General features: G+C 38.8%; 6 protein-coding genes and 1 long non-coding RNA gene across 21 annotated transcripts in view; 4 read left to right on the top strand and 3 right to left on the bottom strand.

Moving 5' to 3' along the window:
• Positions 1 to 1,249, top strand: part of LOC110898865 (histone H3-like centromeric protein CNA1) — a 6,676-nt gene extending 5,427 nt beyond the window's left edge. The window contains exon 2 of the mRNA XM_022145725.2: positions 620 to 1,249. Within this exon, the coding sequence (XP_022001417.1) occupies positions 620 to 1,144 (525 nt within the window). The 3' untranslated portion in view covers positions 1,145 to 1,249. The remainder of the gene's footprint in view (positions 1 to 619) is intronic.
• A 1,137-nt stretch (positions 1,250 to 2,386) lies between these two features.
• Positions 2,387 to 6,275, bottom strand: LOC110925157 (probable pectate lyase 4). The gene is made up of 5 exons (XM_022169129.2): positions 6,044 to 6,275; positions 4,124 to 4,475; positions 3,520 to 3,730; positions 2,959 to 3,027; positions 2,387 to 2,878 (listed from the first exon to the last, which is right to left on the bottom strand). Exons 1-5 carry the CDS (start codon positions 6,177 to 6,179, stop codon positions 2,654 to 2,656), a joined length of 993 nt encoding a protein of 330 aa, XP_022024821.1. The 5' UTR covers positions 6,180 to 6,275; the 3' UTR covers positions 2,387 to 2,653.
• A 648-nt stretch (positions 6,276 to 6,923) lies between these two features.
• LOC110898859 lies at positions 6,924 to 8,902 on the bottom strand. Its single transcript, XM_022145714.1, has 3 exons — positions 8,401 to 8,902; positions 8,233 to 8,303; positions 6,924 to 6,977 (listed from the first exon to the last, which is right to left on the bottom strand). The coding sequence occupies exons 1-3, from the start codon at positions 8,900 to 8,902 to the stop codon at positions 6,924 to 6,926; spliced, it is 627 nt and encodes a 208-aa protein (XP_022001406.1).
• Positions 8,903 to 42,899: 33,997 nt separating this feature from the next.
• LOC110898846 lies at positions 42,900 to 43,500 on the top strand. The gene is made up of 2 exons (XM_022145696.1): positions 42,900 to 42,936; positions 43,049 to 43,500. Exons 1-2 carry the CDS (start codon positions 42,900 to 42,902, stop codon positions 43,498 to 43,500), a joined length of 489 nt encoding a protein of 162 aa, XP_022001388.1.
• A 151-nt stretch (positions 43,501 to 43,651) lies between these two features.
• Positions 43,652 to 46,890, top strand: LOC110925153. Its single transcript, XR_002584449.2, has 3 exons — positions 43,652 to 44,443; positions 45,499 to 45,586; positions 46,601 to 46,890. It is a non-coding gene; the product is annotated as an uncharacterized LOC110925153 (long non-coding RNA).
• An 8,684-nt stretch (positions 46,891 to 55,574) lies between these two features.
• Positions 55,575 to 67,408, bottom strand: LOC110925111 (probable pectate lyase 4). The gene is made up of 5 exons (XM_022169082.2): positions 67,184 to 67,408; positions 56,475 to 56,826; positions 56,166 to 56,376; positions 56,007 to 56,075; positions 55,575 to 55,936 (listed from the first exon to the last, which is right to left on the bottom strand). Exons 1-5 carry the CDS (start codon positions 67,314 to 67,316, stop codon positions 55,718 to 55,720), a joined length of 984 nt encoding a protein of 327 aa, XP_022024774.1. The 5' UTR covers positions 67,317 to 67,408; the 3' UTR covers positions 55,575 to 55,717.
• Positions 57,605 to 61,079, top strand: LOC110925118. 15 transcript variants are annotated; one of them, XR_004883098.1, is made up of 8 exons: positions 57,605 to 58,180; positions 58,533 to 58,928; positions 59,042 to 59,220; positions 59,314 to 59,393; positions 59,467 to 59,549; positions 60,156 to 60,239; positions 60,485 to 60,557; positions 60,649 to 61,079. XR_004883098.1 is itself a non-coding variant. In XM_035984926.1 (4 exons), the coding sequence occupies exons 1-4, from the start codon at positions 59,473 to 59,475 to the stop codon at positions 60,786 to 60,788; spliced, it is 345 nt and encodes a 114-aa protein (XP_035840819.1). In that variant the 5' UTR covers positions 59,401 to 59,472; the 3' UTR covers positions 60,789 to 61,079. The 15 variants fall into 15 exon arrangements, 1 of the variants encoding a protein (XP_035840819.1); XR_004883094.1 differs by having other exon boundaries at positions 57,608 to 58,180; positions 58,249 to 58,928; XR_004883084.1 differs by having other exon boundaries at positions 57,608 to 58,410.
• Positions 67,409 to 71,895: the final 4,487 nt, after the last annotated feature.

The raw sequence follows: 71,895 nt of genomic DNA, 5'->3' as shown, positions 1-71,895 counted from the left end.
TATAGGTAGAGGATTCTGTAAAAAGTGTTCAAAGTGTGAGAAGTGTATTATAACATTATATATAATACTATATAACACCATATAAACACCGTATAACAATTTGTAACACCATATAATACCATATAACACTATGTCACACTATATATCATTATATAACAAATATAACACTATAGGTTGTCTGATAGCATGTCTATGATAGATGTATAGTGTTATATTTGTTATATAATGATATATAGTGTTACATAGTGTTATATGGTATTACATATTGTTATACGGTGTTTATATGGTATTACATATTGTTATACGGTGTTTATATGGTGTTATATAGTATTATATATAGTGTTATAATACACTTCTTACACTTCTCATACTTTGAGCATTTTTACAGGATCCTTACCCTATATATATATATATATATATTTTTTCATTCTAGCAATTTTTAGTCATAACCCTAAACATTTTTGCTTTCTTAAAACACAAAACAATTATATATTTTCTCAAACGTTAAAACATAAAACAAAAGCCAAATCTCGAACATCCATCCGACGGCCCAGATTTCCCCACTTTCTTAGCACATGGATCGCAATCCAAAACCAAAGCCATTTCAAAATTTTAATCTTTCACCGCCAAAATCCCAAACCCTCCACTATACATAACCCACACCACAAACCACCAATCACAATATCCCCATCTTCACAAACCAGCATTCAATTCTCAAATTCAAACAAAATCCATGGCCCGTACAAAGCAAACAGCCAGAAAATCCACCGGAGGAAAGGCTCCAAGGAAGCAACTAGCCACCAAAGCAGCCCGAAAATCAGCACCCGCAACCGGAGGCGTAAAAAAGCCTCACAGATTCAGGCCTGGAACCGTTGCGTTGAGGGAGATCAGGAAGTACCAGAAGAGCACTGAGCTTTTGATCCGGAAGCTTCCGTTCCAGCGCCTTGTGAGAGAGATTGCTCAGGATTTTAAGACGGATTTACGGTTTCAAAGCTCTGCTGTTGCTGCTCTTCAGGAGGCTGCTGAGGCGTATTTGGTTGGGTTGTTTGAGGATACAAATTTGTGTGCGATTCATGCGAAGAGAGTCACGATTATGCCGAAAGATATGCAGCTTGCCAGGAGGATCCGTGGGGAAAGGGCTTAGGGTTTGAGTTGTAGTGTTTGGATTGGATCTAAATGTTTTTTTTGCTTTGGTGTTTTGGTATTATCTGAATATATGCAATGAACATTTGAATTTGGTTCATAGTTATGAATGATTTTGTTAATTTACAGTTTTGTTGTCAAATTACTGTTTGGTTGTATATAAATCCATGAGTCCATCCTCTATGCGCACACTTCATTCTAGAATCCACAAGAAGTGCCACAACACACCAACCCTTATTATGGTGTCTTTTGAGTAACCAATGTGAAATTGATTGTAGATTGGGTGAAATTAGGACCGACATTAGGAAAAATCATCGCCATGGTTATTCAATGTCTCAAATTTCAATCAGAATTGCTGATTTTATTTATACCAATACTATAGGGGCCCATCTTTGTAGTTCACTTAGGACCTCCAAAAAAAAACGTTGAAACAGCTGCTATGTTGCGGCAGCGATTTGGAGCAAGGTGAGTCTTTGGTGTAAAATTCCACAAGTGTTTGTCTTCTCAACTAGAGACCTGTTGAAAATTTAGAAGGTACCCGGGCTACACGAGGTAAAGAAAAAAGCGATACAAGGAGTTATGAGGGTGCCATGTTGGGCGATATGGAAGAGTCGTAACTTGGAATGAGCTAATTTTTTTTCGGAAAAAGGATGGTACTTGACCGAATATTTGGGGAAATCCAATCTTCGGCTTTCTTGTGGTTCAAGTATCGGACAAAGGCATGTGATTTGGACTGGGAGAAGTGGTGTACTTCAGTTTTGTTTGAGATTTGGGAGATGTAATTGCTAGGACATTTGAGACATACCACTTTTATTGGTGGTTACAATACAACAAATGAAACACTTGTCAGTTGTCACCTCACTACAGTTCACAAGATAACGAAAAAACTCAAATTGAATTTCGGATTTCTTGTGTTAATCAAATCGAGTTCATCGAATTTGGAATTATTGATTAGGGAATTTATAATAGATTTAGAAAATTCGAATTGATTAGGGAATTTATAATAGATTTAGAAAATTCGAATTCTGTTTGATTCAGGTTAATACGATCTGGTTTGAATTACAATAAAAATTATAAGCAATGTAATTCGATTCTAGGGACAAAGACTATGTAGTGACTTGTGAAAGGTGACAACTGTGACTTGGTTAGTGACTTAAGGCTCCTATTGGCTGTTGAGCGGAAAACCCAGTATTACTAAATACAAATACCGAAGGCCCAATGTATATACATACACACATACATATATCAGAAACTCGAATTCCATTCAAAAGTCTGCTACAAATATTAGACACCTGTAAAAGAATCCTACGAAGAACAAGAAACTACATTTGAATAGACGATATGATTTTTTCCTTTGTTAACGTATACCAGATAGATCCAACTGTTTTGGTAAATGACATGAGAAGAGGATTAACACATGAACATATAATACGGAAATATAGAAAGTACATGTCTTGGATGCTCACATATGTCAACAAATCTATATGCATACAGAAAATCATGCACTTGCTTACAGGCCAGGTGGGCGTGGAACATCTTGCCATCCTGTACAATGTTGTAGAACATGTTTGAGCTCGTTTGTTGCAGGCACAACCGTCCATATCTGGTAGTATTCGTTAGGATGAAACGGGCTACTTGTTGCGGCTGGTTCCAATAAGCCCGATTTAGTACCGTCCAGAAACAGGTCACCCTCGGATATAATGCAGCCTGTGCACTCCTCCTCTTTGTCAGCCGCCTACACAACATAATACGATCTTACGCTAATTATAAACAGCTATAAAAAATATCAGGAGAATATCAACTTTATAAACTTGCCTTCTCCGTAAGGTATTTAAAAGCGACCTTCTTCTGACCCGCTTCGTATATATTGCATTGTGAGTATATCTGAATCCATAAGTTGTATAATAATTACATGTGTTCTAACTTCTAAGAACAAATAAAAAAAAGAGTTAATTGCCATTTTAGTCCTTGTGGTTTGGGCCATTTTGCCAGTTTAGTCCAAAGGTTTTATTTTTAACATCTGGATCCAAAAAGGTTTCATCGTTGCCATTTTGGTCCAACTGACTTAACTCCATCCATATCTGTTAAGTCTGCCAAGGGCATTTTTGTCATTTCATTTTTCTTTTTATTAACCCTTTTTTCTTTATTGCCTTTTCTTTTAAATGAAATGACAAAAATGCCCTTGGCAGACTTAACAGATATGGATGGAGTTAAGTCAGTTGGACCAAAATGGTACCGATGAAACCTTTTTGGATCCGGATGTTAAAAATAAAACCTTTGGACTAAACTGGCAAAAAGGCCCAAACCACAGGGACTAAAATGGCAATTAACTCTAAAAAAAAACATAAATCAACAAGTCTTGTCCAGTAATTTGACCTGTGATTCGACACTGGCGCACACAGCATAAATGCCCCAGTCTCTGGTGTAATTGTTGTACAGATGTACTTTAGCAAACCTAACACGAGGATGCCGTTGTCGGGTCCCATCAAAGAAACAATGGTGAATAGTGACACGCATACATCTATCACCACAGTTGGAAGCATCACCTCCGATAAGTATTGTTTTGTCATGGTTCGAAAAGTGACAACTGTATCCACAAAGTAAGATTAAGAACGTCAAATAACAATAAAAGTATATCGAAACACTATCTCATGACGTTTAGTTACAAAGTTTCGAAACGCATTGCCAAACACTCTAATAGTAATCTATGCAGTTCATATCGCCAATATATCATTGATATATCAGTTATCGGTCCCCTGTGAGATATTGGTGCAAATATCGGTAACGATATTATCGGCGATATTGACCGGTACTGGACCAATATTTGACCGATATATCACCGATTTTCCAGATATCAATACCTTTCTTCTTAGTTCTACCATTCGTCTTTCTTCTTATTGCTGCTATTAGTGTTTTAAGTCTTTAAAACTACGATATCCCACCGGATTTTTACCGCATTAACTGCATAGAAAGTAATTACCGAGAAATGGTAACATTTGTGCTTTCTTTGGTGATATCAATCAATCCATCTGCATAATCTTTGAGGCTACAACGATCAATCCATATGTGTTTCGAATTGGGCTTGATTTGAATGGCATCTACATCGTGTCCTCTACCGCCTTCAAACTCTAAGTTGCATATGATCACATGTTCACATTCTTTTAGCCTAAGCCCCATGCCTGTTAACTTAATTCGTTGTCCCCGCCCATCAATGGTCTTGTAAGACGAAACACTCAAATGAGACCGAAGTTCAATAGTACCCGAAACTTCAAAAACAATCCACAAAGGTTCTTTCTTTCGACATCCAAAGCGTAGTGATCCGGGCCCGTCATCTACAACAAATTCAAAACTCAAAATTGGTTATGTATATGTATTATGTATATGTATATGTATCATGGAGTGTACAAATCAGAATCACGAAATATGTTGACTACTGCGAGAACGAAGATATCATAAGACACTTGCACATGTTGCTTTGAATGTTATACATAAGACGGTTGCATAACGGCCATATTTTCTCTCCCACTACCTTGATTATCTCCAATATTAAATTATAACTTCTTAATCCATGTGAGTTAGAACTTAGAAGCGACGCCTTCATGGGTCGCGTTGGTTCATGGAACGATTCAAGGGGTATCGACCTTGTATAAATAGGGTGTCAACTGTCAGTCGGTCACGAACATGTTTATACATATAATCATTAATCAAGAAATCAAGCCTACCGGTAGTGTTTATAATTGTGTTCATAAAGATATTGGGCAACATCCCAATGCATTATATACAAGCATAGTTATTGAAGGCGTTAAGCGCACTCAAGGCGCATAGCATCGCTTGGGGCCTAGGCGCAAGGCGCAAAAAAAGCGTGGGCCCGAGAAAAAAAAAGCATACAACAAAAAAAAGACTTAAAATATTTTTATATAATAGAAAATTATACTATTCTTCAAATAAAATAAAATAAAGCTATTATATAACATTTAATATCGTCTATTTAGTACCAAAAGTTATAAAATTGCTAGTTTATTAGTGTAGAAAAGTAGTTTTATTAGATAAAAGTAGAAATCTAGCTAGAATCTTGAAAGAATTTAGAGAATTTGGTCGAAAACTCTCAGGAATCTAGGGATCTCGCTGGAACCTACGCATGAGCCATTACTTGGAGAATTAAAGCGCAATTGCCTCGCCTTGCTAGGAAATTGGGCCTAGGCGCAAGAGGCGATGGCTTTTAACAACTATGTATACAAGTACATTATGCGATTCTTGAAGTTTCCAACATATTGTTTTTTTAAACGATCAACAAAAGCCCGATCATCCTGGTAAACCCAATGGCAAAAGGTCACACACGCCCGTGAACGCAAATGACACTGGTAACCTGGCTTGCCACCATTTTCAGAGGAAACTCACCGCACGAAGTCCTACTGTGGTAAAGTTTACCCTGTGGCCCAACCCATAGCAATTTTGCGCCAGCTGAGACTCGAACCCATGACCTCCACTTTAGAAGGTCATGGTGTTGCCAACATATTGTTGATTTGGATAAGAATGTATCCCTAAACATGTATATGTATATCCATATCCATATGTGTATTACATTCCATCTTTATTTCTCAATTAATTGTAAAACTGGCAAAAGATTCCACTTCCATCCTCAACACAAACAACAATTTCAAAATTTAAAAAATAATTTCCTATTGAAACACCAATCATCTCACAAATGAAAACACATAAACCTTCAACCAATTGAAAACAAACAAACAAAAGGATTGAGCCTGCGAGTGTAGGCGATCTATAACTATAAAACTGACAATCGTATCAAAATCTACCACACAAATTAACGAACAATTCGTGCATTCTATATCACAAAACCCTAACTATTTAACAAAGATGATTAACTACTAATTAAACTGACCTGATAAGGTTGTAACATGATAGATGGCTCCGTGATGTCCACCGACAGTGAAGTGACCGAAGCCCTCTGCCTGACCGGCGAGAGCTCGCAAGCTGCAGTCGACATGAGAGTAAGGAACTGACACCCCTTTAGCCATTTTATTGTTAGTGCGATCTGAGTGACGGAGTAATAATATATTATAACTGGCGTAGTGGCGTTTAACCACCTGTGGTGGGAGTTATGGTTCCACATTAATGAGTGGAAGTTTATAGCCATCGATGGGTTTGTCACTTTTTTGTTCACCGACACAATGAGTGAACTATGTAAAAGTTGTGGTGACATATACTTAGACTACAAGGTATGGTGATGGACCATCCTTGGAGGATGATCCGCCACGTAGGCGACACGTCATAGTCCTCCCAAGGATGGATCATCCTCCAAAGCTAGGGGGCATGGGAGGATGGTCCTAGTCATAGTCTTCCACCACTTTTATGTTTTTTTTTTTTATTTTTTTAATCTTCTACTTTTTTTTAACATTTAACAAATAAAGTAACAAAATATTTTCATTAATATTAAAAAACATTACATAAACTTAAAAAAAATAATGAATTATGTTGGTAGATAAGAAATACCCCTTTAAGATTTTTATAAACAATTAACGCATTAGTAATATTATACAAAACGATATTATTATGATAATGTAAATCTTAAAAAAAAGATCTAGATGGTTGTGTGTATTAAAATTAGGCTTTAGGCAACTTTTACCTGTGTGACTTATTGGGCCCATCGTTTTATTCATTTATTTATTAATTTTCTTTATTATTCTACCAACAACACTCATCTTCTCCAAATTCATCACACCCTCTCTCTCTCTCTAAAACCAGACCTTCTCTCTCTCTCTCTAAAATGCCATGTCTCCATTTACCATTTTTCTCACAACATCCTCCTTATCCTCCTACAAACTTAAATTACAAAACCAGACAGTTGAAGGGGGGCCCACCAATCTGGATCGTCGGGAACGTCTTCAGCAGGACGTAGAGGACGGGGACGGGGGGTGGCGGGATGGTGTGACGGCCGTCGCCGTTCCTCGACGGGGTGGGGACGAACCCCATACCCCTTAGCCTTATAACTAGCTTAGAACCCCGTGTATTAGACCATGCGTAATGGTTAAACATTATAATGCCCCCACCATGGGGCGTTTTGCGCCATGTGGCAGCCTAGTCAGCAAGGGGCATTATACCATAAAATGGTGTAGTGGGGCATTATTCAAATAATGCCCATGCAATCATTTCCCAATTATTTTTTTTAAACTTTAAATACTTTATTAAATAAAAAAAATACAATACTAGAAATAAAAAACATAAAATCCGGTTAAATAAAAAAAAATACTACAAATAAAAAAATTAAAATCCGAATTAAAAAAAAAAACACTAGTTTTCATCTTCGCTTTCTTCACCCTCGTCCTCCGTTTCTTCCTCTCCCTCCGGTGGTACATACCGAACCGACCATGCGTGGTGTAGTAAATCAACCATTAACTGGGAATGGTACGGTTCGTAACGCAACTCTCGCGCATTATTCACTCTTTCTTCCATTGACGCCTGTGGATGCTCCTCTTGAACGACTTCTGGCACATAATTCTGGCATATTGCCTTTCCTTCGTCTTCCAAAATCATGTTGTGCATGATTATACACGCGTACATAGCATCTCTCATTTTTTGCTTGCTCCATGCACGACAAGGATTTCTCAAATAATGCCAGCGTTGTTTAAGAACCCCAAAGCATTTCTCAATGTCTTTTCGTGAAGACTCTTGAACCTTTTTAAAATATGCTCTTTTTTCATCAAAAGGATCACTATACGTCTTCACGAAAATCGAATACCTAGGATATATTCCGTCGCTCAAATAATATCCATGAGGGTAGTAGTTTCCATTTGCGTAAAACGACGCTTTAGGAGCTTTGCCAGAAATCCACTCCTCTAACAGCGGAGATTGTTCAAAAACATTGATATCATTGCATGACCCGACCACGCCAAAGTAAGCAGACCAAACCCAAAGGTCCTGTGAAGCAACCGCCTGAAGAATAATAGTGGGTCCTTTTTGGTCACCCCGTGTGTGTTGGCCTCGCCATGCAGTCGGGCAGTTATTCCAACGCCAATGCATGCAATCTATGCTCCCGATCATACCAGGCAAACCATGCTCAGCATTATGTACCTCGTAGATCTTTTGAAGGTCGTCCCATGTGGGCGTTCTAAGATAACGCGCACCGTACACATCAATTATACCTTTATAAAAAAAGATAGACACAAAAAAAAAAATAAATTATAGGAATTGTAAACATAGACAAAAAAATAAATTATAGGAATTGTATAGGAATTTTACCGCGACAAAAATGCTCCAAGCTATCTCTCGTTGTTTTCTCCCCCATTTTTAGATACTCGTCATTGATGTCGGTAGTGTTTCCATAAGCAAGGATTCGTAACGCCGAGGTACACTTTTGGATACCGGTAAATCCAAGTTCCCCTCTCGCATCCGCTTTTTGTTTAAAATAATCGTAGTTGGCTTCCAAGTCGTGGACTATACGTAGAAATAACCGCTTACTCATTCGGAAACGACGTCTAAACATTTCGTTCGAATATGTCGGCTCCTCATCAAAATAATCTTTCATCAAACGATCGTGTGCCCCGCGTCGGTCTCGTTCAATATAACCTCTTTTACCTTTTTTTGCTTGGGGGCGACGACAATGCTCGGCATATCTCATCGCTAGTTTACAAGCACCCATAACCGCCTCTTGCTCAACCTCCTCATCGGTTGAACCATCGCCATCCGCAAAAAACTCGTGGTAGCAATAGTTTAGCATGGATGAAGAACTAGGAGAATCCATCAAGTTTTTATAAAATGCTTGTATTTTTTAGAGGGTTATTGTGATTTTTTTGGTTGAAAATGAATGAGTATATATATATATAGGGGGAAATGAAATTAAAAAAAAAAATAAAATAAAAACTAGCCGTTTAAAAACTAGCCGTTGAGAGTTGGGATTGGGCAGTCAACATTGTTCCAGCGTTTTAATAAACACGCCGGCCTCAAATTTTTTCAAAAAAAACGCCCGGAAACGCCCCATGTAGTGGGGACCTAGGCGTTTTCCGGCGTTTTTTTTGAAATTTTTTTAAAAACAACGCCCCATTACGGGGGGACTTACACGGGTTGAATAAATGTAATTTTATATATTAGATAATAAAAAGTTTTATTTTTATGAACCCCGTATATTGTACGGGTTAAATAAATGTAATTTTATACATTAAATAATAAAAAAATTATATCTTTAAAAACCATGTGTATTACACAGATTAAATAAATGTAATTTTGTATACTAAATACTAAAAACGTCGTATCTTTAAAAAAAAAACTCGTGTATATTCGGGTTGAATAAATCTACCAAATAATAAAAAAATTACATCCTTAAAATCCCTATATACCACACGTGTTGTTGAATAGATCTAAAAAAGACTTGTACCTTTAAAAACCATGTGTATTACACAGATTAAATAAATGTAAGAGTTAATTGCTCGGATGGTCCCTGTGGTTTCAAGTTTTTTCACGTTTAGTCCCCACCTTTTGAAAATAGCAGGTATGCTCCCTATGGTTTGTCATTTTGTTACTCGGATAGTCCCTGAGTAGATGCCAGTTAGTTTGGAAATAGCAGGTGTGCTCCCTATGGTTTGTCATTTTGTTACTCGGATAGTCCCCAGAGTAAATGTTGGGGGACTATCCGAGTAACAAAATGACAAACCATAGAGAGCATACATGCTATTTTCAAAAGGTGGGGACTAAACGTGAAAAAACGTGAAACCACAGGGACCATCCGAGCAATTAACTCTAAATGTAATTTTGTGTACTAAATATTAAAAACGTCGTATCTTTTAAAAAACCCGTTTATAATCGGGTTGAATAAATCTACCAAATAATAAAAAAAAATTACATCCTTAAAACCCCGTATATTACACGTGTTATCGAAATTTTTAGAAAAAAAATTGTAATGTAAAATATGAGATTTTTATGAGCCCAAGTCTCACCGATTTGGATTTTGAGTGTTCGGCCTCCATCGAGTTTTCGTTCAAGCTTCATCACTGAGAATGAGAAACCATAGGTTTTGTTTGCCACCAGTTTGCTTTAAAACATGACGGTTTATCAATTGGGGTCCCATAGTTTTTTTACCGTAGGGGCGGATAGAAATCATAGAATACCTAAGGGGGTGGAGAGACAGTGTCTCAAAAATAAAATTGTAGTGAAAATGATTTTTTTTGTAAGGTTAATAGATAAAAAGTATACGGGACCCACCTTATGAAAGTAAAAGTCCAATAGTCAAGTCCAAATGTAAAGCCTTGCAAATGAGTACAATTGTTCAAACATCACCAAACCCAATCGGCAATTGCTGTTCTTAGCCCATATGTGTATAATGTAAACTAATTATCTGGTATGTTTCATTTAAGAAGTATTTTTATCGTAACATGTTGTAAATTATTTAGAATGGATAAGATTTATATTAATTCAATTAATATTTAATAATTTAAGTTAAATAATAATTATCTACAATTAAGGATGGTCTAGAATAATGACAAGTGTCCCTTTATTGGTTTCTTTTATTATATAGTATAGATTAAGAGTTAACTGCCATTTTCGTCCCTGTGGTTTGGTCACTTTGGCCATTTCAGTCCATTTTTCAAAAATGCGCCATTTTCCTCCCCGACGTTCTGGAAAGGTGCCATTTTAATCCAAAAATCATAACCCAGTTAAGTCGGTTAGTAAATAAGGACTGATTGTGTAAATTTGTAACATAAAGGACTGATTGTGTAAATTTGTAACACCACCACCACTAGCCCTGCCACCACCACCACTCCGCTGCCACCACCACCACCACCACCACCGCCACCACCACCACTCCGCTGCCACCGCCACCACCACCACTCCACTGCCACCACCACCACCACCACCACCACCACCACCACCGCCGCCACCACCACCACTCCGCTGCCACCGCCACCACCACCACTCCGCTGCCACCACCACCACCACTCCGCTGCCACCGCCACCACCAATTTTGTTGATGATAATGTTGTTGCTGATAATGTTGTTGCTGATAATGTTGTTGCTGCTGTTACTGTTGCTTCCTTCAAATATTAATAGAGGCGATGATGATGATGATGAATTTGTCGTTCATCACCGCACCACCACAGCCCTGCCACCACCACTCTGACAGATGTCAACAGTGTCATCTCCCCCAAAGCGGTCAACAGAAGGTCAAACAGGAAAGTCAACGGCTCAAATTAACGACCAAAATCAGGTTATATTCCAATTAACCTGGTGCAAACATTGTACAAGTATAAACGAATGAACCGGAACAAGAAAAACGAACCGTTAACGGCTGGAACGACGTGTTGACTGATTCCGGCCACTGTGAAGATTCCGGCGAAGTTGCAGGTTCGGTTCCGGCTAAAATCGATGTGTTTGAGCATTGTGAGGGGTGTAAAATGTTTGTGGGGATCTAAGGAACTTCAGATGTCCGTTCAATTCGACCCAGATCGACAGAAACAGAAGATTAACACGTGGGGGTGTGGGGTGTCGGAAAGATGGTCGGATTTACTCCGGTCACCGGAGTAGAGAGGTAAAGGTGATGGTGGTGATTGCAGAGCATAGAGAGAGAGAGAGAGAGAGTAGAGAGAGAGTGTGTGGTGGTGGTGATGGCAGTGGTGGTGGTGGCAGCGGAGTGGTGGTGGTGGCAGGGCTGTGGTGGCGGTGGCGGTGGTGGTGGTGGCAGCGGAGTGGTGGTGGTGGCAGGGCTGTGGTGGCGGTGGTGGTGGTGGTGGCAGCGGAGTGGTGGTGGTGGCAGGGCTAGTGGTGGTGGTGTTTAATATTTACTTAAATGGTCCCTTATGTTACAAATTTACACAATCAGTCCTTATTTACTAACCGACTTAACTGTGTTATGATTTTTGGACTGAAATGGCACCTTTCCAGAACGTCTGGGAGGAAAATGGAGCATTTTTGAAAAATGGACTGAAATGGCCAAAGTGACCAAACCACAGGGACGAAAATGGCAGTTAACTCTATAATTAAATTAAAATTAATCGTCTTCACATCATACTGTCTGATCTTAAAAAGTAAAAAAACATATTCGACGTTTTCAAACCTTTACACGTTATATTCTTTAACCCTAACTCAGTTTTCTTGGTTAATTCCGATCAAGTGTACCCTACATAGGGGTTCCGGTTAAGTATCATCCGTACAACGTAACAATCTTCAAAAGTCCGTCTGATTCCTTGTAAGCTGGTGAAGTAAACCACTCGATCTTCGTTCCAGGTAACTGAATAGCCGACAAATTGTTAGAAACTGGCTTTTTAGATTTCATTTTGGTTTGAAATTAGGAAGAGGGTTTGGGAGCTCTCCGATCTTCGTTCCAGGTAACCGAATCTATAACAACCCTCCAAAATGTTTCCAACACCCTTATTATATTTAAAATGTCCCTATACGTCTTACAATACACCCCGTATATGAAAACCGAGCCCAAAACACCTTATATAATTAAAAATTAAATAAAAACAAGAATTTGGGGTCGCTCGCGGGCCGCGAAGACCTTAGTGGTCTTCTACGCGGGGCGCGACAGCTCAAGGTCAGGGCGCACCCGGTGCTGCCACGTGTCGGGTTGTGTGTCGAGCCTATAATGTTGACTGGTCATAGCTAGGCCCTACCCACCCTACGTCGCGGGCCGCGAAGGCCTTGCCTTCTATTTACGCGGGCCGTGAGAACCTGGTCGACCAGTCCTATAAAATGGGAGCTCAGCAGTTCATTTTCGTCGCTCATTTCCCTAGAATTCTCTCTCAATTTCCGTAGTGTAATCACAATACCCGGGAATTATACCCCATAATTAACGAAGTTCCGCCTCGTTGTAAGTATCATAACCCCCGGTTACGTATTAGATACGCTGCCCGATTGATCTAGGGTTCCGTAACGGCTGTCGAGGCTCTGCCCGACGTAGTCGTTGGAATTCTGTCTCGGGGAGGGTATAACTAATGTAAATATTGGGTTATCATACTAACGCGTGTGCCTTGTGTAATTAATAGATAATCACCAGGAAATCACAAAGGAAAACCCTAAGATAGCAATGTGAGTAATCTCCTTTTTGCAAACTGTTTTTTACAAAACCTCAAATGATTTACATTATATTAAACAGTGATTGAGTATTTGTATTCTACAATTATCGTCGGTATGTTGGGGTTTTGTATACAAAATTTGTTACTACACTGTGAGTAGTAACATGACCACAAGTCGGGTTGACAGTACCGTGGGTGGTAATTAAAGTAGAAAATAAACAAATGTAATTGCGCGACCGCCCTCAATGCTGTAAACGGTTTTACTTGTCTTGATTAAACTGGGATTCACTCACCAGTATTTCCCACTGACAAAATGTTTTTAAACGCGTTTCAGGTAACAAAATGTGAAAGCCAAATAGAAGTCAGCTGAATAGCACTGAAGGCTTGGAAAAGTGGCTAAAAGTTACCTAAATAAAGAGATGTTTTTATTTAAATAAAATAGAGTTTTATCGTTATAAAAATGTGTGTACTGGAAACTTGGAAATTTCCCACGTGTTTAATATTATAAAAGTGTGGTATTTTACTCTGATAAAATATTTCCTAACTACGGTCCTGATGTAATTTCCGCTGCCAAACTGATAAACACCGATACCACTAAAACTGACCGTGGCCGCCCGTTCCCGGGTGGGGGGTTGCGACAGAATCTTCATTCAACTTCCAAGTAACCTAATAATCTCTGATGAATTGCTTGAGGGATTCACAACGTTGGATCATGGATGGTTTTTTTGGATTTAATGTTACGGTGAGAAATAAAATCTAGGGTTAGGGTTCTTATAAATTAGAGTTTTCTAGGTAAACAAAGATCTTTTTTTTTGTGATGTTTGTGATGGGTTTGAAAGGCGGTCACATATAGTGTGGTGTGGGGTTTGGTGTGTGGAGGTGGGGTGGGGTGATAGTGTGGGTTTGAGTGGTGGTGACAGGTGGTGTGAGGTGTCTGGAGGTGGTGGTGGGTTCGAGTGGCGGGTGACAAGTAGTGGCAGGTGGGTGGTGGTGGTGGGGGTGGGGGCCCGGTGGAGAGAGAGAGAGAGAGTTGAGACTTGAGATGGATAGGGAGAGAGTCTATGTATATATAAATGTATGTGTTTATATTAAACAAAAAAATATATAGGGTATAATGACAAAAATAGCTCATGTGAGGTACACTTTGTCAAATTTAACCATGGAAATTAACCGAGTTAGGGTTAAAGGACATAACATGCAAATGTTTGCAAACATCTAGTACGTTTTTCGTACTTTTTGAAGACAAAGGACACACTTTGCAGTCTAGTGTCAACATAAAGGACGATTTTTGTTCACGCAATTACATGGTCCTAAGTTATGCATAAACGTAATATGATTGATTGGTCTTCGGCCATAGATGAGATTATAAGATAATCTGATCTACGACCAATGTTTAGTTTATAACTTGGGACTAGTAATATAATTTCGAATAAATATGTATCAAAGTTGTAACATGAACATACCACAATAACTAACCATGTAATCAATTCTTTATTTAATTATTAATACTAGTTTCTTTTATAAATAAAACTATTTGAAAATAGGCAAATAACAATACCTTTATTTTTTAGTGGTTATAACTAATGTAATATTTGAATGTAACTAGTATTAAATGTTGGAAGTTTAGTGTGAATGAAAGTCTCAAGTTGGTAATTCAATTTGTCCCACATCGGTGTGGGAGAGAAAAGATAGGCTATATATAAGGAGAAACCTTAATGAAGCCTTTGAAGTCTTATGACATGTTTTACCACAAGTCCTATCCGCGCGCACGCAGGGGGGGGGGGGTGTAACACCTCGAATTTTTGTGTCCAATGATGTGTTAACACGTGTCATTTGTTTACACGTGGCATCTATAATAAATAAAGGATTAATTTTGACAAACCTTGAAAGTATATAAATTCGAGGGTTATAATTGTCAACAAGGGTAAATATACTGTATAGTATCCCTAAATAATGCTTAAACCTTCAAACGAATAAATTATAGATCGTACAAAACTAAAACGCGGAAGAAAGTGAGAGATTACAAACTGCAGGGGTTAACTGTGTCAACATGTTTAATAATACCTCTGAGTGACCCTTTAACGTTCCAAAGACTTTGTAACGGTGTTATACCCTCACTAAAATAATATATATGAATTTCGCGAAGTTTCGATATGAAACGAGAAAGTTACGATCGAATTCGTAGAAGAAGGGTTAAAAGCGTAAACATTGAAAGTTAAGGCTTTCCAATATAATTAATAAATAAACCGGGGACTTAATAATGCGGGTAATTAACACGAGACCCCTATCGGTAAATAACCGAGGGCCAAACCGCAAAGTTACCCCTTCAAAACCGAAAGGTCAGGCGAATCATTACGAAAGATTTCGTTATTAATGGCCAGATTCTGTAATAATTACAAAAAGATTTAAAAATCCTGAAAATATAACCTTAGGCGACCCGCGTGAAGTTTCAACATAAGTTGAGGCGGGCCGCGAGCCTCCTCTATTTCGCGTCTGATTTTTGAACTTTAGGCGACCCGCGTTAAAAAGCATGGAAAGTCCCATGCGGGCCGCGTAAAGTGCCCAGATGCAGAAAAATGGTAACTACTTGGCTTTTGGAACTTGTGAACGATTATGCATGTAATTATGGGGCATGGGCACCCTACAAATGACCCATACATTTAGGGGACAACTACCCATCAGCTCTGGACTGATAGTAGAGCTTGTAATGATCATAAGTGGCCTTCTTTGGCTATAAATAGCCACTTCTTGTGCATTACCAATCACACAACTCAAAAACACTTATAACTGATCATTCAAGAGCTCTCTAGCTTTCCCTTCTGTTCTCTCATCAAGAGTTAACTTCTGTAAGTCGTTCATAACCATTGTGGTGTCACATTTCCTTAGTTATAGCCTATAAACGCAACCGTCGTAACTAACGGTTGTCATTGCAATATCTTGCAAATGATTCAGTCTTATGACGAATCAAAAATGGTTATGAGTTGGTATTTATGTGGGTATTAAACCTCTAAAATGGTTCCCCCTGATCACCACTCTAACTATGTCAATTATCGAGTCAAACGTGCGGTTAAAAAGTCAACAGAAAGCTATTTTGGCGATTTATGCATAATCTGTAATATATATGTTATGGAACCTGTTTTGATAATCATAAAACATGATAATAAGTATATAAACATGTTTGCGCTCGTTTGAATCGATTATTTGCTATATAGAACCGGTTCGGAGCCGAAAGTCGCAAAAGTTTGACTTTTGCTTTGACTTCAGTTCTGACCCGTTTTAGTAAGGTATAAATATACCCTAAGACTCTCTTAGGACCAGGTCACATGTTGGTATAAGCCTCTGTGGTCGGTTCATGAGTTATCCGAGTCTTTAGCGCATTTCCGTCATTCGCCTAAAAGTTGACCGTAACGGCCTTTTGAAATTAAAACGAGTATTTCGGACACGTGAACGGACCAAAACCTTGCTTATTAAATTATAAGCATGTCCTTAAAGTTTCACGTCAATCCGAGGTCTAGAATGAGAGTTATGCTAAAAGGCGCACTTTTGAGAAAGTTTTGTAATTAACGGCGCAATTAGCATAACGCTCATCTAACCCAAGTTTTCGGCACCAAAATTTTTACCCACTGTGGTAAAATAATATTTTGAGAATTTTAAAGATTTTTAATAATTTTTACCTTGCTCATAACCTGCGGTTATGGCTACGGTTCGGTAAATACCGAATATGCCCTTTTTGGCCAAAACGGGAGTTCTACAAGGTCTTTTGACCCGATTCCAGTTGCCACTGATTTTAAATGATAAATAAAGTATTTTAAACTTTATAAACTGTTCGGGAAACTCAGATTTCCTGTAGAACCCGAAAAGCTCTTTTAAAGTCTTTAAAATGACCGAAAAGCCCCTACGGGGCATAATCTTAACTTAAACTCGTTACGGGCATTACGGAAGGTATCCTACTGATACCAAAATACTTTTAAGGCATATTGACTTAGGAAATAAGCGTACGACTCTTATGGTTAACCGTTTCGCCTATTTGCGCACACGGTACGGCCCACGGAACTAGTTTTCGTGCAATAGCCGATATGGGTCAAATTATATTATTTTGAACCCCAAAATCCCGAGTATGAACAATAAACCCATATAAAACAAGTCACTGAACTTGTTGGGTCCAAATCATACTCCATTCTCGGTTTTCGCCTTTTCGTGCGAATTAACCATATCTATATATCGGAATCAACCGGTTTAAGCTACGGCTAATACAAGGACCGTTAGGATTCTAAGAGGTTAATTAAAACCTTCGTTCCAGATTAGGAGCCCCAGTAAAAGCTATCGGTGACTTGATCTTAATTAAGGATTAATACTTGCAAAGGTAAATACTTTTGACTTATTTCCCCTATATGGGCTTGGGTTACGGTATATTAATACCGCTTGATTGAGCATTATATTCATCCATCGCTTAGGTGGATAACTAAATAATATGATTGGCTCATTTAAACAGTTTTGTTGCTTATAAGCCTTTGGGGGGTTTAATGACCGTTGTCCCGGATATCCTTGGCATCATTTTACGAAATGGCCACGACCATCGACATCCCGGTGTAGGCGTACACCCGGTATAAAGTGTCGACATTAAAACTAAAAGACGTAGCCGTTGGTTTCTGTACTACGGTTTTACGCGAACGTGGTGTGTCTATAAATCTTTAACCCGGCACGACCCGGGCTACTGAACGCATAAAAGAACATGTAAAACGTTCACAAGATTTTATTATGAATTTTCCCAAGTTATAAAAGAGTTTGTGCCTTGTGCATTCAAATCAATTTTAATAAACATTTTCAAATGTGTCAGTTGAATGTATTTACCAGTGTAAACTGACGTATTTTCCCCAAAAAGATTAAGTGCAGGTACCTAAACGTAATTGGCTGGTATTAGCTCCCTAGCGTCGGGATAAGCCTCGCAAGCTTGATTGCAGTATCTGATGGAACAATACTTTATCTGTATTTACGATCCACTGTGGATATCCAACTTCTGTAATACATTTTGATATTACAATCAGAGGTTGAAATTATATATTTAAATTATGCTTCCGCTGTGCATTATATAATTGTGTGGTTTGACTATATTGTTGCCAACATCGTCACGGTAATCCCCCACCGGGCCCACCGGTGAGACACGTGGAAATCGGGGTGTGACAGGTTGGTATCAGAGCCAACATTGAGTGAATTAAACACTATCCTAATGTGTTTAATCTCAGTGACACAATTGCACATACTTGAGTCTAGACAAGAACTTAGGACAAATTCGGATTATTACTCCTTTTTGTCTTTATTTTCGATTTGATTTTTAATAAGTTTTGGAGCAGGAAAATGCCACCCGTTATATTCCGAGGAAGAGGAAGGGGACGAAGAGGCCGAGGAGAAATCGTGACTCATCACGATCAAGAAGCTGGACCATCTGGTACAAGACATCCTTCGATGACACGAAGCGAAGAGCCACAACGACGAAGAGATCTTTACGAACCAGCGAGGCATTCCACTTCGCACAGCTCAACGCCATCCTACCGGCACTCCTTTGGGCCAGATTCAGAAAATAATCCCAACAACCCACAACCTTCCTTCATACCTCTACAACGTTCGGTTTCGCACCGGAATTATGACGACCCTACTCCATACTACGTAGCTCAGTTTAATCCGGCTGACTACATACAGGAACCTTCAGGTTTTGTTCCACTAGGGCCACAAGACCATTTTTCTGAAGATCCCATGGAGGAAGATGAGGATCCAACTGAACCAGCTCGTGGTACGCCCACGCATCCGATAGAAGTATCTGATGGATCTTCATATCATGGTCCACAGTATCAAGGCCCAGACAGCTTTATGGCCTTGTTTGACCGACATGAGTGGTACAACACACCATCTCATCAGACACAACAACCGAGACATCCACAGGATCCCTCTGAGGATTCACGCTTTGAGGCAGTTACGCCACCACCTCCGCCACCGGCACAACCAGTAATACCTGATCCGCCGAGGCGTAGGAGGACCAATGCTCGTATGTCTACACGAGGAGGAGGGGGTAACCACTTCAGCACTCCTCGACATTCAAGTAGCAGCCACTATCCGCCGCTACATGAAGAAGGACCTTCAAGTCCTATACAAGAAGCGAACTCCGCACCTACTGCACGAAATTCGCCACCATTTGGGTATGACCAACCCATACCAGCTTACACAGGTCCAACGGCTTACAACCCGTTTGAACCGTCACAAGCACAATACAACTACGGCTATGAGCGCGACCCATATGTGGTGTCGGCTAGATATAATGCGCGCTACCCTGACGGAGCACATGGAAACATGGGATCACCGGATTACTCAGCTCATGGGTATCCAATACCTCCCAGACCTCCAGTTCCGCATCAAGCGCCACAACCACGATTCTCTCCTCCTGAACAGGAAGAAATACTCCATCGACTAGATCGTGTGGAGAGAGAGTTCGAGGAAGAAAAGAAAAGCCACCGAGGATTTCTCAAGGGCTTGGCGAATCTACTAAAGGGCAAAAAGAAGAAACGTGACCATTAGCCCTTAATAGTAATACGAATGTAATTTCTATTTTGAAATAAGTCCCTATGTGGACAACTTATCGTATTTCAGTCCCTACGTGGACATATCTTTAGTCCTTGCATGGACACTTATCTTGTATTAGTCCCTGCGTGGACTTGTCACTTATTTTAAAAACCTCTATGGAGGTATGTATTATTTGAAAGACCCGTTTAGGGCAATATGTAATTGTATTTGAGATTTTGGAATGTATGTTATGAGTTTTGTTTTAATATATATAAAAATAAATCAAAACCATTCCTTTTACATTTGATCTGCCTAATAAAGAATCTTAAGGGGGTGAAACCTAGCTTGGGGTCTTTTAAGATCAGTCAAGATGGTACGACCTAGCTGAAAAGATTCTGATTCCCTGTTAACCTCTGTACGCATGTTAACATTCATGGCAGATGTGATTCGTTATAATCACGCACGTCATTCTTATACAATAATCCTTTGAGGATTTCAAAACCCAACTAAATGATATATAGATCGTGGGTTAAATCACCAACAAAGGTGATCAATATTATAAAGACATCCATTTAGCGATGCAATGCCTACGGGCCTATATTATAAAGACATCCATTTAGCGATGCAATGCCTACGGGCCTATATTATAAAGACATCCATTTAGCGATGCAATGCCTACGGGCCTATATTATAAAGACATCCATTTAGCGATGCAATGCCTACGGGCCTATATTATAAAGACATCCATTTAGCGATGCAATGCCTACGGGCCAGTATTATAAAAGACATCCATTAGTGATGCATTGCCTACGGGCCAACATATTAAAGCATCCATTAGTGATGCAGTGCCTACGGGCAAGAATTATTAAAACATCCATTAGTGATGCAGTGCCTACGGGCCGGTATTATTAAAACATCCATTAGTGATGTAGTGCCTACGGGCCAATATTATCAAAACATCCATTAGTGATGTAGTGCCTACGGGCCAACCATATTAAGACATCCATTAGAGGTGTAGTGCCTATGGGCCATAATAATTGTCTTATAAGACAAAAGGCAGTAGTAGTCTATGACTCTCTGTCAGAAAGAGATAAAAGAACTACGGTTCAACTCTCTATGCCTTTGATTCTATGAAATCTCGGCTAACATTATAAAACATCATCATGATTAGGCTTTGTGCCGCCAATACTATTTATATAGTTGAAATAGGAGATATTCAGATCCTAATATATAATGAAATAATAAGTTAACCAGATATGGTCTCTGTACCATGGTTGACAAAGTGTCATAAAAGACAATCACATAATAATCTCATAAATTAAAATTTTGTTATCTTCTGTAACAGATTCAAGTTACAAATGGCGGATCCCAATGGTGAGAACAGCCACACGAATGAAGATGACTATGACAATGCGTCAGTTCATTTGACAGGCGCACAGCTAAAGGCTCTGATCAACAATGCTGTCCAGGCAGCGATTGATCGTCAAAATACTGAGTCTCAAGGCAGATCTGTGTCAAAGCCACTCTCTAAACCAAAGACACACTCCAAACCACCCTCTGAACCCAAGAAAGATGACGACAAGCATTCGTCTACTGACCACAGCGTTCACCGCGATAGAGAATATACTGATGCGTCTGGTGCTAAGGGTTGCACTTACAAATACTTTGTATCATGTAAGCCCCGTGAATTTACAGGGGAAAAAGGTGCGGTTGACTGTATCACCTGGCTGGACGAGATGGACACGATTGTGGACATCAGCGGGTGCGCTGAGAGGGACGTGGTTAAGTTTGTGTCCCAGTCATTCAAGGGCGAGGCCCTGGCGTGGTGGAGAGCTCTGGTGCAGGCTTCAGGTAAGTCTGCCTTGTACAAAATGTCATGGGGGGAGTTTATTACCCTCATAAAAGAAAACTACTGCCCTCAGCACGAGGTTGAGAAGATTGAGGCAGATTTTGTCTCACTGGTGATGACAAACCTGGATTGTCAAGCTTATCTGACAAGTTTTAACACTATGTCACGCCTGGTGCCATATCTTGTGACACCGGAACCACGAAGAATTGCCCGATTCATTGGGGGCTTAGAGCCGGCGATCAAGGCCAGCGTGAAGGCCTCTAGGCCGACGACCTTCAGGTCAGTTACTGACCTCTCCTTGTCTCTTACACTTGATGCTGTCCGTCTGAGGGCACAAAGGAGCAAGGAGGCTGAGAAGCGAAAGCGTGAGGATGATACCTCACGAAAGTCCGGTAAAAAGCACCGTGGAAACGGTGAGGGCAAGAAAGGGTCGGAGGCAAGAAAGGAGGGGCAAGCTGATGGAAGACCTTACTGTAAGGTCTGCAAGAAACCTCACTCCGGAAAGTGTAGGTTTGCGTCTGGTTCGCAGTCGCAACAAAGGACTCCACCCTGTGGGCTATGCAAGTCCAAGGAGCATAAGACAGTGGAGTGCAAAAAGATAAAGGACGCAACCTGCTTTAATTGCAATGAAAAGGGGCACATAAAGAGTAATTGCCCGAAGTATGCCAAGAAGGCGGAAGAAACGAAGAAATCAAATGCGAGAATTTTTCGTTTGGATGCAAAGGAAGCAGTCAAGGACGACACTGTGCTTACAGGTACTTTTCTCGTAAATAATATATTTGCAAGAGTACTGTTCGATTCTGGCGCTGACAAGTCCTTTGTAGACCAGAAATTTTGCCAACTACTAAATATGCCAATCAAAACCCTAGACGTAAAATACGAAGTAGAGTTGGCAGACGGCACGATAGAAACCGTCTCTACTGTTCTAGAAGGATGTGAAATATCCATTAGGAACCATTCTTTTCCTTTATCTCTACTTCCTTTCAAACTTGCGGGTTTTGACATCGTGCTAGGCATGGACTGGTTATCCCACAACCAGGCCCAAATCATTTGCGGCAAGAGGCAAATTGTCTTAAAGACTCCGAGTGGTGAATCTCTTACCATTCGAGGGGATACGCATTACGGATTGCCCGAAGACGTATCTATGCTGAAAGCTTCAAGGTGTTTAAACAGAGGCTGTGTAATTTACATGGCTCAGGTGATAATAGAAGAACCAAAGCCGAAGATCGAGGATCTTCCTGTCATTTCTGAATACCCCGAGGTTTTTCCCGAAGAACTACCTGGTTTGCCACCAGATAGACAAGTGGAGTTCAGAATCGACATCATTCCTGGAGCAGCTCCGATAGCAAGAGCACCTTACAGATTAGCGCCAACGGAAATGAAAGAACTGAGGACCCAGTTGGATGAACTGCTGGCGAAAGGTTTTATCAGACCTAGTTCATCTCCCTGGGGAGCTCCTGTCCTATTTGTAAAGAAGAAGGACGGATCGATGCGGTTGTGCATCGACTATAGAGAACTGAATAAAGTTACCATAAAGAACAGATATCCTTTACCAAGGATCGATGATCTGTTCGACCAGCTGCAAGGAGCAAGCTACTTCTCCAAGATCGACTTAAGGTCGGGTTATCATCAACTAAGGGTCAGAGATGAAGATGTACACAAGACTGCATTTAGGACTCGCTATGGTCATTACGAGTTCCTAGTGATGCCTTTTGGGCTCACAAATGCACCGGCTGCGTTCATGGATCTCATGAATCGCGTTTGCAAGCCGTATCTAGATAAATTCGTCATAGTCTTCATCGACGATATCCTTATCTATTCTAAAAATCAAGCTGATCACGAGAAGCACCTCCGTTGCATTCTCGAATTACTACAACGTGAGAAACTCTACGCCAAATTCTCGAAATGTGAATTCTGGCTACGAGAAGTTCAGTTTTTAGGACACGTTGTAAGTGAGCGTGGTATCCAAGTGGATCCCGCTAAGGTAGAGGCAGTTATGAACTGGCAAGAGCCAAAGACGCCTACCGAAATCCGTAGCTTCCTGGGATTAGCAGGATACTACCGGAGATTTATTGAAAATTTTTCAAGGATTGCTGCGCCTTTGACTTCCTTGACCAAGAAGAAAGAAAAGTACATTTGGGGCCCGAAGCAGCAAGAGTCCTTTGAAATACTGAAGCAGAAGCTAAGCAACGCACCTGTGTTGACATTACCTGAAGGTACAGATGAATTCGTAGTTTACTGCGATGCATCACACACAGGCATGGGGTGTGTTCTTATGCAGAAGGGCAAGGTGATTGCCTATGCTTCAAGGCAATTAAAGGTGCATGAAAAGAATTACACCACCCATGATTTGGAGTTGGGTGCCGTTGTATTTGCACTGAAGTTATGGAGACACTACCTTTATGGTATTAAATTTGTGATTTATTCTGATCACAAAAGCCTCCAGCACCTGTTCAACCAGAAAGAGTTGAACATGAGGCAACGCCGTTGGATGGAAACCCTGAATGATTATGACTGTGAAATCAGGTACCATCCCGGCAAGGCGAATGTAGTCGCCGATGCATTGAGCAGGAAAGAAAGGGTAAAACCCATTCGAATCAATGCCAAGAGCATTGAAGTTAGAAATAATTTGATTGAAAGGATTTTGGCTGCACAGCGAGAGGCTGTGTTGGAAGCTAATTATCCTAATGAAAAGCTGGGAGTAACTGAGGAGCAGTTGACTCTTAGCAAGGATGGAATTCTTAGGCTGAATGGACGTATATGGGTTCCGATATATGGAGGACTACGTGATGTTGTTCTCCAGGAAGCCCATAGTTCCAAATACTCAGTCCATCCTGGTGCTGATAAAATGTACCAAGACTTAAAGACAAATTATTGGTGGATAGGCTTGAAAAAGTCTGTAGCCGCCCATGTAGCAAGGTGCTTGACTTGTGCTCAAGTCAAAGCCGAGCACCAAAAGCCGTCTGGCTTGCTACAACAGCCTGAACTTCCCGAGTGGAAGTGGGAATGTGTAACTATGGACTTCATAACCAAGTTACCCAAAACCAGGAAAGGAAACGATACAATATGGGTCATAGTCGATAGGCTGACTAAATCAGCTCATTTTCTACCCATCAAGGAGACGTATAGCTCCGATATGTTAGCCCAACTGTATGTTGACAAGATTGTAGCCTTACACGGCATACCTGTGTCTATTATCTCCGACAGGGATACTAGATACACATCTCACTTCTGGAAGAGTTTCCAGCAATCTTTGGGCACGCGTTTAAACTTTAGTACGGCTTACCATCCACAGACGGACGGTCAAAGTGAGCGTACTATCCAAACGCTAGAAGACATGCTTCGTGCATGTGCGATCGATCTAGGTGGTAACTGGGATAAAAACCTACCCCTGATCGAATTCTCCTACAATAATAGCTACCACACCAGCATAAAGGCTGCGCCTTTTGAGGCATTATATGGTAGGAAATGCAGATCGCCTGTTTGTTGGGCGGAAGTAGGAGAGGTCCAATTATCGGGACCAGAGATTGTTTTCCAGACAACGGACAAGATTGTCCAGATCCGGGAACGTCTCAAGGCTGCCCGCGATAGGCAGAAGAGCTACGCTGATCCAAAGCGTAAGGATTTTCACTTCGAAGTGGGTGAAAAGGTATTACTTAAGGTGTCACCCTGGATGGGGGTGATGCGTTTCGGCAAGAAGGGCAAATTGAGTCCGAGATACATAGGACCTTTTGAGGTCATTGAACGAGTCGGATCAGTTGCCTATAAACTAAACTTGCCTGAAGAGCCCAATGGAATTCACAATGTGTTCCACATCTGCAATCTCAAAAAGTGCTTCGCCGACGAGTCGTTGGTGATTCCACACACAGATGTGCATATAGATGAGAGCTTAAAATTCATTGAAAAACCTTTGTCGATTGAAGATCGACAGGTGAAGAAGCTTCGCAGAAAGCACGTACCGATTGTGAAAGTCAAATGGGATGCTCGTAGAGGTCCTGAATATACGTGGGAAGTCGAAGCTACAATAAAAGAAAAATACCCCTACTTATTTGAGTAAATCTCGGGTCGAGATTTATTTTAAGGGGGTGAGGATGTAACACCTCGAATTTTTGTGTCCAATGATGTGTTAACACGTGTCATTTGTTTACACGTGGCATCTATAATAAATAAAGGATTAATTTTGACAAACCTTGAAAGTATATAAATTCGAGGGTTATAATTGTCAACAAGGGTAAATATACTGTATAGTATCCCTAAATAATGCTTAAACCTTCAAACGAATAAATTATAGATCGTACAAAACTAAAACGCGGAAGAAAGTGAGAGATTACAAACTGCAGGGGTTAACTGTGTCAACATGTTTAATAATACCTCTGAGTGACCCTTTAACGTTCCAAAGACTTTGTAACGGTGTTATACCCTCACTAAAATAATATATATGAATTTCGCGAAGTTTCGATATGAAACGAGAAAGTTACGATCGAATTCGTAGAAGAAGGGTTAAAAGCGTAAACATTGAAAGTTAAGGCTTTCCAATATAATTAATAAATAAACCGGGGACTTAATAATGCGGGTAATTAACATGAGACCCCTATCGGTAAATAACCGAGGGCCAAACCGCAAAGTTACCCCTTCAAAACCGAAAGGTCAGGCGAATCATTACGAAAGATTTCGTTATTAATGGCCAGATTCTGTAATAATTACAAAAAGATTTAAAAATCCTGAAAATATAACCTTAGGCGACCCGCGTGAAGTTTCAACATAAGTTGAGGCGGGCCGCGAGCCTCCTCTATTTCGCGTCTGATTTTTGAACTTTAGGCGACCCGCGTTAAAAAGCATGGAAAGTCCCATGCGGGCCGCGTAAAGTGCCCAGATGCAGAAAAATGGTAACTACTTGGCTTTTGGAACTTGTGAACGATTATGCATGTAATTATGGGGCATGGGCACCCTACAAATGACCCATACATTTAGGGGACAACTACCCATCAGCTCTGGACTGATAGTAGAGCTTGTAATGATCATAAGTGGCCTTCTTTGGCTATAAATAGCCACTTCTTGTGCATTACCAATCACACAACTCAAAAACACTTATAACTGATTATTCAAGAGCTCTCTAGCTTTCCCTTCTGTTCTCTCATCAAGAGTTAACTTCTGTAAGTCGTTCATAACCATTGTGGTGTCACATTTCCTTAGTTATAGCCTATAAACGCAACCGTCGTAACTAACGGTTGTCATTGCAATATCTTGCAAATGATTCAGTCTTATGACGAATCAAAAATGGTTATGAGTTGGTATTTATGTGGGTATTAAACCTCTAAAATGGTTCCCCCTGATCACCACTCTAACTATGTCAATTATCGAGTCAAACGTGCGGTTAAAAAGTCAACAGAAAGCTATTTTGGCGATTTATGCATAATCTGTAATATATATGTTATGGAACCTGTTTTGATAATCATAAAACATGATAATAAGTATATAAACATGTTTGCGCTCGTTTGAATCGATTATTTGCTATATAGAACCGGTTCGGAGCCGAAAGTCGCAAAAGTTTGACTTTTGCTTTGACTTCAGTTCTGACCCGTTTTAGTAAGGTATAAATATACCCTAAGACTCTCTTAGGACCAGGTCACATGTTGGTATAAGCCTCTGTGGTCGGTTCATGAGTTATCCGAGTCTTTAGCGCATTTCCGTCATTCGCCTAAAAGTTGACCGTAACGGCCTTTTGAAATTAAAACGAGTATTTCGGACACGTGAACGGACCAAAACCTTGCTTATTAAATTATAAGCATGTCCTTAAAGTTTCACGTCAATCCGAGGTCTAGAATGAGAGTTATGCTAAAAGGCGCACTTTTGAGAAAGTTTTGTAATTAACGGCGCAATTAGCATAACGCTCATCTAACCCAAGTTTTCGGCACCAAAATTTTTACCCACTGTGGTAAAATAATATTTTGAGAATTTTAAAGATTTTTAATAATTTTTACCTTGCTCATAACCTGCGGTTATGGCTACGGTTCGGTAAATACCGAATATGCCCTTTTTGGCCAAAACGGGAGTTCTACAAGGTCTTTTGACCCGATTCCAGTTGCCACTGATTTTAAATGATAAATAAAGTATTTTAAACTTTATAAACTGTTCGGGAAACTCAGATTTCCTGTAGAACCCGAAAAGCTCTTTTAAAGTCTTTAAAATGACCGAAAAGCCCCTACGGGGCATAATCTTAACTTAAACTCGTTACGGGCATTACGGAAGGTATCCTACTGATACCAAAATACTTTTAAGGCATATTGACTTAGGAAATAAGCGTACGACTCTTATGGTTAACCGTTTCGCCTATTTGCGCACACGGTACGGCCCACGGAACTAGTTTTCGTGCAATAGCCGATATGGGTCAAATTATATTATTTTGAACCCCAAAATCCCGAGTATGAACAATAAACCCATATAAAACAAGTCACTGAACTTGTTGGGTCCAAATCATACTCCATTCTCGGTTTTCGCCTTTTCGTGCGAATTAACCATATCTATATATCGGAATCAACCGGTTTAAGCTACGGCTAATACAAGGACCGTTAGGATTCTAAGAGGTTAATTAAAACCTTCGTTCCAGATTAGGAGCCCCAGTAAAAGCTATCGGTGACTTGATCTTAATTAAGGATTAATACTTGCAAAGGTAAATACTTTTGACTTATTTCCCCTATATGGGCTTGGGTTACGGTATATTAATACCGCTTGATTGAGCATTATATTCATCCATCGCTTAGGTGGATAACTAAATAATATGATTGGCTCATTTAAACAGTTTTGTTGCTTATAAGCCTTTGGGGGGTTTAATGACCGTTGTCCCGGATATCCTTGGCATCATTTTACGAAATGGCCACGACCATCGACATCCCGGTGTAGGCGTACACCCGGTATAAAGTGTCGACATTAAAACTAAAAGACGTAGCCGTTGGTTTCTGTACTACGGTTTTACGCGAACGTGGTGTGTCTATAAATCTTTAACCCGGCACGACCCGGGCTACTGAACGCATAAAAGAACATGTAAAACGTTCACAAGATTTTATTATGAATTTTCCCAAGTTATAAAAGAGTTTGTGCCTTGTGCATTCAAATCAATTTTAATAAACATTTTCAAATGTGTCAGTTGAATGTATTTACCAGTGTAAACTGACGTATTTTCCCCAAAAAGATTAAGTGCAGGTACCTAAACGTAATTGGCTGGTATTAGCTCCCTAGCGTCGGGATAAGCCTCGCAAGCTTGATTGCAGTATCTGATGGAACAATACTTTATCTGTATTTACGATCCACTGTGGATATCCAACTTCTGTAATACATTTTGATATTACAATCAGAGGTTGAAATTATATATTTAAATTATGCTTCCGCTGTGCATTATATAATTGTGTGGTTTGACTATATTGTTGCCAACATCGTCACGGTAATCCCCCACCGGGCCCACCGGTGAGACACGTGGAAATCGGGGTGAGACAGGGGGGGTGCAAAAAATGGAACCGGATTTAGTTGAACTCGTGTACGCCCGCACGTCCTGCGGACACGAATGCAGCTCCGAAAACCCGGGCTCGCGGGAGACAGTTTTTGCACTCGAGACTGACTAATTATTTTTTAGTCTTTAAAACGGTTGGTCTTAATGGGTCTTTAACTGAAATGATTTTCAGTTTTAATGAGAACCATTATACTATTCAGTTTCGAAACCGCTGAGCCATTATGTGAGTTAATTCTCTGCAATGATGAGGCATAAGTTTTGAAACTGACTAGCTTTAATTCTCTGCAATGATGAGGCCAGAATCAGTTATGATCTGTGCCTATAAAACCCAATGCAGACCAACACAGTTAGACACACCGAAATACAATCTCTTCTCTCGATCTCTCTGCAGCATTCTCCGGTTTATTTTTCAGGCAAGTGTTCAAGTCCGGCAGCGCTCGGTGCTGTTTCGAACCGGCGTACCCTGGGAACAGACGGCGAATCTGTTTAAGGGAATTGTGTCAAACACAAGCCCGGTTAAATCGTTTACTGTTTCTTTTTACTTCTATTTGCAATCTTCTCTAACCGCTGTTCTCATCAGTGGTTCTGTTTCAACTTGCCACTGCTTCAACCGACAGTGGTTGATCAGCGGTTAGACTGATCAGTGCTTTAACTGACCAGTAGTTAAGTTCATCAGTAGTTAGACAGACTGATCAGTAGTTTATCAAACTGATCAGTGGTTTCAAGCAGTGGTTATTTTTTCTAACAAACTTAAACAGATTTTATTTACTGATTACCGGTTTATTTTTCAGAATGGAATCTCAGCCAATGACTACTGCTGTTTCTGCTGCCATGACCAGTGCTGTTTCTGCGGTCATGACTTCTGCTGTTTCTGTCACTGCCAGTCTGGTTGCACCGCTGCCTAATGCAGTTTCGCATGCTGAAAAACCAGAGAAATTCAATGGTGTGAATTTCAAACAGTGGCATCAAAAGATGTTCTTTTATCTGACCACGCTGAATCTGGCAAGGTTCTTGACTGAACCGAAACCCCATGTTGAGGAAGGGGAGATGGATGCTCAAACTGTGAGCGCGATGCATGCTTGGAATCATTCGGATTTCCTGTGCCGCAACTTTATCTTGAATGGTTTGGTGGACACATTGTATAATGTGTATTGCAAAGCCAAGACTGCCAAAGAATTGTGGGAGTCTTTGGATCGCAAATACAAAACAGAAGATGCGGGCACTAAGAAATTCGTGGTGTCAAAGTTCTTGGACTTTAAAATGATAGACTCAAAAACTGTCATGAGCCAAGTCCAAGAATTGCAGGTTATCCTTCATGATATTCATGCGGAAGGAATGATTCTCAGCGAGACATTCCAAGTTGCTGCAATGATCGAAAAACTGCCACCAAGTTGGGTTGATTTCAAGAACTATCTCAAGCATAAGCGAAAGGAGATGACCATTGAAGATCTTGTTGTTCGTCTTCGGATTGAAGAAGATAACAAAGTGGCCCTAAAAAAGGTTGATGGTCCTGAAACTGTGAAGGCCAATCTTGTTGAACATGGGCAATCTTCGAAGGGAAAAAACAGTGGAAAGGGCGGAAAGAAAGGTCATGGGAAACGCTCCAACCTTGGTCCTAAGGGGGGAGTTGGAAAAAAGAAGTTCCTTGGAACTTGTTACAATTGTCAAAAGCAAGGCCACAAGGCTAGCGAATGCAAGCTTCCCAAGAAAAAGGAAAATGCTCAACAAGTGAACATGGTAGATGAAGTCGATAAACTTGTTGCCATGGTCACGGACCTCTCGATCTTGGTCACGGAAGTGAACATAGTTGGGCAAAATAACAAGGATTGGTGGGTCGATACGGGGGCTACTCGACATGTGTGCTTTGACAAAAGCCTTTTTAACACCTTCAAGGAGGTGACTAATGGAGAAAAGGTTTTCATGGGAAATTCTGCCACGGCAGAAATAAAAGGCGAGGGTAACGTGGTTTTGAAGATGACTTCGGGAAAGGAACTCACTTTGTCCAATGTGCTGTATGTTCCCGAAATTCGTAAGAACCTTGTGTCGGGATGGCAGTTGAACAAGTTTGGGTTCAAAATGGTAATTGAGTCGGATAAGGTCGTGTTGACCAAAAATGGTGTTTATGTTGGTAAGGGCTATGCCCTCAATGGAATGTTTAAACTGAATGTAATTGTCGTGAATGCAATGAAAGAAAACGCTACTAGTTCTACTTATTTGATTGAGTCTTCTAATTTATGGCATGGTAGACTAGGTCACGTAAATTATAATTCCATTCGTCGTTTAATCAAACTTGATTGCATACCAACATTCGATATCGACTCAATTAATAAATGTGAAACTTGCGTAGAAGCAAAACAAACGAAATCGTCATTCAAAAAGGTGGAACGATTCACCGAACCCCTCGAGATGATCCACACTGATGTGTGTGATCTAAAAGCAATTCCTACTCGTGGTGGGAACAAGTACTTCATCACGTTCATTGATGATAGTACAAGGTATTGCTATGTGTACTTACTTAAGAGTAAGGACGAGGCTATTGACAAGTTTATCTTGTTTAAAGCCGAAGTTGAGAATCAACTAAATCGGAAAATCAAAATTGTAAGGAGCGACCGAGGAGGTGAATATGTTTCACCTTTTATTGACGTATGTGCAAAAAGTGGAATCATCCACGAACTCACAGCTCCTTACTCCCCTCAATCAAATGGCATAGCGGAACGAAAAAATCGTACCTTGAAAGAAATGATGAATGCCATGATGATAAGCTCCGGTGTAAACCAAAACATGTGGGGGGAAGCAATCTTATCGGCAAATTATGTGTTGAACATGATACCCAATAAGAAAAAGGATGTAACGCCATACGAATTATGGACGGGAAAGAAAGCACCATATAAATCCTTGAAAGTGTGGGGGTGTCTAGCTAAGGTGGTGGTCACACCACCTAAGCGGCTACTAATAGGTCCCAAAACGGTGGATTGTGTATTTATAGGATACACCCGTCCTTATGGTCCTTATCGTTTTATTGTGCATGATTCCAAGAACCCTGGAATATGCAAAGGCACCATAATTGAATCTAAGGATGCATCATGGTTTGAACATGTGTTCCCATGCTTAGATAAAAGTGAACCGAGTTCTTCTAGACCGGTTGAGGAACTTGTTCCCGAGGGTGAAGTTGAAAACGATGAACCTCGAGAACAATCTAAGACTGAGGAAGTTGAAATCAGGAAAAGTAAACGACAAAGGACTGAAAAATCCTTTGGACCTGAGTTTCTTACCTATATGGTAGAAGATGAACCTCAAACGTACCAACAAGCGGTACATTCCTCAGAAGGACCTCAGTGGAGGGAGGCAATCAAAAGTGAGATAGACTCTATCTTACAGAACCATACCTGGGAACTAGTGGATCTTCCTCAAGGATGTAAACCACTAGGATATCGATGGATCTTCAAGAAGAAGATGAAACCAGATGGAACCATCGATAAGTACAAAGCAAGGTTGGTGATCAAAGGATATAAACAACGAGAAGGTTTAGATTACTTTGACACATATTCGCCAGTTACACGAATAACATCCATCAGGTTGGTGCTTGCCATTGCCGCCATTAGAAATTTGGAAGTACACCAAATGGATGTGAAAACAGCTTTCTTGAATGGAATTCTAGAGGAAGAAATCTACATGGAGCAACCCGAAGGCTTCACAGCTATTGGGCAAGAAAAGAAAGTGTGTGTATGTGAAGGACACATCTGATGGATATGTCATTTTGTGTCTATATGTAGATGATATGCTCATTGCTGGAAGCGATGACAAAATCATAAAATCTACAAAGAACATGCTAAAAGCAAAATTTGACATGAAAGACATGGGTTTGGCGGATGTGATTTTGGGGGTCAAAATCACGCGAACCCAGAATGGACTTGTTTTAAGTCAATCCCACTATGTGGACAAAATTCTTGAGAAGTTCAATGCAAATGACTCTAATGAAGCTAGAACTCCACTTGACACAAGTCAACATCTAGCCAAGAATAGAGGTGAACCCGTAAACCAGTTGGAATACTCAAGAATTATTGGTAGCTTGATGTATCTTATGAGTTGTACTCGACCAGACATAGCATTTGCTGTGAGCAAGCTAAGTAGATACACAAGCAACCCAAGTTCAATGCATTGGAACTGTATCACTCGGTTGCTTCGTTACTTAAGATACACTCGAGAATACGGGTTGCATTATAACAGATATCCAGCAGTTATAGAAGGACACTGTGATGCAAATTGGATATCTGACACGAATGATTCCAGAGCAACAAGTGGGTATGTATTCACACTTGGAGGTGCAGCGATATCGTGGAAATCATCAAAACAAACGGTTATTGCTAGATCCACGATGGAATCTGAGTTCATCGCTTTAGATAAAGCAGGTGAAGAGGCAGAATGGCTACGTCAATTTGTTGAGGATATACCAAGATGGCCTAAGCCGGCAACGGCCATTTGTATACATTGTGATAGCCAATCGGCACTTGGCAGAGCTCGTAGCACAATGTATAATGGTAGGAACAGACATATCAGACGTAGACATAATACGATACGACAACTAATCTCTACAGGAATTATCACTGTTGACTACGTGAGGTCAAAGGATAATATTGCGGATCCGCTGACAAAAGGCCTAAGTAGAGAGTTAGTACAGAAGTCGTCCATGGGAATGGGACTGAAGCCCTTGGAAAATGAAGTTCATATGATGGAAACCTAACTCAATAGACTGGAGATCCCAAGAATTGAGTTCAATAGGAAAACCTAATTGTATGAATAAGTAAGGTCACTGTGGGGGGATAACCCTACGTTTTAATAAGGTAGTTTATTATAAAGATTTATAAACTTCCTAGTCCATTCCTAAAAGTGACAAGTGTGAGGCTAAGCCTATGGCTTTTAATGATTCGACTAAAGTAAACATACATAGTGAATCACCTATGTGAGAGAGAAGTGGGGTCGCTTCGAAGGGTATTGTTGGGGCACAATACCTAATGGCTCTCGCAGAACCAGGCATCATGTTCATGACCATAACGAACATAACTATGAGGACTTGACTTTGTCAGGGAGAGTCTTGTGTGAAGTGCATTGTCGTCTACACAAACGGCAGACGAGTTCAAAGACATCGAGTTCTACTCAGAGCTAGTGGGCTAAGTGCATTTCATGAGCGAAGGTTCAAAGGGTAACACCTACCTATCGTATGCAAAACTCAACTGCTGAAATGTAACAAGGAATTATGTTGTTCTGAGATCGACCTCCATTCATGTGGGGGATTGTTGGAAGTTTAGTGTGAATGAAAGTCTCAAGTTGGTAATTCAATTTGTCCCACATCGGTGTGGGAGAGAAAAGATAGGCTATATATAAGGAGAAACCTTAATGAAGCCTTTGAAGTCTTATGACATGTTTTACCACAAGTCCTACCCGCGCGCACGCAGGGGGGGGGGTGCAAAAAATGGAACCGGATTTAGTTGAACTCGTGTACGCCCGCACGTCCTGCGGACACGAATGCAGCTCCGAAAACCCGGGCTCGCGGGAGACAGTTTTTGCACTCGAGACTGACTAATTATTTTTTAGTCTTTAAAACGGTTGGTCTTAATGGGTCTTTAACTGAAATGATTTTCAGTTTTAATGAGAACCATTATACTATTCAGTTTCGAAACCGCTGAGCCATTATGTGAGTTAATTCTCTGCAATGATGAGGCATAAGTTTTGAAACTGACTAGCTTTAATTCTCTGCAATGATGAGGCCAGAATCAGTTATGATCTGTGCCTATAAAACCCAATGCAGACCAACACAGTTAGACACACCGAAATACAATCTCTTCTCTCGATCTCTCTGCAGCATTCTCCGGTTTATTTTTCAGGCAAGTGTTCAAGTCCGGCAGCGCTCGGTGCTGTTTCGAACCGGCGTACCCTGGGAACAGACGGCGAATCTGTTTAAGGGAATTGTGTCAAACACAAGCCCGGTTAAATCGTTTACTGTTTCTTTTTACTTCTATTTGCAATCTTCTCTAACCGCTGTTCTCATCAGTGGTTCTGTTTCAACTTGCCACTGCTTCAACCGACAGTGGTTGATCAGCGGTTAGACTGATCAGTGCTTTAACTGACCAGTAGTTAAGTTCATCAGTAGTTAGACAGACTGATCAGTAGTTTATCAAACTGATCAGTGGTTTCAAGCAGTGGTTATTTTTTCTAACATTAAACACACCCTGCGTTGCGGCGGGGGCGAGCACTAATGCCACACTACTGTCAGCGACCACCGACACTGAAGTTGTGGTGTTAATGCGAAGAAATTAAACCGAAACGTAATACATAAAATAAAATAACTAAGTTGATCTAGGACTCGCGCGTTACGATGAACCCGCGTCTATTTTTTCCCGTTTGACAGGTTCATCGTAATCTATATATAATATGTGTCATTACCACTTCACAAACCATAATGCATACATTACAACAACCATTGCATCAATATGTTGCAAATTATATTTATACAAGATTTTGACTAAATTAATTAGATTATTATAAATAATAATAATTTACAAATAAAACAAAACAACTTTGAATGGATGAAACCAATTAAATATGGTAAGATAATGAAACCATTATTTGATCAAGGTACAACCACTTAAGCACAATTTACAACCATACATGCATGCAAAACATATTGAATTTGGTAAGGTAATGAAACCATTATTATTTGATTAAGGTACAACCACTTAAGCACAACTTACAACCTATATTTGATTAAGGTACAAATATTTAAGCACAACTTACAACCAAACTTGCACACAAATGTCAATTTACAACACATGATACACTTCATACTACATACATATGCACAAAACAACAACTATGCAACAAATACAACCCCCTAATGCACTACATTGTTATAAATTAATAATATATAAACTAGATGGAAGCTCCCCCCGCGTTGCTTCGGGGGAACAACCATACAAACAACTTTAATGACACGCTACTACCTACCGACAACGACAACCAACACCCTAAAAGAAGACATTTTTAATGCTTGATCACACACGTTCGTAACGGCATGTAGAAAATGACACATTAATAAAAGTTGTTACACCATACTCACGTACGTACCTTGAGTACAAGAGAAGTTACAAACATTTTGATAAAAGTAAGAAACAATTTGTAGCACATTTTGTTATTACATATGTCGTTATATATCATAAAATTAATTTATTTTACTAATATAAACACAAAGATGAAAAGATCGGAATAAATAACGCTGTGATTATGTGTACTCATTTTCATATCTTATGACCATTTTATACATTGTCTAAAATTTGTTTCAATATTTATTATGTGGCAAATTGTGGGGATATCTACGTACGTTTTATAGATGATTATAGCATAATAAACTTAAATTAAAATCTATTGATTCCTAAACAATGTAGCAAACTGTGGGGATATCCATATTTTATAGGTGATTACAACATAATAAAATTAAATTAAAATCTATTGATTCCTAAACCGCGCTTTTGGAGGTGTGCTCACCGAATCCTTTGAGCATTGGACTTGTTAAGGAGGACAAATCAACCCTTCATATTCCCAAGACCATCTCCTCTTTCGTTCTTTCAACACATAATTTTTATTATCATTACATGTGGTAATTAAACATTTTGTTTAAAAAACACAATTTTTTTTAACGTTCAACTTAAGCAACGCCGGTACTCCGTACGCGGCACCCATTGGTCGAAAGGTAGGCTCATGGCAACCCAATCTGCACGCACGGAGTCCCTAGCACACCAAGCTACTAGTTTCGGGGAAAAACCTAACCCTTCACCCACCCGAGGGCACGGCAATGATGAACCGGTAAAACACGGAGGGATCAGGAATCGAACTCAAGACCAAACGCAAGAAGTCTTCCCTCATTTCCCATAACCACTGAGCTATAAGCCCAGGGTTTTAAAAAACACAATTACCTTTTGAAGCGGCAAAAGAGATCCATCTATCTTTCAGAGTATTGTGTTGGTAGTTGAACTTCGTGTGGGTGGGGGATATTAATATAACATGGGTAATGCTATTTAATATTCATGTATTGCCACCAGGAGTTTACAAACAACATTATGTGCATTGTATCCAATATCAAGTGTGGTTAATTTCTAATTTACAACTTACACGAAGTTGAGGTTTACTTTCAAGCGAACTAAATATGATTTTAACCACTATTCAATAGCATATTTCATATTGTCTATTTTGTTTATTTTTGTTTTCACATATATAACAAAGCATACAACAGTAGCATTATCGCCTTGCTTTTTAACTTCACAGCCTCATAATTCCCACCATAACAACACCCACCACCACCACAAACACAATCACCACCACCAAATCATCAAACAGTTCCGCCACACAACCACCGCCACATCACTATACGGTTTCGCTAACACCAACAACACAATCACCGCAAATCTGTTGACCTTTCTTCATCTTTACTTCCCAATCCTACTCATTAAAGTCATAAACAAATAAAAGAAAAAACAAAACAATAAAACCATTCGACTTAGATTTAGAGATCATCGTAGTCGTTGCAAAACAAACAGGCTCAAATGCACACTTTCTCATAGCCATTGCCCAACAAAGCACGGCTCAGTGTCACCATGGCTGCAACCGAAGTTGCCATGCCATGTAGGAGGCCACCATCATCGCCGACCAATAATTTAACATAGTGACACAAATAATCGTTGTCACCACTTGTTCACACCGGACTCATAACCACCACCGGAGCGCTTCACTGGCCGCTGCCATCACTCCGGCAACGGCGTCACGTGACTAATGACGGTGTTGTAAGAACCAGTCAGACCATATACATTCTTAAAGAGCTGTAACGACTACCAGCAACACCGCTTCAGCACCACCGACCATAATCAGTTGTAAGAAAAACCGCAACAATGGCGGAGATGGGATGGTTTGAAGATTTTTAGAGAGAGAATGAAAGGATCTCAAACTTTTGAGATGGAGAGGAAGAGTGCCTGACTTTTGAGAGAGAGAGAGAGAGAGAGAGAGAGAGAGAGAGAGAGAGAGAGGTTATGAGCTTTAAATACTGACCCAAGTTACCAAATTCCAAAACCAACCCATGGTTTTACTAAAAACAACTGTACAATCATCCAAGCAAGTAGTACAAGCAACATTGCATAGCATTGTTGGAAATTAGAGTATATATAAATTAGTTATGTATGCACATTTAAAAAAAAATAGTTAATATAAGTTTATAAAGTAGTATTGAATTAAAATAGAGTTAAATGCCATTTTAGTCCATGTGGTTTGGGCCATTTTGGCAGTTTAGTTCAAAGGTTTTATTTTTCACATCTGGGTCCAAAAAGGTTTCATCTTTACCATTTTGGTTCAACTGACTTAACCCCATCCATATCTGTTAAGTCAGCCAAGGACATTTTAGTCATTTCATTTTTCTTTTTATTAACCCTTTATTCTTTATTGTTTTCTCTCTCATTTTGCCGCCATTTCTGTGACAACCGGTAATTAACGCCTCTTAATTGCGTGATTAACAAACGATTAAGGCGATAATAAATAGTGTTTAAGGCATGAGTTAACTCAATTTAGGCCTTTGGAGTGCCTAGGAACGTCTACCCGACTTTACAGTGCGCGAACGGTGGTTTACGGGAAAACCTGTTAAACGTTAAACGACTACGAATTGAAAAACCAAACAAAATACTGATAATGCCGAACAATACGAATTTTATACATATATTTTATACATATGAACTTGGGTTTGCGGATTTATCGTGCTTCCAAACGCCACATCACGCAAACGTGAACGAAAAACGCGACTGTAGGAACGCACCGACAACGAAACGAAAGCATCAGACACGCGTACTCACTTAAAAACTAAAATATTACGATATATTTAGCTTCGTTTTCGAATTTGAATGTTCGCAGCTGAAACCGGATCGGAAAACGGATTGAAACGGTGAACGACGCAATTTACGCGCTTTTACGCAACTGACGATCAAACGCAACAACAAAGACTACCGACACTATTTTAAATGTTGTTGAACCTAAAATTTTAGTTTACGATGTTACGGGCAGTTCAGGGTTCGAAAGCAGGCCCGCAAGGGTTGACGGGCCATTTAAAACACAGGGATTGAACCTGTGGGCCCTGGACCCAAACCCACCAAGCTAAAACCCTAGATATCTAATACTAATAAAAAAGTATGATTAATGCCACATGAGATTCTTATACTAAAACAAGACCAACTTAATGCCACATGGCATTCTTTCATTCAATTTACTACTACTATTATTATTAATTAATTAATTAATACAAAACAATAAAAAAATCCTTTAACAACTTAATACTAACAAATACTTAGATAATGATTATTTACTTTTGACTTATCTAAAATATATAGTTAATTATTAGTAACTCTACTTATAATAAACAATTTCAAATAATGTCAATGTGATAATATCTTCTTATTCTTTAAAATGATTCTTTTACTATATGTTTAAAACATCTATTAAATAAATTATAATTTTATATTATAATAATAAAAATGGTGAAGAATGGGTTAATCCGATATTTGAAAACCGGTTTACTTCCGTACTTTGAAAACACTTTTAATGTTATTAGACTCGTGTAATAAACGGGTTTAAGGATAAAATATCTTCATAATAATTTTGAAGCAAGTCTACACTCACTGGATGTCCTAAATGGAGTTACATTTTTAGGCTTGCCAAACCATTGATAATTACCAAAGTTCAGTGTTCCAGTGACGTTATCAAGAAATATTGATCGAAAGAATGGTTTATGTAATGGTACTCGACTACAGGTTCTATCACTGGGTGACCAGGTTATTGAGACACTCATATTATCCGGAACTAATACTTGCACTTGAACGTTTATCCCTAGATTTCGTTTAATACCGCGAAATAGAAGGCTCCCATTTAAATTGAAAAGAAGAAAGTTTTCTCTCGCTTTATGTTTTGTCATGACGATAAATAAAAGTATAGAATAATTTCTAAGTAAAGTTGGTGTGTTTGTCAAAGAATCGGTTTTTACACATGACAAATTATTGCGTCATCTATGGTAAAAAATTCACTTATGTAAATTTTTGAAGAGAATATAAATTTAAATAATTTATAAAGTTATATCCTTAAACCTGTGTAGTACACGAGTCTAATAATCTAGTAAATAAATATAGCACACAATTTTAAATATAATCATGAATTTATTTTATGTATATCCTATTCTCATAAACCAATGCCACAATACTAAACCTCTTTTATACTTTGCTAACCTACGTTTTTTTTAATTTATTTATAAGTTTAGATTATGCACTAAATCTAACTTATGGTTCCACACCTATTTCCCTTCTTATATGCCACATTATAAATAGACATATTTATTTTACCCTTTTCCCTTGATTTAAGACATCTAAGGGCATGTGTAGTCATAAAGCCCTCAAAGGGGCGTTATGCGCCATGTGGCATGCCACGTCAGCAAGGGGCTTTATGGGGCTTTATGCAATTTGAGGCCGTAGTCATAAAGCCCTTGTGTAATCATTACTCAATTAATTTAATTTTCAATTTTTTAAATAATTAATAAGTTTTATAAAATAAAAAACATTTCATTAAATAAAAAACACTACATTAAAATTAAAAAAAAGTTACACTAAAAAAAAAAATACACCTAAAAAATAAATTACACCTAAAAAATAAATTTATTCTTCGGTGTCATCTTCGTTCTCTCCTTCTTCCTCTTCGTTTTCTCCAGCATCTAAACCTACGTCTTCAAAGTTCCCGTCTTCGAATTCCTCAACCACTTCTTCCTCGGAATCTTCGTCGTGATCATTGTTTAATCGAATTGGGCGAATCGCCCAAGCATGCTCAACCAAATCCGCCTTCAACGTGTTATGTATTTCTCTAGATCGCAGTAGTTGAGCATTTGCGAGTCTCTCTTCCGTTGTCGCTTGGGGTAGTTCGACCAAATCTTCGGGAATATAGTTTTGGCATATCGCTTTTCCATCATCCTCAATGATCATATTATGCAAAATGATGCAAGCATACATGGCCATTCGTATTTTATCCTTATGCCACATGCGACAAGGATTTCTAATAAAATGCCATCGTTGCTGTAGAACCCCAAAACACCTCTCGATGTCCTTTCTCGAAGACTCTTGTAATTTTTTAAAATACTTTCTTTTTTCATCGAAAGTTTCAGAAAACGTTTTAACAATAATCGAATACTAAGGGTAGATACCATCGCCCAAGTAGTAGCCATGCTCGTAATCGTTCCCGTTTGCATGGAAACCGGCCTTTGGTATAGTTCCAGAAATGTAGCCCTCGATTAATGGTGAAGCCTCTAACGTATTAATATCGTTAAAACACCCGGCTACACCAAAGAAGGCCGACCAAACCCAAAGGTCGTATGACGCAACACCTTGTAATACCAAAGTTGGCCCTTTTTGATCACCCCGTGTATGTTGACCTCGCCATGCGGTTGGACAATTATACCAACGCCATTGACGACAATCCAAGCTACCAATCATGCCGGGTATTCCATGCTTTTCTAGATGCACCTCATATATTTTTTGAAGGTCGTTCCAAGTGGGGTTTCTCAAATAACGTTTTCCATATAACTGGCATATTCCTAAAATATAATTTAATATACAAAAGTTTTACTAACAAGTTACGAAAAAATAAATATATAAAAGTAAATAAATAAAAGACAATAAAAAATTACCATAGCAAAAATGTTCCAAGGTATCTCGGGTTGTTTTCTCCGCCATCTTCAAATACTCGTCGTTGATGTCGTACGTGTTTCCGTATGATAATACGCGTAAGGCGGATGTGACCTTTTGAATTGAGGTGAAGCCTAGATATCCTCGTGCGTCCATTCTTTGCTTAAAGAAATCATACGTATTTTCCAAGTCATTATTAATGCGCAAAAATAACCTTTGGCTCATCCGAAAACGTCGTCTAAAAACATTCGGTCCGTGAACCGGTGCCGCATCAAAATAGTCTTTCATCAAACGCTCGTTCGCGGCTTCACGATCTCGCAAGATATAGGTGCGTCGCAAGATGGGTCGTGGAGGGGGAGTAGGCCGAATGTTCTCAAATGCTTGTAGCACAAAAGTACATGCGGGTATTTATTGAAATGGGAATGTATAGAGAATGAGAATGAGAATGTATTGAAATGGAAGATAATGAGGGTATTTATAGTGTGAAAAGTATAAAAATTTGAATTTTTTTTTTATATAATTGACCGTTTGATAACGGTCAAAAATCTTAAATCCTTCATTCATGGCGCCGCGAAAAACTTAACGCCTTTTCTTTTTTTTTTTGTTCATAGCGCCGGGGGGGGGGGGGGCGGTGTGGGCGGCGCCATAGCGGCGCTATGGCCCTTGGCCGCGCCCCACTACGCAAGACCTAAGACTTGTCAAGTCAAAACTTACCAACTCTACCAGCTTCTTCCACCTCAATTTTTGGTTCCATGGCAGAACCATAGTCTACATCCCACCTCTATTTTGGCTCACTGTTTATTAGATGAGACATGTGTGTTTATGGAGGACACACACATTGCCTTTTAAAAATTTTATTTCTTTACTTCTTTCCCATTTATCTGTGGACTAGTATGGGGTAAGAAAAGACAACAATTTAATCATGAAAACCAAGTTCACACCCTTTTGCATGCTTTATATATTTATATTATAAAAACCATACTTCAGTGGGTGCGGGTTCCTGCGACAGGAGCTGAATCAGCAGAGCTGCGGAATCTTAAGGACGAGTTACGGTCATTTAACAGGAATGAGCAGGAGGATAAATGGCAATGGTGTTTAGAGGAGTCGGGCGAGTTCACGGTAAAAAGCCTAAGGAAACTATTGCAAAGCAAAAGCTTCACAGACTTGGACACATGCTGCACTTGGAACAAATGGAGCCCTATTAAGGTAAATTTTTTTACCTGGAGATTAGCTTTGGATCGGCTACCGACATTGGAGAATCTCGCTAGAAGGAATATACAGGTGGGATCTTTGATGTGTAAATTCTGCGGAGAAATGCAAGAGACATCGGAGCATCTTTTTATCTCCTGCGGATTGTCACAATCGGTTTGGGAATTCGTGCGAACATGGTGCCAGTTGCATAGGTTTGTGTTATTCGACGTTAAAGATGCTTTACAATATCATAAGGATGCTAGAGGATCAAAAAGATGGAAGACGGCGATCTACACGGTCATTCAAACCACACTTTGGTGCATATGGAGGGCACGGAACGAGGCAATTTTTAACGGTAAACAACCAATGGCGAGGAACATCAAGGAGGAGATTAAAGTATTGGGGTTTTTATGGTTAAAGAATCGAGCAAAGGAGTCAAATCTTACGTGGGAAAAATGGTGCAATTTCGATTTAAGGTATATGGGCATCTGATGTATGTTTTTGGTTTACTTGTTCTTGGTGTAAAATGGGTTAACTCAATGTTAACCCACTGATTAATGAATAAAATGATTTCGTTTGCTGTTCAAAAAAAAAAAAACCATACTTCCCATAATTATTACAAAAGTTTTAATAGTACATAGAATAGACTTGTCAATTTGGGACCTCCTCCCATTCCCTCCAATCGGTCCAACCTAACCGAATCCCCCATTTTTTTTCCACTCTCAAAAATCATCAGCTTTCTAGTTAAGCCTAAGATTGTTGGTTTCTTCTTGCACCCCACACCACACCATCCTCCCACCTCCACCCCTTAACCCGAATAAACTTCTGGCCACCACCGTGTGGTGGCGGCGCACGGCGTTGACAAGCGACGGAGGGACATGAGAGAGGAAGTCAGAGAGAGAGAGAGAGCCGGCAGATCCGGCCATTGACATTCCGGCAACCGAAATTGGGCGACGACGTCGTCTGATGAAAACGATGACGATGAAGTTGAAGATGGTAAGGTGGTGTTCTTAGCTACGATAGCCACAATTTCTCTGGTAAGAAACCCATTTCCTTCGATTCTCTGATCGGTAGACTGTTACCTCCGAAAACTTCCCCTGATGCTTTCATTCTTTCTTTTCTTTTATGATGATGAGGATGACGATGAAATGGAGATAATGGCAAGGTGGTGGTGGGCACCGTAATGTACGGCAGACAAGCCGGACCATCCCGCACGGCGGCAGCCGGCGGCGGTGGCTCCGGCGACGGCAACAATGGTAGTGGTGATGACGGGATTGGGTTGTGGTTCGAGTTATGTTTCAGTTTTGGTCACGGGTTTGGATTACGGTTCATCAGATTCGACTCGGTCAACACCGGGTCAACTCAGTCAATGCTGGTCAACTCGGGTCAACAGTCAACCTGGTCAGCCGGTCGAAACCAGTCAACACCCGACGCGGTAAAGTTTAAACATAGCGAGCTGGTTTACGTTAGTTTAGATTTTAGTTGGTTTACGCGACCGAGCTCGACCCGAATCAATATTAGTTTACCTTTGATATACTTTGGTGAAAATCTTATATATATTGTTACGTTGTTGAGTAATTGATTGAGTTTTGAAAATAAATCGACACTTTAGTTGTCGGGATCATCCAAAAACAGAGGAAACTCTGTCCGATTTTCGTTAAAAACTTGGTTCATGAAGTGTATATTGTTATAAAAACGGCACTTGTTTAAAAAAATCCGAACTTTTATTATAAGATACATATACAAATATATTTATTTTGGTGACTTATTACTTAACGAAACTCGAGGATTTCTATAAAATAAATATAACCAATTGTATTTGTTTCCAACGTTTAGAAACATCGAAACCCGATTACTTATACAAAATGAATATGATTATTTATATTTCAAAACATCGAAAATTCGAATAATTTCGAATATCTTTACAAAAGAAATATAACGGTTTATATTTATGTTAAACGTCGACTTTAAACTTTCTAAAGAACTAAGTATAATTTTTATATTTATTTCAAACGTTAGTATTCGGAAATCTTATGATATAAATATAGTTATTTATATTACTTTAAATTATTTAGAGTCCGAATATTCCTATAAAGCGACTCAAATGTTTGAATTCATTTCAAACATTAAGCTTTCGATATGTAGACATATATTTATTTCCATTTTTCGATAACTACGACGACACAAACCGCTATCCACCTACGTATTTCTATTCGCGACAACTAACACGACGCCGTAAGTATATTTTTATTTAAATATATTAATATATATATATATATATATATATATATATCTTATAACACTCGAAAACTAAATCGTTTCCGAGACTTAGTATTATCCCGATTATAAACGGGATCAATTAACCATAGAATGGTTATTCTAAATCAAGATAGCACCTTAATAGAATCATTTAGTTAACGATTCGGTAGAGCTCGGACACGTAGTTTAACTACGTCATTTTATTAGAAACTTATAAGTGTTCCTTCATAGGAATGTCATAGTTGCACGCTAGCTAATTCACGTTCTTGAAACGACACTACGGAACCACGCTAAGCTAGCTTTGCACAGGAATGTCAAGGTGAGTTCATAACCCCCACTTTTCCTGTTTTACATTTTTATAAATGTTTTCGGGGGTGGAAAGACATGCAAGTTTTTGCAAAAGAAAACACCATTTCGATGAACGAAAACTCATATTTCTAAACCATGTTACGAATGGATTTCAATGAACTCAAATGGTTCACGAACGATTTATACTAAACTTACCGGTTTTACAAAACAATTGCGTATTTTCGAAACGTGCATGATTTTCATGACAAGAGACGAGAATGTCCTAGTTACAACAACGGGACTGGGTTGGCCTGCGTACGAAAAACGAGACAACTCAGTGAGATCATGTCCCCCTTTTCTTTCAACGTTTCGGTTTACAACTTTCGGGGGGAAATACATGTCAAACTTAGGTATGATTAAGTTATGGAATGAACTCTTAGATCATGTGAGCATAGGCTGTAACGGAGGTGCCATTAATCCTTTTGAGGACCAAGGAACAAAGGTTAGATCTAATGGGTACGGGCGAGCCCCACTCACGGTCCATGGGTGACCACTTAGAGTGCTGTTGTGTCCCAGTCGAGGTGATTCGACACTAAAAATTTGCCTACGCGGGTTGAGTACCTCCTATGTCGTCGCATTTATTAATGTCCTCGCGAAACATTAATGATCAACATGTTCATAGACGCTTTACATACCAACTTACAACACTATAACTTTCAAATGTTTTTAATATTCATTTGACGCAAAGTCATAATACATGTACTTACAAACTTTGATGATGTTTTCAACTTATGTACAAGTAAGAGGACGTGTTGGTCCTGCTTACAAATACTCTTTTGGGCTCGGCCCATTCTCTCTCGTGCAATGCATAAAGACTCTCGTGGGCTAGACTCACAGTTTTCATATACCATGCCAAGAAAATGATTTTACTATATTTTCTCAACAACTTTAAAACCGGTTATCAAAAAGATTTATTTTAAATCTTTTCAAAACAAACTATGAACTCGCTCAACTTTATGTTGATTTTTCGCATGTTCTTTCTCAGGTTGCATTTTTCAAAACTACGGAACGGTTGGAATAGGAGAACCCACGGGATTTCGGTACTTGGCGGGCGTTCATCGTTTAGAAGTCTTAGGTTAATTGCTTCCGCTGTGCAATGAAGATACCGGTCCAGTCACGCCAGCTCTGATATTTCGGGGTGTGACAATTTCACCCCTGTATAACCAGAAACTCTGTAACCCTAAATTCCCATATAGGGGTGAAATGGCGGCAAAATGAGAGGGAAAACAATAAAGAATAAAAGGGTTAATAAAAAGAAAAATGAAATGACTAAAATGCTCTTAGCTGACTTAACAGATATGGATGAGGTTAAGTCAGTTGGACCAAAATGACAACGATGAAACCTTTTTGGACCTAGATGCGAAAAATAAAACCTTTGGACTAAACTGGCAAAATGACCCAAACCACATGGACTAAAATGGCATTCTAACTCATTAAAATATGTATGGATATGTTTTTAAACAAGTATATTATTTGGGTTTGTTATTAAAAGAGTAAACTGCCATTTTGGTCCTTGTGGTTTTGTCATTTTTGCCACTTTAGTCCAAAACTCAAACTTTTTGCATCTGGGTCCCTGTGGTTTCAGTTTTATTGCCATTTTGGTCCAAAAATGAAATCAGATCATATTTGTCTTATAAAATCCTGCAATTTTGTTATTTTCCTCAGGGGTAAATCATGTCATATTTGTCTTATAAAATATGGTATTTATTTATAAAAGAGAAATGATCATTTTGCCCCTGCGGAAAATGACAAAATAGCAGGATTTTATAAGGCAAATACGACCTGATTTCATTTTTGGACCAAAATGACAATAAAACTGAAACCACAGGGACCCAGATGCAAAAAGTTTGAATTTTAAATTAAAGTGACAAAAATAACCAAACCACATGGACTAAAATGACAATTTACTCTTATTAAAAAGTAGACGGCATTAAATTTGGTGGTTATATATGTTGAGGTGTTAACGAAAGAAAATAAAGAACTACTCCAATTGTGAATTATTAATTATTAAATAGGGAATAAATAAAAAAAATGAGCATCTTTCAAGAGTCCCCTCTTTCTCTTTTTTGGAAAGGCACTTTTGAAGAGTTCAGTGGTTAATTAACTAGTAAATGAGATTTGAAAGAAAAAAGGAAAAAAAAAACAATTGAAATCCGATTCAACTTTTTTTTTTTAAAGGCTAACTTCATTAAAACAAACACCGGGCTATCTCCAAGCCGGAGATAACCACAAACCAATACATCAAGTTACATCAAAAATACACCATTTGTTCCAATCTACCTTATCCTGTTTCGATCTACTATTAAACCAAAGAAAGCTAATAGCCTTAACATCCGCTATTAACTTAGAAACGTTAGCCTTTCCTTGTCTGAAGATTATCTCGTTCCGGTTCACCCATATCTTCCAACACATAATGATCAAAATGCCATAGATTATCTCCTTCCTAGTAGTAGATATCGGCAAATCCTCCACACTTCGAAGAATGTCTTGGACAGAAAACAAAAGCAGTGGCGGGATCTTCATCCAAGCAACCAAGCCACTCCATAACCCATTCGCATACAAGCATGCCGTGAAGATGTGTTCTGTTGACTCCTCCATTTCCCCGCAAAAACGACACGACCCCTCTCCTATATTAATATTCCTACGCGCCAAGTTAGACGCCGTAGGTATTCTATCCAAGTTAGCTCGCCACATAAAAACGTTACATTTAGACGGAATCCACTTACACCACTTGTATATATCGCCACTCGAACTACCTTGATCACTGCAGAGCCACCTTCTGACTTCCTTGACTGTGTACATAACATTAGACCCCGAATTCCATCTCCACGAATCGTCTCTTTGTTGAAGCTGAATGGCCGAGACCATGCGATGGCAATCTATTAATTCCCGTGTCTCGTCAGACGTAGCCGGATACCGCTTCCATTCCCACTGAATAATACCACTACCATTATCATTGCCAAGCCGATCAACCACTTTGCACCACTTGTTTTTCTCAAGGCGGAACAAACTCGGAAAAATATCTTTTAAAGGTTCATCACTTACCCACGTATCTATCCAGAACCGGATATCCCACCCATTCCCAATCGACCCGCGAATCATGTTAATGAACCTTGTGCCCTGAATCTGAGTCGCATAAGCTGCCTTGACAATCTTGCTCCACGGACCACTAGATTGTTTGTTCCACGGAACCAAATCCCACCTACGATTGGAAGCATGGAGCGCCTCAATGACCCGTTTCCATAACACATTTCCTTCCACTTTATATCGCCATATCCACTTAAACATCAAAGAATAATTGCAATCCATTAACCGTTCACACCCAAACCACCATGCGCCTTGGAACGCACAACCTTGTCCCAAGCCACCCAATGTATTTTACCGATCTCATCTGTCCCCCCCCACAAAAAGCGCTTGATAAGGCCTTCTAGATTATTAATGACCGTAACCGGGGCTTTGTACAAGGAGAAAAAATACGTAGGAATACTCTCCAATACCGATTCAACCAACACCAATCTACCTCCCATCGATAAGATACGAGCCTTCCATAAAGAAAGCCGTTTTTTAAAAACTTGGATCACCGGGTCCCAGCTATTTATTCTCGACATATTTCCACCAACTAGAATACCCAAGTATTTAAACGGCACCTCACCATATCGACACCCTAGCCAGGTCGCTTTATCTTGAACCTCCATAATCGGCTTCCCAATCCCATACAACATGGATTTATTAATATTTATTCTAAGCCCAGAACACAAACGAAAAACCCACAATAACCTACGAAGGGAACGAAAGTTAGCTTGTGTCCATTCTCCCATAACCATCGCATCATCCGCATACAATAAATGAGACAACATCGGACCACTATTAGGCAAGCGAACCCCTTCGAACATGCCCATACGACATGCACGGCGAATTATACTAGACAACGCTTCCATGACAATAATAAAGAGAAAAGGGGAGATCGGGTCACCTTGCCTAATACCTTTAGAACACGAAAACTCAAAGGTAGGGGATCCATTCACCAGAACAGACGAAGCAGCCGAAGCTAACACTCCACGGATCCAATGACACCACCTATCCGGGAATCGCATTTGCTTCATAATAGACATAAGAAACCCCCAATGCACATTATCATACGCTTTTTCGAAGTCAATCTTGAACAAAAATAATTCTTTACCCCTCCTTTTTGCCCAAGACATAACCTCACTAATAATTAAAGGCCCATCCAGAATATACCTTCCAGACAGAAAGGCTGACTGCGTCTCGTAAGTAACTGACTCCATCACCGTCTTCAATCTATTCGTCAAAACCTTCGATATCACCTTGCTGATTACCCCAATCAAAGTGATAGGACGATATTCTCCTAAACCCACCGGATTCTCCACCTTTGGAATTAAAGTAATAAACGAAGACCCAACCCCCTTACTTATTGTCCCATACTCGTAAAAATGTTGGAAAATCTTCATAAAATCACCTTCGAATAAATGCCAGAAACGTTTGATAAAACGAAAATTAAAGCCATCTGGACCCGGCGCCTTGTCACTACCACAATCAAAAACCGCCTCCTTTATTTCTTTTTGCGAAAATGGACACACCAGAGAATCAGCTTCCGCATCAGAAATCGTCTTCAAGTCATCGCAGACCAGATTCGGTCTGACTTCCATGTCTTCCACAAATTTATCCCTGAAAAAAGAAAACACTTCACGTTTAACTAAATTAGGTTTGGTTACCCAAACCCCGTTAGCCATAATACCCGGGATACAATTCGACACCCTTCTTTTATTAACCACTCCATGGAAAAAACTCGAGTTTTCATCTCCATCTCTAGCCCATTTCACCCTCGCCTTTTGTCTTAAATCTTTTTGTATGCCAATTTCGATCTCCCGTAAACGTCTATTCCCTTCACAATAAACCCATTGTTCGTCTTCCCGTAAATCACGATTCTCGACCTCCACATCTAACTCCTCCAAATCCACCCGAATACTTTGAAACTCCTCCTCCTCTAATTTTATAACCCGAAACTTCCACTCGCAAATAATTTTCCGGATATATTTCAACTTGTGAAGCAAAAATAAATCCGGACAAGAATTTTCAGTAAACCGATTAGCATGACTAGTGACCAACTCCTCGAACCCTTCTCGATCTAACCATGAATTATAAAACTTGAAAGGCTTCGGACCGAAATTTCTGTACTCAATTTTAAGAATCAACAGACTGTGATCCGATTTACCCCTAGGCAAAGCCCGATACTCCGCATTAGGCCATTCGTTCAAAAAGTTAGAAGATACAAAAATTCTATCAATCCGGCTACATTTATTACCCGCAACAAACGTAAACTTTCTACCTTGTAACCCATACTCATGCAAATCCAAACCATCTAAAAAATCATTGAAATCATTAGTGGAGGTAGCATCAAAATTAGAGCTCTTTCTTTCACTTCTATCGCGAACACAATTAAAATCTCCGCCAACAATCCAAAGACACGAATCTTGGCGAATAATCCTTTCCAATTCCCTCCAAACCACTCGCTTCTCCTCAATCTTTTGGGGGGCATAGACATTAACCATACCCACCTTCATACCATTACTCTTAAGAATACCATGAATGACAAGAATATTCCTATGCTTAGAATCCGAAAGTTTTTGAAAAACTTTCTTATCCCACATAGAGACAATCCCACCCGATCTACCCGTAGCTTCAACCCAATCGGCATCAAAATCACCTCTACCCCAAAACCTATCCAAATTCACATTTTGCATAGACACCAACTGCGATTCTTGAAACATTACAAAACTAATCTCGTTGGCTACTCTAATATTCGAAATCCAACCCGCCTTATCCACCCTCCCCATACCTCGAATATTTATAGACATAACATTCATTGATCCACCCTTTGAAAGCTCTCTTCATTGACCGCATTCGCTAGAGGTTCCTGAAAGCTATCCATATTAGAAACGCCGAGGTCCCTAGCGAATAATAACGTATCTTCCACCTCCCTTCTTATCACCTCAGCATGAGAGTCACGAGCATTCTCAATTACGGGACAATTTACCACGGAACAGTTAAGATCAGGAGTAATAAACTCCTCTTGTTGAGGCTGAATTTCGCTAGTTTTATCCACCACCACCTGCACTGGATTAACAAAAATAAGTCTATCAATGTCAAAAAAATCGTTGTCTTCACGTACCCTCTTTTTTGGTCTATCTTTATCCATCGGCGATGTAGATCGCCGATAACACCCTTTCTTCTTCGAGTATTTACCGCCTTTCCTTTTACAGCTTTTTGATGTTGAACCGGCTCCCACCGAATCATCAAAGTGACCGCTAAGATGTGGTAAGTTTTCCTGATTTTCTACCCCATTTTGAAATCCGATTCAACTACCTGATCTGGTTCGCGAGTTAAGCGTCCAACCGGTAGCTCATTGCTGAGCGATTCAAATGTGGTCAGCCAGGTTGGTTTTGTAGCGTCTTTCGACCTGGTTTGGTTCTAAAACATTGGTTTCACGTCAGTTTTGATAAGTGTTAATGTAATACCAGGCGCTAGTCTAACTGGCGTAAAAGTAGCAGACTTTTGACACATGTCAGATGTTTATTAGTTATTGTTTTATCAGATGTTTATTAGTTATTGTTTTATCGATGAAAATTCTGGGCTGCTGATTTTCAACCAAGCCTTTAGAACCAGTTGCATGAGACTATAGATGCCAAGTCCCATATGTTTCTAACTCTATTCTACATTGACCCCTTCATCATATGGATCTTCAAATTGTTCAGACTCCGTGCTTTAGATTTGTTATAGAGAAATTTACGAAAATGGCCAGGAATATTGTTAACTTACGAAAACGGCCATCTCATGCGTCATTGGAGCGGCGCATCATGCGCGGGATGCGTCCTTCAAGCACGTGATGCGTTTTTAGAGCGAAACCCAATAAAAAATGGACACGTGGCCACGGGATGCGTCCTTCAAGCACGGGATGCGTCTTTGGATCGAAACCCAATAAAAAATGGACACGTGGCCACGTGATGCGTCCTTGGAGAGAGGCATCATACATGGGATGCGTCAGGCAAGTTTTGAAGCGTCTGGCAAGGTTTTCCGGCGAGTTTCAAGTTTCCGGCAAGTTTTCCGGCGAGTGGTAGGTTTCCGGATGCAATCTATACAGTATGCATCTCACAACATTCTTTATTCATTCTTTAATAATCTCATATAATCAATTTCACTCATAACTGTTTTCCCCAATTCTAAAATTAAGATGAACCCATTTTGAGTTCCACCTATAATTGCTAATCATATTCAAACCATAATCATAGAAGATGAAAACATTGAAGAACAGAGACTAACCCAACAACTCTACGTTCGAGAAGTTGAAGAAAAAAAAAGAGTAAAATTGAATTGGAAATCTCAGTTGGAACAATAAAACAACATTTCAGTTGAGGTTGAAGATTGGAAGAAGAAGCTGACATGGATGTAGGAATTGACGGAGTTAAATTTGTTCTTTTTTTTAAAGGGATTATTTATTCATCATGCGTCTAGAAAAGAAAGAGAAACAAGATTGAAGTCACTTTTCAGGATGTTCACATGGTCTTGGGATTGATAATATTTGCCACGTGTCCTTTTTCCATTGGAGGACCCTGTAAATTAATGTTTTTCATGAGAAAGACGCATCCCGTGCATTTGGATCAGTGATGCGTTGCTCCCAAAACGCATGAGATGGCTAAATCTGAAAATGTGTTTAGTCAATCGCTATTTTCGTAAATAGCTCTTTGTTATATATGTTGGAACATATTCACTATAGTTATGAAAACCATGTTCTTTAAATGGAAATAAAATGTTTCATAGAACTTAACATCCCTAGAGAATATTTTTATTGTCCAAACTAAATACTTTATAGCCTTTTTTCTGAGTGGAATAACCAACGAAAACACACTTTTCACCTCTAGTACTAAATTATGTGATTAGTTGATAGAGGAAAGATATATATGCCTATAACATATTACAAACAAGATAAATGAAAGATCTCATCGAGGGAGCGTTCAACTCCTATAGCTTCCAAGATCTATAAACTTCACTCAGGGTTGCTAAATCAAGGATAAGAAAATCACGTCCAAGATAACTCTACAAATCAAACCCTAAGGTAGGGTTTCTTCCATGTAACAACCGGTAACCTTCAATTAGGAGGAGGGTTACACACACCAACAACCAGCAAGATTGTCTTGATCACAAGATCTTATGAATCAAAAGATCTTGAAGAACAATGACTATCGCTGCGATATGGACTAAGAAACCCTAGATCTTCAAATCTGACCCTAGATCTGCACAAGATCACCAGATTCAACCCCAAGAGTTAATTCCATCTCTGATACCAAGTCATAACCATGATATCTAACCCAAATTTAACATCAACCAAGAACAAAATACCCAAACCAATGATTTATTACCCAAATCGCTATAGAGTGTTCAAGTACACAAACCCTAACACACTAAACAAGAACAAAAGATTATCTAACTTATAATCTCTAAACAAACAAGGAATGAATCAACTCTAATATCAGATTCAGTAACCCTAATTGCGCCACAATTAGAGAGAGAAAGTGTTGATGAAAAATATCTGAGTTGCCTCAAATCACTAGATCCTTGTCGTTTATTTCCAAGCCACTTATGTATTTAATATATGCATTCATTTATTATTCATAAAATTGTTGGTGGTGTAGTAAAAAAAACCATCTCAAGATAATATATAGGTCTCAAGTTCAAGGCTTTCCACCACACAGATCTAATTTATCTAATTTTTTAAATTCATTTCCTCTTACCAGACATTATTTTGAGAGTTTCGGAGACGACCCTAATTAACCCAAGTAGCTTTTTAACATCGATTGTAAGGATCATTTCCCCAATAAAACGTTAATAATAAGTTTCATTGTATTAAGATGTGTACTCAACTTGTGACTTTTTATAAGTGAGGTATTTCTTTATTCTTATATATTTTGTCCTTTTCTTGGATACATTCATTCATTCAATATCTACAAAACCCAATAGCGGTAATAGTGCTTGCCTTCTATTGGGTTAAATGGGCGGCAGGGGGAATAGTGTCAGGCAGCTGTCTGACACTCCTCTATTGGCCCAACAAATATACGATTTTATTCCCCTTTAAATTTACGATTTTGCCATCAGCTCAAAATTATGTTTTTGCCCCCATTTAAAAATAAATTTACGCTTTTACTCTCAGCTAAAAATTTCAATTTTGCCCCCGGTTAAAAGTTACGACTTTGCCCCATTTCAATTTACAGTTTTGCCATTAGTTTTTTTCCCTTATGATTACGATTTTGCCATCAGTTCAAAGTTATGTTTTTACCCCCACTTAAAAATAAATTAACGCTTTTGCTCCTAGCTAAAAATTCCAATTTTGCTCTCGGTTCAAAATTACGATTTTGCCCCGTATAAATTTATAGTTTTGCCATTATTTTTTTTCTCACAGCCAAGTTACGATTTTGCCCTCAACTTATATTTACATTTTCTCCATCGTTTTTGTTTGTTTTCCTGGTGAAACTACAATTTTGCCCCCAATGTAAAATTACAGTCGTGCCGGCAGATTCCTGGCACTCCCCCATAGGTCCATTTAATTTACGATTTTATCCCTGAATTAAAATTGTAATTACGCCCTCAGTTAAAAATTACGTTTTCCCAATCGTTTTAGTTTTTTTAGCAAAAGTAGAAAACATTTTTTAATTGGTTGACTCGATTTAATTTTTTTTCCGTGTCAAGGAGCCACCTAACACTCGCTCATTATTATTATTATTGAAAAATTACACTTTTGCCCTGATCCGAAAAATTTCGGTTTAGTTTTTTTTTCCTAGCAAAATTATAGTAGTGTTTTTTTAATTGATTGAAAATTATTTGGCTATCGCCCCGCAAAGCGGGCGGGGCATCAACTAGTTACATAAATATAGAAAATATTTGAATGTTAGATACCCGAAGTACGTAACTTAATATTAGAATTCAAAGTATTAGAGCTTTTTAGAGAATACGTCATAGGAATGAACAAATGACAACTCCGCATACTTCGAATTTGATATATCAATACACGTACAAAGAATTATGCAATTCGTTACTCGCCAGGTGGGCGTGGAACATCTTGCCATCCTGTACAATGCTGGAGAGCATGTTTGAGCTCGTTTGTTGCAGACATAACCGTCCATGTCTCGTAGTGTTGGCTTGGGTGAAACGAGCTACATATTGGTTCTAATAAGCCTGATTGTGTATCATCCATAAATAGGTCATCATCAGATATAATGGAGCCCGTACTTGCCTCCTCTTTGTCTGCTGCCTGCGCCAAGTAACACAACCTTATGGTAACTATGTATGACCAAAAATGTACAAGGAGTATACAAACTTACCTTCTCAGTAAGATATTTAAAAGCCTCCTTCCTTTGGCCCGCTTCGTATATGTTGCATTGCGAGTATATCTGAATCAGTAAGTGGTACCATATTTATACATGTTCTCTAAGACCAAATATAACAAACATTAATTAACAAATCTTTTAAGGCAATCTGACCTCTGCTTCCACACTAGCACAAACGGCGTAAATGCCCCAGTCACTCGTGTAATTGTTGTACAAATGTACTTTAGCGAATCTAACACGAGGATGGCGTTGTCGGGTTCCATCAAAGAAACAATGGTGAATAGTAACAAAAATACACCGGTCACCAATGTGTAAAGGACTAGCTCCAATAAGCATTACTTTGTCCTGGTTTGAAAAGTGACAACTGAAAGCACACAATAAGATTAGTTTGGTGAAATCCTAGTCCTAGTAATAAATAAATATAAGAAAACATCAAAAACAAAGCATGCCTATAGTAATTACCGAGAAATGGTAATAAATGTGCTTTGATGGGTAATATCGATCAACCCATCTTTATAATCTTTGAGGCTACAACGATCAATCCATATGTGTTTTGAATTGGGCTTGATTTCAATGGCATCTATCTCATCTCCTATACCACCTTCAAACTCTAAGTTGCATATGATCACATGTTCACATTCTTTTAGCCTAATTCCATTGTGAGTTAGCTTAATCCGTTGTCCTCGTCCATCGATGGTCTTGTAAGAGGACACATCCAAATGAGAGGAAAGTTCAATGGTACCCGAAACTTCAAAAACAATCCACATAGGTTCGTTCATACAACATCCAGCTCGAAGCGATCCAGGCCCATCATCTACAACCATTCAAACGTGTCATATAACATATTTAAAAATCAAATGATTATATATATGCGAGTGATGGTCAATACAAACCAATTTAAGTAGAGGATTGGGAACCGTATAGACACTTATACGTATTGTATCAGATGTGATATGAAAGACGGTTATTAACAATCCTTCTTACTAACTCACATTACATGTGATTATCTTTATTGCACTATTACAAGCACTTATATGGTTGTCATGGTATGTATATATACATTATATTGCCTATCAAGCTCTAAATTAGTTGTAAACCAATAACCATACCTAGTAAAATCACACCAATACCATAACTACTAGTAGGGTCCAGGGAGGGTGGGGTGGGGTGGGGTGTAGGCAAACAATACCTCTATCCTAAAGGATAGAGATGTAAGCTCTCATTTTGTTGTAAAACTAGCAATTGGAGGTGGTAAACGAACCCGCATCCGACGGGCAAACTGAAACATTCAATACGATTAATGGGATGGTATATTCATTTATGAGATCTTGTATCAATTACCCCCAAAACATACATACTTATTTATCTGAACCATACCCATAATTTTTTTATTATCTTTTGTCCTTGGTACGAATATAATCTATTAATTTACTAACTTTTAGTTCTTAAATTTCTAATTCTGTAGGTAATAAAATTCTATAATCTATATCTATAATCTATAATATATTAAAAAGGAGAAGTGATGGACCAAAATGTAATTTTACTATGTGTGCAAATTTGAAAGCATAATGTACAAAGAATACAAGCCCCTTTAAAGGAATATATAAAGAAAGTCCAAAAAATTTTAAGACGCCACAGGGTTAATATAGAGATTTCGTCCACCGAATTTTTGGAAACCCTGAATTTATGTTGCGGCGTTTCATCTTTCATCGGCGGCATCGGCGTATATCTTCCTCTCAGAACCCTACAACTGCAAAACTGAAACAAGTGAGAAATCAATCGCCACTCCATTTGATCTAATCCAACCGAAGAATACGGACAGTGGGGAGCAGACACCAGCTTTGGATTCAAATCAATAAGCATAATCTGAACTTAGTCGTGTTTTGTTTCTCCTTTATCATCTTCTATTAATGGTCATTTGTTTCGCCGATCATGGAGCGGTGAGGGTTTAATCGGAGCACCAAAGTCCGTCGGGTCAAGGATTTCTACCATGATATGACGAAAGGTCAGTGATGATGTTGTTTGGGGCGATGGCAGTGGTAGGTAGTGGAAAAATCGAAGCCTCAACAGTGGCGGCTTTAGGGTTCCTTCATGAGTCAGTCGGGTATTGTCTCTTCTCTCTTGAATTTTCATTCGTAGCCTTCATCCAGTTTCTGTCCGTCGATCAGGTACCCCTACAAAATCATCTCGAAGCATTTTTATTCTATGTGTGTTTGTGATTTTGAGTTTAACCTAGATTTTACAGAGATGGGGAAGAAAGCTTCTGATTTTGAGGGCTTTGGGTGTATTTGCATTTGTTGATTTTGCGTGCAGTGGTCAATTAGACTTACATTGACATTCAGGCTGGTCGATTTCCACCCAAATTGCCATCTTGTGTATTAGCAGAAAGCCACTGTTTGTAAACTCGATTATCTTTCTCGTATCTGTGTTCTCTCGTTATTTTGATCTCTTTATTTGATCTTCTATTGTTTTGGACTGCCAAATTATTTTGTAGATTATGAACCATTGCTTATATTTCAGGTACAGGGGACCATAGTTTTGTGCAAAGGTTGCGTCTTGGTGGGCACTTTTGAAGGAAAATATAGCAACCATGGAGCCGAGGACATTTCGACTATTAAGACATTACTAGAGCATAATGCTGATTGTAGTCCCGAAGATAAGGTTTTTAATCATTCTTTTTAAAATTTGTTGTCATGTTAATAAAGGCTGGCATGATTATAATTTCTGTTGCTTTTGAAAGAAGACATGCCCCCATGGGAAATCAAAGGTTACTGTCTTTCTTAAACGATGTTTTTGTTCAAGTCGTTGTTGATTCTTTTTGTTTTTTTTTTTACAAATGTAAATAGTGAAATTTGATTGTAGCTGCGTTGTTTTTGAGATAATTTTGTTCGGTTCGAAACGGCTCGCGTCGAAACGGTAAATTGCTTATTCTATGTAACATATGATCTTGTGATGCCTTTAAAGAGCTGAACTGTTTTAAATTTCTTTGAGTATAATGTGTGGTTTCTGAGCTTGAAATTTATTTTCAGTTTCTCGTCTGGAAGATTTGGCGATTCAAGGTGGAAGTTGAGGGACTTTTTTTTCCAAATGTGATGGCGTTCCCTTGATTACTGAAAAGGAACTGGTGGAAACCTTTATGAATCAGTGATACACTTTGTGTAAACTTAGTGCATTAAATATCAAACCATACACAGAAAAAGAAACATAGGTGCGAGTCCAACTTGTGTATTTACTGAATTGTATCAGCTGAAAAGTTCATACACAAGTGCTGTGCTGGTTTGCTTACAATGTGATTTTTTAGCTTGAACTAATAGATATGCAACCATGGCTTCATGTATCTCATAGCTATAGGCGTAATTAATCTCTGACACGACTATAGAGGTATAACACACCCGAAAAAATGGCTACTTTCGTGATTTTCGTCATGACATTCTATCTAAATCTTTGTGTGTAGGTTTAAATGCAACTGCAGCTGATATTAAACAAGGGTTTAAAAGAGCCTTTTCTGCTCCATGGCCCGAAAAACTACGTTACCAGGTAACATTGTAATCTATTCTCCTTCTTTTACATAAGAGTAAAAAGTCGTTTTCGTCCTTGAGGTTTGACCATTTTGCGACTTTCGTTCAAAGGTCTGTTTTTCCTCATTTAGATCCAAAAGATTTGAAATCTTGCCATTTTCATCCGGCTCGTTAACTCCATCAGTCCATCCATTTTTCTCCATTAAGTCAGGGGTGTTTTCGTCTTTTTTTGTTAACTTAAAGGGCAATTCGGTTTTTCACTTTTATGTACAAGCATTTAGCAATTCCATCTTGTTGACTTAAAACAAAACAAGTAGGTAAAAAGACGAAAATACCCCTGACTTAACGGAGAAAAATGGATGGAGTTAATGAGCTGGATTAAAATGGCAAAATTTCATACCTTTTGGATCCAGATGTGGAAAAACAAACCTTTGGACGAAAGTCGCAAAACTGGCCAAACCTCAGGGACGAAAATGGCATTTTACTCTTTACATAATTATCCCCCCGTCGGAAATCTCAAGCTTCGCCACTGAAAAGAACCTTTTGACACTTTATTGTTTGCTATTATTTTCTTTTAACATTTTATCAGTATATAATTAATCTTGATATTCTTCATGTCTAACAGGGAGATGGAAGACCATTCTGGAGGCTTGTTGTTTCTGAAGCTACTGGTAGTGCTAATAACGATTACTTTGAAGAAGTTTATGAGGTTAGTCACCTAACGACTCAAATGGGTCGCCAAAACATTTAGGTTAAGAACTGGTGGGTAAAATGGGTTGGACGGGATATAACTTATAAGTGTTGAAAATCATCAATGAGTATGTTTTTAAACTCATTCAGCATCTAATGTATTTAAGGTTAGTTAGGTCATTTTAAGAAAGCAAGAGTAAGGATGAAACCCGTAAAAGATTTTAAAAAATGTATTATTAGGTTGAAAAGTGATAATCATGTTAGGTAAGTCTGATGCGTACCAAGTATATGATGGAATGCCTATGGTGCTGGTTCCGCCTCTTGCTGCTCGAACCAGGTTCTATCCCCTTCTCGATTTTTATAATGTGCCAATGATAATTCTATTTTTGAATGATCCTTTTTAGTATGTTGAATTTAAATTGATTTAGGTTTCGGTTTTGACTTATCATAAGGATGTGATGCTGGGAAGCACCAACAAGCTTTCAACCTCACCGGAGGATTCGCTCCGTCGAAGTGCTTTGATGACAATAGTCCTATAATGGCATGGGTATTCCACGACCCAAACTAAATGATGTTGCAAAGGGACCTGGAGACAAAAGAAGCCTGGTAAACGCATGTCAAAATGATATGTGCCATGTTCTAAAAGCCATGCACATCACGTTCCCATTTGCCAATGGCTGTTATTTTTCTTTTGCATGATTAGATAGTGCCATAGTCGGTTAGTGGTGATGGTTTATCTTAGTTGCAAGTTAGCCATTTTTATTAATTTCGTATTTCTTCAGTAAGGCTATATATGAACCATATGTATTTAGATCAAGGGAATGAAGAAATGAATTATTCAAAATCTGGTTTCTCTTAACTCAAGTTTCTCTTTGTCTTCTCTCTATTTTCTAAGAACCATTTGATTAACGATTTGGTTCGTATCACAAAATCATCTCAAAAGCAACGATATCATCTGAAACTATGTGTGCCAAAAAAACTAATGTACCCGCAGCAACGCGCGGGTATTCCCACTAGTAATTAAAAATAGTTGAGAATGTATAGGGAATTCCAATAGACAATTTTTACCAAAGTAACGGATATACCTAATACGAGACACTTACCAACACAAACATCAATGTCATTATGAAAAACACAACTTCACATAAAACATCAATATCTCATAATGAAACACAAGTTAACTTGAAACCAATTTTATAGCCCAGTGACACTTCGAGGTGGGATAAGACTTTGAAACCAACTGAAAACAAATGGACCCAACCTGGGATTGTAGACATCATGTACACCTGTTTTTTTTTTTTATTTTTAATGAAAATTGAACTTTGAATAACATGGAATTTTACAAATTTGGTAGACTATAACTATATGGAATTATTATTAATATAATTTGAATACCATGAAATTTTACTAACTTGGTAGACTAATTATATGGAATTATTACTAATACCATGAAATTTACTAACTTGGTTGACTATAATTATATCGAATTATTACTAATATAAGTATCGAGGAAAGTTTTAAAGATGGGCTAAAATTAATACGATATAAATGTTTAAAGTGATGTGTATATGAAATAATGTGTTATGAGTAATTTTTTCAACTAGGAGGGCTTTGAATTCCATAGCTTTATAGTCTAGTGGTATCTTAAGAGTGTGAGAAGGCTTTGAGACCAATAGGTCCTGTTTTTGATTCTCAAAGAGGGGGGGTGGGGGGTTCCCATATTTATTGGGTTTCCTCTTGAATTTGTGTGTAGACACTATGCCTAGTGGAGATGGATATGATCGGGTGGTTCCGATGGTGGTACGATCAGGCCCGGTGATAAGTGTGGGCAAGTAGGGAAATGGACCCAGGCCCAAAGTTGTTGAGGGCCTAGAGTTTTTAAAAAATATCCTATATACTATATGTTTTTGTTATTGGGCCTAAAGTATTAACCTAATTATAATAACCGGCCTTCATCTGTGAATTTGTGATTGACGTGAATACGTAATGAGCGGGAATCCGGAATAGAATACGAAGCGACGACAGAGGTTTAACAGGCAGCGCACACACAAAGCAATCAGAAATCTGAAATCGGTTCACTGTTCAGCAGCGCAGCGGCCACGAAATCAGTGATTCGGAATCCCGTTACAGGTTAGTTCCTTGTTCAGCAGCAACGATTTTGTTTATTGTCAAAAACAGGCCCACGAAATCAGTGATTTATTGTCTATTTTTGTCAAAAACAGGCCCACGAAATCAGTGATTTATTGTCTAGTTTATGGTTGTAAATTGTTCAAGTGTGATTAGAAGTAATCGCTTTGTGCTCAAGTGTGATTCGGGTTGTAATCGCTTTGTGTTCATGTGTGATTCGGGTCGAAATTTACCAATAGGGTTAGTGTCATATTATAGTTTTTTTATATATGATTATTGTGTTTAAATTATATGGGCCCGATTTATTTTTAGTGGCTCGAGGCCCAAAACGTTTCGAGATTTCTCGGAGACGGCACTGGGTATGATGATACTCCAGTGGTGTGCATGGTACGATCGGTTAAGTTATTATCCTAAATGGAAGTTATCGGTTAGTCTATTTTATTAACCAATCGGTTTTCAGTTAATCATGTCGGTTTATTCGGTTAGATTGACGGTTTTTTTATTCGATTTGTTTAATTTCTAAAAATAACAAAACCAAACTTGAGCTAAAATGTTTGCTTAGAAATACATGAAGCTGAGGTGCAAATACATGAAATGGAAATATAAATATAAGAGTAAACTGTCATTTTGGTCCATGTGGTTCGGGCAGTTTTACCATTTTAGTCCAAATCTCAAACTTTTTAAATCTGGGTCCCTGTGGTTTAACTTTTATTGCCATTTTAGTCCAAAATTCAAAAACTCCCTGTGGTTTTACTTTTATACATGAACTGGATGTATAAGAACTAGAAATATATAAAAATATAAATAATCGGTTAATTTTAGTTAAACAAGGCTAAAAAAAATTGATAACCGGCTTTTGGTTAATTCAGTTTTCGACTAATCGGTTCTCATTCGGTTTCACTTGTTTACGGTAACGATTCAGTAACTGCTCACTTTTAGACACCGTTAGTTAATCACGTAACATAGCATTTTTTTAATTAAAAACTGTAGCTATACTATACTCAAATTAAAGAGAATAAAATGCTTGGTTTTTTTTTGTGTAATTTTTAAAAATAATATTAACGTAGAAAGAAGTTATGACCGTTTAAAAATCGAGAGGTAGTTAGTTTTTTATAAAGGGATAAAATGTAAATACTAACTAATTATCCATAATTTGGTTAAAGATGAAGGAATTAAAGTGTAACTAAAATGAGTGGATTAAAGTGTAATTAGTGTTTGAAAAAGTAATTTACCCCCGACTTTGAGTTGTACGTTATGCATTAAACTAAAAAATGTTATTAACTTTTGGGTATAATCTAAAATGACATTTCCCCATACATTATAATATAATATAATATAAATAACTTTTGAGAGTGTTATGTTTTTCACTTATAACTTTTAAGATACGGTATTTTAAAAAGTCCCGAGTATGTTATTGCGACGTGCTTATTTTTATCTACGTCTCGTGATTATTTTTATCTACCTCTCGATTTATTTTGTTTCAAAACTGAGTTGTGAATAGTAACGTCCAAGTGTCCAAAGAACAAATGCACATGCCATCAAAGCTAACTCATGATTTAGTTTAAGTTTTTTATTTTCTTTTGTATAAATTGACACCACTTACTTTTCGTCATTCTAATAAGATAATATAATGCGTCATAAATATTTTAAAATTTATCATTGCGACATGATTATTTTTATAGACGTTTCAATAAAAAACTTGTTCAAAATCGAAGAGGTGAAATATAATTGATTTTTTTCTTTGCAGTGACGAACGGAACCGATATTGTCTGAGCAACGTCGAGGTCAGTACCTGTATTCATTAATAAATTTATTTGAAAGTTGAGTTGTATTCGCAGTGGTGTATTTTCTTTTAAACTGTAAGCTTCTTCGAGTGCCGGTAACGTGACGATTTGAACCGCCGCCGCCTGAACATCAGTACTCGTACCAGTATTCATTTTTATGGTTTTCGATTGATGTAAAACACACGTCGATTGCTATACCGAGTGTCAGTATCAGACAACCACTGTAACGAAACGAACCAAACTGATACCGGCCAAAAACCCGCTACGCATAGTCCCACTACTTACTAACAATTTGATAACGGGAGTTGAGTGTAAGGTGTGAAGGATATCACTGTAGAAACAGTTATCATGGGATCGACGTATCCCTGCATTCAAACGACACATCCCTTCATCACACCCCTTCATCTAGTATTTAAGGGTTTCAAGTTTATTATAACCGTACAGTTTCAAGTTCAAGTATTCAAGTTTCAGTTTCATATTTCGGTTAGTTTATATCTTTCGGTTTGATCATGAAGTGGTGTAATGTTTGTTGCGATTACAAGTATTTATGTGATCATCTTTCTTCTCGGTCCGATTGGTCTTGGCCTCCTATGTGATACCAACAGTTTATTCTTCTTTATAAAACCAAAGATATAGCAGGATTTATTAACTTACATTAGCTGATAAACCATCTTTCCACTAACCACTTTACCCTTCTGTTTCGATTATTAGCTAATAAACCATCTTTCCAATAACCATTTCACCCTTTCGTTTCCGATTATAAACGGAATGGTGAAGTGGTTATTGGAAATCAGTTATGAAAACAAAAACCAAAACTTCGGTTTTTACCAATGACCGAACCAACACATGTTCACCCCTATCTTTTGTTATACTTGATTTAATATGCAAGGATTTGAATTTTCTTGAGCATTGGCTTCTTCATGATCATCTCCTTATTCCAATTACTGATCCATGATTAAATCTATTGCTTCGGTTAAGTTATGGTGGTCTGTTAGTGGGTGCCTAACCGAAACCAAACCATCTATTATAACTTAATCAATCGATTTATTATTGAACAATATGGTACAATATATAGATGTACAAGAGAGCCTAAACTAGGAAAGGAAATAAAACAGAATAATACAATAAGTACAATCCATATATACATAAATCACTACCGTGATTTACAGTAGACTATTACCCCCCGTCAATCGAACAGGTGGAGGGCCAACACGAAGCAATCCACGAAACTTTTCAAAGAGAGGCTTGGGAAGACTCTTCATGAAAATGTCTACAACCTTGAGATTGGATGGAACAAACTTAGTGTGTAGTTGACCGGAAGAGACAAGCTCTCGAACAAAGTGATAGTCAATATCAATATGTTTGGCACGCTTGTGAGAGACAGGATTTTGACTGAGAAATATAGCACTCTTATTATCACAAAGAAGGGTAGGTCGATCCACTGGCAAAGCGTGCAACTCACGTAGAAGATGAGTAAGGCAAATTATCTCTGCAGCAGTGTTGGCCATAGCACGATATTCTGATTCACAACTCGACCGAGACACAGTTAGTTGTTTCTTGGTACTCCATGAGACAAGATTACCACCCAAATAAATAGAGTAACTGTAAGTCGATCTTCTAGTCTCAATGCACCTAGCCCAATCAACATCAGAGTAGCCAACTAATTGAGTAGTGGTTGGTTTGGAAAAAAAACATAAGCTGAAAGCGATGGTCCCTTTAACATACCGCAAGATGCGCTTGACCGATTGAAAATGAGAGATGGTAGGAGATTCAAGGTGTTGACTCGCCTAATTTACAGCATAAGAAAGGTCCGGACGAGTTATGGTAAGATATTGTAGAGCACCAACTAAGGATCGGTAAAGTGTGGGATCATGAAACGGATCACCTTTGCTGTGAAAAGTGTCAGCGGTAGAGAGCGGGGTGTCAACTGGCTTGGAATCGAGTAAACCTGCACAAGCTAAAATATCATGGGCATATTTCGCCTCACTGAGATAAATACCGGTGTCTGAATAAGCAACCTCAAGCCCCAGAAAATATCCCAAGACACCCAAATCTTTAACCGAAAACTCTTTATTTAATCTAGTAATGAACGACTGAATAAGCTGAGGATCACTGCCGGTGATAATTATGTCATCCACGTAAACTAAAAGATAAACAATAGAAGCTCCTTTTTTGTAGACGAATAAAGAAGTGTCGGCCTTGCTGCAGAGAAAACCATTGTTGAGCAAAAAAAGTACTAAGGCGCTGAAACCAAGCACGAGGTGCCTGTTTGAGTCCATAGAGAGCCTTTTGTAAACGACAAACATGATGAGGAAACTGAGAATTTATAAATCCCGGCGGTTGTTCCATGTTAGATCATCGGATATCCAGGTTAGATAATCAGGGTTGGGAGAAGGTTTTTCATTCACTTGAATGGTTTCGGCTGGGATGGATTCTTACTGTCAACATGGCCGGTAAGTTTTTGTAGAGATAGCAAAAGGGTGATCTGTTGACTCCACGCTAAATAGTTGGAGGAGGTGAGTTTGTGGGGAATGAAGTGAAGATTGGAGGTGGCTGCAGTCGAAGCAGAGGGAGAGGCCATGGGCGCCGACAGGTAGGGTAAATCAGGATCGAAAGGAGGCGGCTGGTAGGGTAAAGACGAATCGAAGGAGAAGGAAAAAGAGGTAGGATCGCCGTGTTAGGCTAATACCATATTATAACTCAATCAATCGATTTATTATTGAACAGTAGGGTACAATATGTAGATGTACAAGAGAGCCTAAACTTGGAAAGGAAATAAAACAGAATAATACAATAACTACAATCCATATATACATAAATCACTACCGTGATTTACGGTAGACTATTACCATCAATGATCCCAACCCCCACAACCGAACCTTCCATAGTATAGGTACCAATATTCTGACCGATATTTTGCACCAATATCTCGGCATGGGACCGATTATATCATCGATATAGATATATCAATATGTTTTTTTCAGGATATTAACTACATACGTTACCGGTTATGTTTTTTTCGGTTGGTTTAGTCATGATAAATATGACTAACCTGATAGCGTTGTAACACGATAGAGCGGTCCTTGAAGTCCACCAACGGCAAAGCGACCGAATCCCGCTGCTTGACCTGCAAGAGATCGCAAGCTACAATCGACATGAGAGTAAAGAACTGGTGTAGCTGTCATTTTTGTAGTTCGGTTTTTTGGGCTCACCAATAAAATGAGTAAATTCTGTCAATCATAATCTCTAGCTAAAAGATCACAGAAAAGCAATTGGCACATAAATTGCCTGAAAATTTGATTCCCGAGCCAAAAGCCATGCTCACGTTTAAAGTCATGTTCATATTTAAAAATAGAACAACTAATTACTACTCGAATATTAAATCATTAATATATTTTTCTTTCATAAAAATTTATCTGCAATACTTTGTTAGCCATTGACTTTTTCTTTTTTCTTCTTTCAAATTAATTGATTTGATCAGCCGATTTAATCAATCAATTATATTTGATATAATCCCACCCATACTCAAACTATCGGAGGAGTCTAAGGAAAGTAAGAGGTAGGCAAACCAATTACCCTATACATGAGAATAGTGGGTTGTCTCTAGTATCAAACTACTATCGTTGGGTTCGTTCGGTTATTAGTCTCAACCAAAACTGAAACCGAAGTCATCGGTTAATCTATTTTATTAACCAATCGATTTTCGGTTAATTTCGGTCAATAACCAAAACCAAACTTGGGTTGATTTTTTTTTTTTTTGCGTAGAAATACATAAAATTAAGATATTAAAACATGAAACAGAGGTATAAAACATGAAATACAAGAAATGCATACATAAAAACTAAAAATATATGATAGTATGAATGGTTTGCTTCGGTCGAGTTAATTGATTTTTGGTTAATTTGGTTTTTAGTTCCGTTTAGTTTCGTTAATGTTTAACCCTAATAGATAGATTGGAATTATATATAAACAATTTGTTTTTTGGATAATTCATTTTTCGGTGCGGTTTCATTGGTTTTCGGTTTAGTTTGGATTAACGATTTAATTATTGTTCCACCCTAATAGATGGATCATACTTATAAATAAACATTTTTTATGGTGATAAAACTAATAACATGTGTTACATAAGTTCTCTCGATGGGCAGTCGCCGGGTTCCTTTGCCGGAGAAGCTTCAAGGTCGGATCACGGTGAGGGATAGAGTCGCCCAAGGTAGGGATGGGTTGGTTTTTAATGGGAATTGGTATAGACTTCCACGATTAGTTGAGGAGTTGTCCGAGTTCTAGGACTTGGCAAGAATGCTATTAGCCTGTAAGATTGGTGGTTCTAGAGATTCATGGGCTTGGGGCGATAGGTCAAATGGCTCTTTCACAGTCGCAAAATGTAAAGAGATGCTAACTGATGGGAGGAATGGGCCGATTGATACACACATGAAATGGGAAGGTTGGGTTCCTTTAAAAGTCAATTTGATTGCTTGGCGGGCTGAACTCGACAGATTACCCACCAGGGTCGCCTTGGTTAGAAGACGTATTAATATTCCAGATATGTCTTGCCTGCTTTGTAGCACTGAGGATGAGGATTTAAAGCACTTGTTGGTGGGTTGCGGCTTTGCTTATGGAGTGTGGAGTGGTATTTGTAAATGGTGTAAGTTGGATCCTTTCTTTGCTTACGATTATGATGATTTATTAATGTTGTACAAGAATGTCCATGGTGGTAAGTGGAGGAAAAAGATAATTAGAGGAATCGTGATGGTCACAACTTGGGCTTTATGGAACACTCGGAATGTAAAGATATTCCAAGATAAAGATACGAAGATAATGGAGGTGGTGGCTGAAGTGAAATCAAGGTCTTTTTTATGGTTAAAAAATAGGTCGAAGTTTAAATGTATAGATTGGAAGGATTGGGCCGTTTATCCATTGTACATGTGTATTTAGTTTTTGGCGGTTCTCGCGTTTGAGGGCTTGCCGTGTTTAATGATAGTCAACGTTCAAAAAAAAATAATAATAATAACATGTGTTACAAGTGTTATTATGGAAAAGGTCATACAAACATATTAAAAGAATCAAGAAATATTGATCAGCTAGAGGCATCATGCTCAATGCCATGGGTCGGTAATCATTGAAAGAAACAGGTCGACAGTCATGCCAGCATTTACATCAAACCAGAAGATCCAAGCCACAGAAGAACCTTGGTTGTTGAGACAATTATTTTGTAGGGGATGCGGTTCATCTTTCTTGGCTTTTATACCAAAAGGTACGGACCCTCTTTCTTTCAATGATTACCGACCCATATGTTTGATCGGGTGTATTTCCAACATCATCTCAAAGATTTTGGCAAATAGGATAAAAAGTGCTTAATCCGGCCGTCTCTGAGCATCAATCTAGTTTCTTAGCAAATCCAAACATTCTTGATGGCCCGTTACTTTTAACAATCTTGTGGGTGAAAAAAGAGAAAATCCCAAGCTTTTATGCTAAAAATCGATCTTGAAAAAGCTTATGATACAATAATTGGGACTTCATTGATTCCATTTTACAACAAATGGAATTTGCAAGTTTGTGGCGTAGATGGATTAATGGAATTTTGAGGTCCTCTCGGGCTTCGATTCTCATAAATGGCTCCCTGACGCTTGAATTTCAATGTTTTCTGGGGGTGATGCAAGGGGATCCGTTGTCATGGTTTATATTTTTATTGCAATGGAAGCGTTAACCGGTTTTATTGCAAAAGCTTCATCTTTGGGTGCAACGAAAGGGATTAAACTTCCAAATGATGGGCCGACAATCACCCATCTAATGTATGCGGACAACGTGGTTTTCATGGATGAATGGGGTGAAACTAACGTAAGGAACATGATCCGCCTTATGAGATGTTTCCATCTAGTCTCGGGCTTGAGGCTAAATCACAAGAACACTCATCTTTTCGGTATTGGCGTAAGGGAGGATTCGGTAATCAACCTTGCAACTTGATCAATAGTAATGTTGGCAAATTCCCTTGTAAATGTCTTGGCTTGGTTATTGGTGCAAACATGAATCAAGATTATCAAAATGGAAATCTAAGACTTTGTTAATCGGAGGTAGAGTAACGCTTTTGAAGTCTGTCCTTGATAGCCTCCCTTTGTATTGTTTTTCTCCTTTTCTCTCTTCGAAGCCCCAAAATGTAGTTTGGACACTTTGGAAGGTCTTAGGAGACGATTCTTTTGGGGAGGATGTGATGAAAAATCTAAAACGGCGTGGGTATGTTGGAAACGAGTAATAGGTTCAGTTTACAAGGGGGGTCTCGGCTTGGGCTCATTGTATCTAAACATTAGCCTGTTATTAAAATGGTAGTGGAGATTCAAGGTAGAATAAGGAAGTTTGGGGCGAAAAGTTATGTCGGCTATTCACTATCATTCACAATCCTGGTCCTATTTTCCAATCAAAGCAGGGATTTCAGGTGGGTGGAAAGGAATCCCTAGTATTGAAAAAAGAGCTCGAGGGATTAAATATAGATGTGGATCAACTTATAATGGGGGAGGTGGGGACTAGGACTGCAGTGCGGTTTTGGATTGATAAATGGTGGGGCGATTCCCCATTGAAAGAGGTGTTTCCTGCCCTTTTCATTCTGGGGAACCAAAAGAACGCAACAATTGCGATGCGTAAGGGTGAATGGAGTTGGGAACGGACCTTGGAAACTACCACGGAAAGGGAACAGTTTAACCAGATTAGCGAATTAATGAACTTGGTGTCCATCTCAGAAAATAAGGATCGTTGGAAGTGGGTTTTGAATTCGGTTGGCTCTTTCTCGGTCTCATTGTGTCGAGAGTTGTTATCCAGATTCGCAACTCCGAAAGCTCCTTTTGATTGGGTTATGTGGGCTCCAAAGAAGGTAAATGTTTTTGGGTGGAGGGCCGAACAAAATCGTCTTACAGATGAGGAGTATACAATGCGGGTCAATACTCTGTAGGCTCTGTAGGGATGTAGAGAGGACGCGGATCGTCTCTTGGTGACATGCCTTGTCGCCAGAGTGATAAGGCAAAAAGTGTGTCAATGGTGCAAAGTTCCTTGGGTCCAGATCAAGTGCATAAGAGACCTCTTCAAAATGCATAAAAACAAAGCGGTTTTGGTTTAGAAAAGAAGGATGCTCCAACTGATTGTACTAGCTTCAACCTGGGCGATTTGGAAGGCACAGAACGACATAATTTTCTCAGGTACGTGGGCTTCTATTGATCGGATTTTTGGACATACACAAGCTATGTCTTTCACGGGGGCTAAACACTGGGCGAAGAGGCAAGGCTTAGGGTCTGTTTGGTATGGGGTAATGGAATAGATGAGAGAATGGAATGGACGAGGTAATGGAATGGACAACGGAATGAAATGGATCATTCTATTCCATTGTAATGTTTGGTTACTCATACGTGAATAGAATGAATCATTACTTTGTACAATTTGATAAACAAAAAAAGATGAAGTAATGAAACACAACTGTATTAAAAACGACAGAAATATAATTGCCTCAATAATAATAATAATAATAATAATAATAATAATAATAATAATAATAATATATCAATGATCCATTTCATTCCGTTGTCCATTCCATTACCTCGTCCATTGCATTCTCTCATCTATTCCATTACCCCATACCAAACAGACCCTAATAGATTTTTGATATATATTAATATTAGTATGAATATTAATAAATAATAATAATAATAATAATAATAACATATTTCTTTCCATTCCTTGAAGTAATAGAAAAAAAACACCTACATAGTAAGGAATGAAAATTAT

The sequence above is a fragment of the Helianthus annuus genome, chromosome 2 (assembly GCF_002127325.2).
Source record: "Helianthus annuus cultivar XRQ/B chromosome 2, HanXRQr2.0-SUNRISE, whole genome shotgun sequence".
In the NCBI taxonomy this organism is placed as follows: Eukaryota; Viridiplantae; Streptophyta; class Magnoliopsida; order Asterales; family Asteraceae; genus Helianthus; species Helianthus annuus.
Note: the sequence above shows the minus strand (reverse complement) of the source record. Positions and strands in the feature narration are given on the sequence as shown.

What these genes read in the sequence shown, in the direction of transcription:
- LOC110925111 (XM_022169082.2), bottom strand. Translation starts at nt 67,316, where the DNA reads ATGACAGCTACACCAGTTCTTTACTCTCATGTCGATTGTAGCTTGCGA. An exon ending in ACATTTATTACCATTTCTCG is followed by an intron (nt 56,377 to 56,474) that starts GTAATTACTATA and finishes GTGTGCTTTCAG; the next exon opens with TTGTCACTTTTCAAACCAGG. An exon ending in TTAAATATCTTACTGAGAAG is followed by an intron (nt 55,937 to 56,006) that starts GTAAGTTTGTAT and finishes TACTTGGCGCAG; the next exon opens with GCAGCAGACAAAGAGGAGGC.
- LOC110898846 (XM_022145696.1), top strand. Translation starts at nt 42,900, where the DNA reads ATGGCAATGGTGTTTAGAGGAGTCGGGCGAGTTCACG. An exon ending in AGGAGTCGGGCGAGTTCACG is followed by an intron (nt 42,937 to 43,048) that starts GTAAAAAGCCTA and finishes CCTGGAGATTAG; the next exon opens with CTTTGGATCGGCTACCGACA.
- LOC110925118 (XM_035984926.1), top strand. Translation starts at nt 59,473, where the DNA reads ATGCAACTGCAGCTGATATTAAACAAGGGTTTAAAAGAGCCTTTTCTG. An exon ending in CCGAAAAACTACGTTACCAG is followed by an intron (nt 59,550 to 60,155) that starts GTAACATTGTAA and finishes CATGTCTAACAG; the next exon opens with GGAGATGGAAGACCATTCTG. An exon ending in ACTTTGAAGAAGTTTATGAG is followed by an intron (nt 60,240 to 60,489) that starts GTTAGTCACCTA and finishes ATGTTAGGTAAG; the next exon opens with TCTGATGCGTACCAAGTATA.
- LOC110898859 (XM_022145714.1), bottom strand. Translation starts at nt 8,902, where the DNA reads ATGGATTCTCCTAGTTCTTCATCCATGCTAAACTATTGCTACCACGAG. An exon ending in CTTGGAGCATTTTTGTCGCG is followed by an intron (nt 8,304 to 8,400) that starts GTAAAATTCCTA and finishes TTTTTTATAAAG; the next exon opens with GTATAATTGATGTGTACGGT. An exon ending in ACCTTCAAAAGATCTACGAG is followed by an intron (nt 6,978 to 8,232) that starts GTACATAATGCT and finishes TTAAGTTTGTAG; the next exon opens with GAGGATAAGGAGGATGTTGT.
- LOC110925157 (XM_022169129.2), bottom strand. Translation starts at nt 6,179, where the DNA reads ATGGCTAAAGGGGTGTCAGTTCCTTACTCTCATGTCGACTGCAGCTTG. An exon ending in TCATGTTACAACCTTATCAG is followed by an intron (nt 4,476 to 6,043) that starts GTCAGTTTAATT and finishes AATTTGTTGTAG; the next exon opens with ATGACGGGCCCGGATCACTA. An exon ending in TTAAATACCTTACGGAGAAG is followed by an intron (nt 2,879 to 2,958) that starts GCAAGTTTATAA and finishes TATGTTGTGTAG; the next exon opens with GCGGCTGACAAAGAGGAGGA.